This window comes from Chenopodium quinoa, unplaced genomic scaffold, assembly GCF_001683475.1.
Source record: "Chenopodium quinoa cultivar QQ74 unplaced genomic scaffold, ASM168347v1, whole genome shotgun sequence".
Classification (NCBI taxonomy): Eukaryota; Viridiplantae; Streptophyta; class Magnoliopsida; order Caryophyllales; family Amaranthaceae; genus Chenopodium; species Chenopodium quinoa.
The window spans coordinates 2,018,467-2,090,555 of NW_018744647.1; the positions used below are offsets into that span (position 1 = coordinate 2,018,467).

Here is a 72,089-nt window from a genome sequence, read left to right on the forward strand (position 1 = left end):
GTGCTCGACGGTGCAAGATACGCGTTTCTTAACTCTGTTATCTGTTTAATTAATGCTAGTTTTGCAGGTATCGGCGTTACAAGATTGATTTAGGATCGCAGAACATTTTGAATCATTCTTCGTCCCTATCGCTACTTTGACTTTCGTTTTCGAAACTTGCGTTTCTCCAAAGTCAGTCAAAGTGGGGGCTTCTGTAGACACCCATTTGTGTCTCCCCAAAACCAAACCCAGTGATGAGTACCTTTCGTGTCGAATCATAATCGAATGAAGTGAAAGTGTGGAAAGTCTAGTGTTGCGGAAAGTTTTATTTCTTTTCTTTTCTCTTCTCCCTGTTTTTTAAAACTTTATTTTTAAGAAAACAGCCAATCCAGTTTGGTTGGTCCATGATATGGGTCCAATAGTGGTGTAGTTGGATGGGGTTTGCAAAGACCTTTCCAACGATATATTATAAGCCCAATTCCGATGAATATTGAGGAATTTATGACCAATTTACTAAACTGGGCCCGGTTTGAGCTTTAAGTACGGCCCAATGATCTAGGGGAGGGCCTAATATGATTTATCATTCCTAATGTAATTAGGAATGGTTTTAGTCTTCTAGAATCTTCTAGAAGGTCTTATCATTCTTAATTCAATTAGGATTCTTTAGAGTTTTAATCAAGATCAAATAGCATTTTCGACTGAAATTATATTATTTCATCTTCCAGTACGGGAAATTTATCAGATTTTCGAAAACGCGTTGAAATCCAAATTGGCGTCCAACCCCAGACTTGGCGCCTGGAATATGGATTGGCGCCAGACGCCAGCCATTGGCGCCTGACGCTAGCCACTGGTCCTGGCGCCAATGAGCCAGGGCTTGCGCCAAGTTAGTTTTGTGGTCTTCAAACTCTGTTTTGATAAATTATCTTTTTTGGATGATTTTCTCTATAAATATCGTATCAAAAACTCCGGTTTCATTCATCAACAATCACTTTATCAATTACCAATATTCAACTCTCTTCATTCACAAAATTATTCATCAACTCTCTTCATCTTCATCTTTCATTCACCAATTCTCAATAATATTAATTCTTTAGTATTCTTTTCTTCTTTGCTTTTTCATACAAAATTCCGCATTCACAAGATCTTGAAACACCTAGCCATATTCGAAGTTGCCTTCGCCCTAGACGTGAAAGGTTTTAATTTCTGAGGGTTTGGTCCCAAATCTTTCTTTCAATTATTTAATTTAATTGTTTGTTTATTATTTTTCCTTGAAGTTACTAACGCGTGTATTTTGTAATTAGAAAGAGGTACGAGGCATCCAAGTAAGTACTTTGATGGTTTAATTGATTTTATGATGTAGATATCATGCTTAGACTGTTCTTTTGATGATTCCTAGTATCATGTCTAGGGTATCTTTAATATTAAGTATGATTAAAAGTATGATGCTTCCTATCCTCTTCCTAATATTTATGATTATTAATGATGATGATTATTTTTATGTTGCTTGATATGCATATTATTATTGTTATTGCTTGATCACCTTTTATTGCATGTTAAAGGGAATTGGTATTTGCAATCACGCTTAATAAGATAATTTAATAATCTTGTTAGGTTAATTGTGATTATAATTCAAGTGATCGCCAATAATAGTTTATTTGTGCATTAATATTCAACCAACATAGATTAAACAGGTTTAGGGTTAATCTATTGATTGTATGTTAGTCATAAAGCGCACATGAATACGAGCAGAATAAAGTAGAGGTCTATTATTAGGGCAGGTTCAATCTCTTTTAGGTTGGATTTGTACCATCATCCCCGAACTCTTATTTGGTTCATGACCTTATGGAGTTGTCGATCTCTTGGATCGTTAAGGGGTGTAACCTTCATCCTATGAACGGTTTACAAGTTCCTTAAAAACTTGTTGGCGACTCTTTTGCTCTATCTTCTTCCCTTTTGGACGCCACCGTACTTTAGTGTATGATCACAGTGGGGTTCAAGCTAGTGGGATTTTAAAGGCTTGAAATTATTCCCTACAATAACCCGATTTTAGGTATATTTTTTAGCTCAAATTAATTAATTAATTAATTAAAGTCCTTTAGTCGTTAATTAGTTTATTTAGTCTTAACACAAGTCAAACAAACGGTTAGGAGAAAACACATAGAGTATGCACAACAAATAATGCACATTTAGTCAAGTAGGCATAATATGATGCAATGAGTTTGCAACCTAACCATGGCTCTAGTTCTCTAAAGTTCGGGATATGGGTTAGTCAAAGAGGGTCTATGGTTAATTGTTCGGATGCACCGCGCGGAAGCCTAACCGTGAAGGGTTGGCACGAGTGGATGGGACACTGTGAGTTAAAAACTCGCTTCCACGGTTTTGTGAATTCAACATTCTCGGATGTACCCTTTGTTGCACAGGGTGTTCAATCAGGTAGATGGAGCATGAATTCCCAGAGGGTTATGTCCATATGTAGAACTCATATGGGTTTCAGAAAAGTGAGAAAAACTCAATCAAGAAGTAGGATCGAGAAAACACTGCTAAAAACTGGTCGAAATAAGAACACATATTTCTGGCTCGGTATTGGAAGAACTTGACGCCAGCGAACAGAGGTTGGCGCCAACTATTTGGCTTTGGCGCCTGACGACAAAAGTTGTCGCCTGGCGCCAGAGTCAAATCAGTGGCGCTAGACTCTGTTTTCTAACGCTAGTTCCTACATGCCTCAGCAGCTTTCTGTGCTCGATAAAATTTTTCAGTTTCGCGCAGCATTATTTCGATCCTAGTTGTGAAAGATATTCCTCAAATTTCCTACGTGTAAAAATCCTATGTTTTAACTCATTACGGATGGTCTTTCCAATGAGATCTTTTTTATGCATATGACAGTAATGTTAATCAAAATTATGCACATGAAATTCTTAGAACTTTTTGAGTCTCATCCACTCATTCTAAATCATTGCCGAAATAAATTTCAGGAATAAAAATAGAAATCCTCCCAAGTGGAGTCGCCAAAAACTATAGGGAATATTTCAAGCATTACCCCTAGCTTGAACCCCACTATGATCATACACTTAACTACGGTGGCGTCCAAAGGGAAAGAAGATAGAGCAAAAGAGTCGCCAACAAGTTTTAGGAACTTGTAAACCATTCACAGGGTGAAGGTTACACCCCTTAACGATCTAGGAGAATTTCAACTCCAATAGGTCTGGAACCATGACTGGTAGTTCGGGGATGAAGGTAAAAATCCAACCTAAAATAGATTAAACCTGCCCTAATAATAGGCCTCTACTTTATTCTGATCGTATTCATGTGCGCTTTCTGACTAACATGCAATCAATAGGATTAACCCTAAACCTGTTTATCTATGTTGGTTGAATATTAATGCACAAATAAATCTATTATTGGCGATCACTCGAATTATAATCAAATTAACCCTAAACAAGATTATTAATTATCTTATTAAGCGTGATTACAAGTACAAATTCCCTTTAAACATGCATAAAAGGTGTGATCAAGCAATAATAATAATATATATCAAGCAACATAATAATAATCATAATAAAAATAATCATAATAATAATTATTATAAGAATCATAATCATGTTAAAGCATAATAATGATAGCAAGATCCTAGGCATGATACTAACAAGATTAATAACAAACCCTAGCATGTCACTAAGCAATAAAAATCAAAGCTTTAACCCTAACATGATACTATTAGGAAAGACAATAAAATGCATCATAGAAATCATAATTGGCATTATATTCTTTACCCTAAACATGATCTCTATATCATAATATCAATAAAACAATTAAAGCGCTTACTTGGATGCCTCGTATCTCTTTCTAATAACAAAATACACACGTTAGTAAATTCAAGGAAAATATAAAATCAACAATTAAATTAAATAATTGAAAGAGAGATTTGGGACCAAACCCTCAGAAAATTAAAACCTTTCACGTCTAGGGCAAAGGCAACTTCGAATTTGGCTAGGTGTGTCTAGATCTTGTGAATGCTGAATTTTATATGTAAAAAGGTTGGTTTAGAAAGAGAGAGAGAATCAAGAAATTCTTGATGAGAGTTGGTGAGAAGAATTGATGGTTGTTGAGAATTGATGATTGAAAATAGAATTTTAAGAGGCTATTTATAGAGAAAATAAGTCGGATGGATAAAAAAATGAATCAGAGTTTTGACGAGAATAAAACACGATTATTGATAGTCTAGGGCTGAAGGATAGCGCCAGACGCTAATGCTTGTCGTCAGGCGCTAATAATCAGTTTCACGCGTTTTTTTTTTTATCATATCTTTTGATCCAAAAGTCAAAATAAGACATATAATATGTCGTTGGAAAGATATTGAAGTCTACATTCCAACCCAATTAGAATCAGATTAAAATATTTTGTAGATAAAAAGATATGGCTGAAATAGTGGGACGGTGTCAGTTTTGGATAGAGTTTCATATTCCATTCTTATCTTTTTCGTTATAGCTCGGATTTAATATTATAATATATCATTGGAAAGATAATTTCAATATCTATCCAACCATTTAAAATTTGGATAAATATTATGAGGCTCAAAATTAAAATCTGACTATATTCCACTTCGTACAAAACAAGGATTCTAAAAAGGAGTAGTTTTATTCAATTTCAAACTCTTTGAAACATAATTATCAATCCTAACTGCATTAGGATTTAAAAGAACCTTCTAGAATATTTTAGAAGACTATAATTAATCCTAATAGATTTAGGAATGATAATTAATAATAGGCCCTTCTCTAGATCATTGGGCCGCATATAAAAACCAAACCGGACCCAATTTAGTATTTTGGCCATAACTACACCATTATTGGACCCTTATCATGGACCAAACTAAATTGGAATGCACGTTTTTCAAAAATAGGGTAAGAAAAGAAATATTTTCAAAAACAGAAAGAAGAGATATTTTAATAAAAACATCCTCATCACTAGACTTTTCACACTTTCGCTTTGTTTGATAATCAAACGACATGAAAGGTATTCATCACTGGGTTTGGTTTTGGGGAGACACATTTGGGTGTCTACACACGTCAATCTCTCTCTCTTTCTTTTTTTCTCTTTTTTTTTTAATACAAAAATCATAAATAGTAAAGAAAATAATTGAATTTAATAATTAAATCAATTTATTATATAGATTATATCAAAACTAAGATTAGTTATAATTCATGGGATAATAATTAAGCTAAGGTTATTAAGTATTTTTAAGGTGAAATTCGAAAAAATAATTATATTTTAAAAAAATAGCGTACACGTTAACTAACAAATTATGGACTGACCAAGATCATAATTTATTTAATTATTCCAAATAATTAGAGAAATTACTAAAATAATTAAGAAAATATTTCCAAAAATTAGGGGTATTACAAAATATCTCTAGCAAGATGGGAAAGCTCTTTATATCGATGTTCATTTTCTTTCCAAAAAGCTAATATGTCAAGCTCCGCTGTTCGATCAAGTTTAGGGTCCTCGAGATAAATATCCAATATTGTTCTCTCACCTAAAGTAGAAGAGGCCTCTTTATCGTCATATGACTTAAATTAACATTACAAATTAATTAAACAAAAAATCATAAATTGGAGACAAAAAAGATAAACTAAATACAACAAGAACATAATGGCAACAAGATAAACTAGAAAAACAAATTAAAACTAGAAAAAAGAAGGTAGTAGCCTAAAAAAAAAAAGTCAGAAAACAAAAGGTACATAGTTGCATAAAAAAATAAAAAAACAAAAGATAGTTAAAAAAAAAAGCTTATTATTGTTATTGTTACCCACTTTGCTTTATTTTTTTTTAATAAGTGCTACACTAGAACTTTCTTTTTTTCTTTTTACATCTAATTGGAATTTCATACTCTATTATAATTTGAGTTTATAATTATTGTTAGTGATTTACTCATGAAAAAAAATATAGTCTAGAGTCTACTAAACTCTACTTTGTAAATACTTATTGAGATAATGAGATTGTCACATTGAATAGTTTTTAAGATTCAACTATTTTATTTGTATACTTATTGATAATTACAAAATATATGTCAAAGTTTTGCACGCATTTGCATTATTGCATAAATGTCTAATAAAAATGAAGTACCTAAATAAAAACAAAGGGAGTATAATAATAATAATAATAATAATAATAATAATAATAATAATAATAATAATAATAATAATAATTGTTAGCAGATCAAGTATGAAACTAGTTCTTAGACGATTGGGTATGGTCTCCGTCCTTTCACTTTCTCTTATTGCGTTGCTGAAGCGGGTACATAAGTTCTCAAAAACTCAACACATTGGGGCACATGCTATTGCTCACGTCTTCATTAGTAGGATTGAGTTTGATGTAGCTAGAGGAGTAAGGGCTCATAATCTCATATTGTATCTTGGCTTCCCACTAATTGTTTGTAGGTTGTATGACTTTTTCTATTTTTAATATATAATAATAATAATAATAATAATAATAATAATAATAATAATAATTAATGTTACAATAATTTTATAAAATAATGATGACAAGCATAACAATGATATTAACACAAACAACTATATCTCTTATATAAAAAAAAATCATTAATCCGTATAAAAATTACAAATCTACTATTTTAAGCTTAATTGCTTGACTCAAACTATCGAACCGAAATGACCTGACCCAAAGTCGACTCGACCCGAACTTGTCTTGTCCCAAACTTGACCGGACTCAAAAACTGACCCGACCCGAACTTGACCCGACCCTAACTAGACCCGACCCAAAGTTGACCCAATACCCGATCCGACCCGATAATTTATTGACCAGAAATCCGAAATGATCCGACCCGACTCAAACCTGACCCGAACATTTGCTGACCCGAATTTGAACCGACCTAGAATGACTTGACCCATACCCGACCCGAATGACCCATTTGCCAAGTCTAGGATCCACCTTCCTTTCCCTTCCTATCGACCTTCCTCTGATACTCGCACCGATTTGAGATGACGCGAATAATTTAGTATGACTCAAATTCAAACTAGACTAGGCGCGACTAGACCTGAGTAAGGGTGCTAATGAACTAAGACTCGATAAACTACTTGGGCTCGAGCTCGATTCAAGCTTGTACATGTTTGTTTATTTAGTAAAAGAATCGAATTAAAACAAATTTTGAAGCTCATTTAAAAATGACTCAAGCTTGAATAAATATTGAAGTGCGTTTAGAAAATGAGCCAAACTTGAACAAATAATAAAACTTATTTAAAAAATGAGTTGATCTTGAGCAAATTTTGAAGCTTGTTTAATACGTGTTTGAACAAATAATAGATATGCTCGTTTAAATAATTTCACGAACTACTCATTTATTAATGTTGATGAACTAGCTTCTTTATTTATATTCATTAAATAGCTCATTTATTCTTCAATTATTTGTATATTGTCACCGGTTAACCATACTTCAAAATAAAAACCGAAGTCACTTAAATTAAAATAACTTAAACATGAACATAGTAGAACCCGACTCGGCTTGATTCATTTACACTCGTTGACCTGGTCCTCCCTAGAATTGAATTGACACTATAGGCACGGAAATTTTATCAAGTGTCGTTACGTAAATAAGTGAGGACATGTTTCTCGTAATACAGACACCTTCACATCAAAATTGGATAATCTAAAAATGAAAAAAAAAAAACAAAAACATACGGTACTCCATAAAGAACACCACCATCAAATTTTACATACGTAGTACTAGTATTAAAGCCCATAGCCCCCAGAAAAAAAAAAAAAAAAGAAGAAATCCACACATTCAGTTAAAAAGCCCAACAAAATTGATTCAAAACCAAAACCCTAACCCTATAAACACCCCTCTTAAAAACCCTAATTCCCACACTTTACCCTATTTTCAGCCCAACCCCCATTTTCACACCCATTTTTTCTCTCCTCCCTCCGCCGTCGCTCCCTCCCACGCTCTCTCCAAAATGCCGCCGAAGCTCGACCCATCCCAAGTCGTCGATGTCTTCGTCCGAGTCACCGGAGGCGAAGTCGGAGCTGCGAGTTCACTCGCCCCCAAAATCGGACCACTCGGTCTTTCCCCGAAGAAAATCGGAGAAGACATTGCCAAGGAAACTGCTAAAGATTGGAAGGGTCTTCGTGTTACGGTCAAGCTTACTGTTCAGAATCGTCAAGCTAAGGTTACTGTTGTTCCTTCTGCTGCTGCGTTGGTTATCAAGGCGTTGAAGGAGCCCGAAAGAGACAGGAAGAAGGTGAAGAATATCAAGCATACTGGTAATATTTCTCTTGATGATGTTATTGAGATTGCTAAGATTATGAAGCCTAGATCTATGGCGAAGGAATTGAAGGGTACTGTGAAGGAAATTTTGGGGACTTGTGTTTCTGTTGGGTGTACTGTTGATGGTAAAGATCCTAAGGATTTGCAACAGGAGATTGCTGATGATGAGGTTGAGATTCCAGAGAATTAAGGGGTTTTTATTTTTTTAATTTTGGTAATTTTGATTTTTGATGGAATCCTTGATTTTGGTTTTTAATGAGGAAATTGTTATGATTAGGGTTTTGATGGATGAATTTTGCAGAAAAATTATGTTATATTTTGATATGAGTATGGATATGTTTTTCTCCGTCATTTCCTTTTTATAATTGCATATGTTATCATGGATTTTGTTAAGATCATTAATACAGTAGTTTTTTTTGGTTTTTTTTTTAATCTTTGATTAATCATCTGTTGCTCTGGAATGTTTTTTTTTGGGTATGATTGAATTTGTTCTCCAGATTAGATTGGAGTTGCTATATTGCTAGCTGTGTAATATGTTGAAGTAGTTTGTGATGTTAAACTGGTTTCGAACCGGTTCACTGTATAATTACTAATAATTTCATCAAGTAATTCAATCTGCTTTATCCTATATTTTTCTGGTAATGTTGATTGGAGTTTTTTCGAATTTGTTTTAACCTACGATATAGTTTACTCATATCAATCATACTGTTTGGGGGTTAAGTAAAGCTTGAGCAATGGTGTTCGTTGCCCATGCTCGTCTGCACGGTCTTAAATAGGTGTTAGTTGCTCTTAGACTAGCAATTCTATGATTTCTATCAGTATTCACCTTATTGGGAGTAATTGATAGCATTCATGATAGGGGATCATGGTTTCATGAATCATGCTTAAGGGTTAATAATTGAGTGAGCCGAGACTGAGCTTTGTCTAGCTCAAAGATTATATGCAGAGTTTACCATTGACCAATCTACTAAACTTCCAACTTGGCTTAAAAGGTTTTACTTGTACGTAATAGTAAATTGATTACAGCAGAGATGTAAAAAGCAATTTGAGAAGATTGCTGTAACTTGTAAGTGATATCCTGCTGCACGACTTGTATGTAAGAGGGCTGTTACTAGTGAGTTATGAGTTATGTGGCTGTTGTGATTGATATCTTGCTGTTGTGATTGATATCCTGCTGCATGTTTAACCACACTGAAGCTGCTCTAAATAGGTTTCAATTCGGGTGTCTTGGTCACGTTTGACTTGTTAAATTATTGTGTCCATGTGAGTCAACATCTGACTTTGGGTATTTTTCAAGTCGGGTTTGGATTGGTTGAGGTAGGTTTTAACACCTCTAGTTCTGAATATGAAATTTGTAAGAAATTTCCTTTAAATTTCCAGTTTCTTTTACCCCACCCCTCTCACTCTTCACAAATGTTTAATAAAGGTGGATGTTCACTAATTAATGAATGGCGGAAGTTGTGGAAATTAATAACTGCCAAAATTTGAATCCCGCACGTGCGTATTGATGATTGCCAAAATAAAGAAAGCACTATCTCTTTCTTCTTCATTCATTCACCACTTGCTTTCTCTCTCCTCGTTTTTTCTCTCAACTGCGATTTCTCTCTCCATAACCGACGATTTTGAGCTTTTTCTCTCTCCTCAATCGACGATTTTCGAGCTTTTTCTCTCTTCTCTTTCACTTGTGAAGTTATTTGCTAAATTCAGGTTCGTTTACTTATTTTTTTTGCGATTTTTGTTAGTTTAAGTTGTTTTGATTCTTCGATTTTTAGGTTTTTTGATTTGTTTTTGTTTTCGATTTTCGTAGTGTTTTATTTTGCAATGCTTAAGAAGAAGATTACAAAGAAGTTTTCAGATGTTGAAGAAGGTGTGTTTACTTAAATTTTTCATCACTTTTTTCAAAATTTTCAATTGAATTTTCGCTTATATATGTTGAATAAGTAGTGCATGTTATTTTTATAATTTTACTTGATTTTTCATGCAGATTTTGATAATTGAATTTGAATTTTGAAGTTAATATGTTTAATTTTGCTTTATTTGTTTGTTTATTGTTTATAATTTGTTAAAAATTTGTTATATATGTGTTGTGTTGTTTATGTTATACCTATTTTTCATGTTTATTTTCAGAATTTTTTTTTTATCATGGTTTATTATTCTTTTAATTTGGCATGTTAGGTTTTTAGCAGAGAATGCTTATTAAACTGATTTTAGGTTTTGGTTTTATATTTTGGTTTGAGTATGAGTATAATAGGCATATGTGCATTGTGTTTGTGCATCTGTGTTTGATTAACTTGCATATGTGCATTGTTCATTGTGTTTGAGTAATAGACATTTGTGTCATTTATGTGCTTTGACAATGTTCACTTTATGATATTAAAAAGGTCACTGTATGTTGTCACATGGGTAACCTTTTCAGTTAAAAGGGTTACTTGTTGTGTTTAAAATGGTCACTTTATGCTGTTAAAAGGGTCACTTTATGCTGTTAAAAGGGTCACTTTTTGCAGTTAAAAGGGTCACTTTGTGTTGTTAAAAGGTTCACTTTGTTTTGTTAAAAGGGTCACCTTATGTTTTTAAAAGGGTCAATTTGTGCTGTTAAAAGGGTCACTATGTGCTGTTAAAAGGGTCACTTTATGCATTTAAAAGGGTCACTTTATGCATATTATTCTAAATTTTTCCATGAGTAATTTCTAAATGAGTAATTTCTAAATTTGTAATTTTTTGTTATTTCTCTGTAATAATTAGATACATGTGGTTCAATAGGTGGATATCGTTATAAAATGCCTACAAAAGGAAAAGGAAAGCGTAAAGAGCCTGCTAAGGGTAAAGCAGTACCAAAAAGACCCAGATAGTTCCTGAGAAGAGCAAAGCAGTACCTAAAAAGGCCGTGACAATTCTTGAGAAGGGCTTAATTATTTCTAAGAATCACAAACCAGAGTCTGAGAAGGCCAAAATAGTTCCTAAGAAGGCCAAAATTGTACCTAAGAAAGCTAAAACAGTGGAAGATTCTTATTATGAAATGCTTTCTGATTCTTTTGTGTAAGCGTACATAGTTTTTTTTTTTTTTTTTTTTTTTTTTTTTTTACATTTTTTAATTATATTTTGTTTTTAGTTTATATTGTTTCAGTTACATTTTTTTTTATTATTTAGGGAACGAAGAAGTTTGGTTCAATATATGCGATGTGTTTTGCTTGCCTTTGAGTGATATTTGCGTTCCTGAACTTAATAAAAATTCTGAAGATGAAAGTGTAGATAAACGTATCATTCAGGCATGGAGATCTGATTATGGTCTTTCTGGTAAGCAACCTCTTCATTTGTCAAAATTGGAGTCTCGGATGGTTGATTTGGTTGATGGAGGGGAAGAATTTAAGAGGTGTTTTGTTCTTCAAGCTATGTCTAGCTTTTTAGCTCCTACTACTAATAGGGTTGTTTCATTAAAATTGCTGAAAGCTGTTGAAAAAGTTGATGAAATTAAAACTTTCGATTGATGTTCATATGTTTTGAAAAGTTAAAGAAGGCTGTTAAGAAGTATAAGAATGATGAAACTGCTCAAAATGTTAGTGGTTGTTTGCTGGCTTTGCAAATTATGTATTTTCATCGTTTAAATTTTCAAGGTGAAAAGGAAAGTAGTACTCTTCCTTGATTCAACATTGGACGGATGTAAAGATTAAGAAGCGGATTAAGTTAGAGATCAAAGCTGGTGGTTATGGGCAGGGACCGTTGGATACTTTTACATATCCTGTGTCACAACTTAATTTTAAGGAAACTGTTTTTAAGCCAGCTCCTACTTTGGGTTATGATAAGGGTGCTTCTACAAGTGGTACCACTGGCCGCATTGTTGCATTTGAGCTTCCAGAAGGTATTATGACCGATGAAGAAATTAAAGAAATTTCAACTGATGTAAGTGTTCTGTTTTTCATATGTTTAGTTATTATTGCTTTATGTGCACAAAAATTACCCTTTTTGTGTACAAAAGTTACCCTTTATTTGCACCAGAGTTACCCTTTATATGCATTAAAGTTATCCTAAATATTTAGTTAAAAGGGTTACTTTATGCATATAAAAGGGTAACTTTATGCATTTAAAAGGGTCACTTTATGCATTTAAAAGGGTCATTTTAAGCATATATTTTGAATTTTTACTTATTTTATTATTTTTATTTGTAACATTTATTTATTTTTCTTTGTTCATATGTTTGTAGGTTGTTCATGAAACATTTCTTTTTTTTAAAAGAAATATGGATGTTTTATTATTTGTTCAGTCAATGGTTTTCAAACCTTGAATGATCTGATTACTTCTCGCAGAAGTGTTTCATTATCTTCTGATGATTCCGTTTCAGTTTCTCAAACTGAACAACTACTCTCTGATCCAAGATTTTAGATGGTTTAATTGATGAGTGTAATAAAATGAAGTCTGTACATGATTTGTTTCGTGGTTTTTATGAACCTACAGAAGGTAATAAAGATGTTGTTCCTGAAAAAGAACCTGCACAAGGTTTCAAAGAAGATATTCCTAAGGATGATGACAATGGTTTTGAACCTTCTGGTATCAATCCTAGTCCTACTGAAAATATTCCTGTTGGGCATATTGATCAAAATGAACCCGCTGGACGTATCATCAGAGCAAATAAATCTCTATGCTCTGGACCAGTAGGTGTGCGGGTGCCTTTTGTAACTCAGTTTTTGAAGGCCAATGCTCGAATTTTCAGGAATTTGCCTCAGTTACATTTGGATGTTCTTGACTATTGTTTGATGAAGGATGTTTTAATGAATAGGAAGTTAAGTGTCATTTTTTATGATAATTATTTTTTATCTGTTTTTTTTTCATATATATATATATATATATATATATTTTTTTTTTAATGCTGATCTTATATTTTATTGTTTCAGTGAGAGCCTTGTTACTTTTGGAATGAATTTTTTAATTCCAAGAGAAGACATGGTGTCCCTTGTTGCTCCACTCAGGATTCGATGGTGCATTATTGATTGCTACTGTCTGTATTTTAATGAGAAAGCATGTTTTGAGGCTACTGATCCTAAAAAATTCTTCTTTGGTGTGAGGCAAAGTGTAAGTTATTTTTTTTTATCACATTTACTTTATATATATATATTATTGAGATCTTATACTTTAATAGTTTGCATTCTTGCATGTTTGTGACAATATTGGCGAAGGTAACATTTCTAGTGCTGTTAAGGATTTGCACGATCTATGGGAAGGTTGGGTGAGCTATGAGAATCCAGAATGTGATATAATTGATGCTGATCTGGTATATTTATGCTAAACATAATGTCTTAACTTTTAAAGAGTTCTGTTTATGATATGCTCTGTGTAAATCTCTTTTAATTTTGCTGTTTCTGATCTATTTTCCTATTGTTATTGAGAATCACTACATTTTGTTTGTTATTGATCATACAAAAGAGTTGGTATATTATCTTGATAACGTTATCTGGTTGGATTCTACTGTTCATTAAACAAAAGAATTGTGTTCACACATGGTATGTTTGTGTTTATTTTTTTGTTATGTTTATGTTGATTCATTGTTTCCAATTTAACTTTTTTTATTTTAATGTATTCTAAACTTTTATATTTTATGTTAGTGTGTTCAAATGGGTGCTTTTCTTGGCAAAAAAAATCATCCAAAGAGTTCTCAGCTACCTTCTTATGGGTTTGAAGTTGTTGGGTTGGAATGGAGAAAAGATAAAGTTGACAATTTGGACTGTGGGGTCTTTGTCATGTATCACATGCTTCATTTTGTTGGCGAATCGTTCAAATTAAATGAACTCAAAACAGTAATTATCTATATAGTTTCTGTAGTTTTTTCCTTTCTAATGCTTTTATTAATTACATATTGATAATTTTTTTCCTGTTGTGAGATTATTGGAAGGAAATTTCTACAAGGAGAGATCTGAACCACACTGGTGCTGTGTGATTTGAATGAATCTAGGAATGATGTGTTGTCAGAATTACTCAAGTTCAACGAGAAGAAGAAAGATCCTGCTTATGTCAATGGAGTTGAAGAAAGATTAAAGGCTGCAATTGCTGAGAAGAAGAAGAAACAAACAGAATAAAGAAAAATGGCAGCAGAAGCAGCAGCAAAGGCAGAAGAAGAAAAGACCAAAGGAAAAAGGGCAAAAAAGCAGGCAAAAAAGTATACTCCTTCTAAATAGTGAAATAATTGATAATTATTAGCTGATTAGGTCAGGGTTTTTTTTTTGAACAATGAAAAAACTTAATGTATGTGCATACGTTAAGTTCAATGATGTAATTAAACTTAGTGTAAAGTTTTTGGTTGTTTTTTTGGAATACTGATATATGTGCATACATAAAGTAATTAAAAGGTTTATTTTTATGTTTTTTATGGGGTCACTTTTTTGCATAAAATGGTGAACTTGTAGCATAAAAAGGGTTACTTCTGTGGGTAGAAAGAATAACTTTATACATGATAAGGGATAATATTGTGAGTACACAGGGTAACTTTTATGTATAAAAAGGGTAACTTTTATTTATAAAAAGGATAACTTTTAAGTAAGAAAAAGGTAGATTTAATTGTTAGAAAGGGTAACTTTAGCTATGAAAAGAGTCACTTTTATGTAGAAAAAGGATCACTTCTATTTATGAAAAGGGTCACTTTTATGTATAAAAAGAGTCAATTTTATGTAAATGGTAACTTTATTATGTGAAAAGGGTCACTATTTCTGTTAAAAAGGTCACTTTTTTCTGTTAAAAGGGTCACTGTTTGCTTGGAAAAGGTTCATTTTTTTTTGTTAAAAAGGTCACTTTTGTAGTTTGGATTCTCTGATCTTGATTAAAACGTTTAACTAAATAAAGAAATGCTAATAATAGTGTCAATCACATTTTCATATTGTAAAAAAATATATATATAGTTTTAGAATACAAAGTACATTAATTTTGAAAAAAAATGATCTAAAAAAGTTCCTAAAAGAGTCTCAAATTAGGTGTTTTAGATCCAAATTCTGAATGCGGAGGTGGCAGTGCTGATTTTCTTTTTCTCTTGCTTTTTTCAAGACCTCCTTTTGCTCTCTTGCTTCTTCGTTTTGTTACAGCCCTTTTTGGATCAAGTATTGTGGGTACACTTGTGCTTGTACTCGATGCCAAAGAAACATCATTATTGCTGTGATTGCTGTCTGCCACATCAGGAATATTAGAAGCAGCTTCTGCACTTTCTCTTTGAGCAGCACTAGTAAGTAAGTCTTCCACCATTTTAAGACTGTTTTTGAAGTTGTCTTCCATAAATTCTCTTGTTTCTTCATTTTCTTGACTCTTTAAGATTAGATTGTAGAATTTCCGTATCATTGTTTGTCTCCATGGAATATATTGTTGTGTAGGATCCTGATTCTTCAACCTATCCCATGCCTCTGTTTTTGCAAAATTAGTCCATCTTTTTGAAACATACTTGTCTGGTATTCTTGTTACTGAATGCAAGTGTAGAATTCTGATGCAATGATAACATAACCATCCAGATGCTTCAAAATTTTTGCAAGTACACCATACATTCTGGCTCTCATGTATATAGTTTACTTGATGTGCAGACCATGGCTTGTCTTCCAGGGCTACCTGATAAAGTAGACATTCTTCATTTCTTCCTATCATTTGAACAATTGTTGCCATAGAGTATCCAAACTCCTCTTCAAAATCTCTAAAGAGTGACAAAGTAAAAACCTGTTCACCAAAATCATTTAGCTACATTTAAACTGCTATAATTTATGTGTAATTTATGTACTTATCAGTTAAATTTTTACCTGTGCAGCATGCTTTAGCATTCCAGATAGTGGCAATGAAGTGAATGCTATTGACTTGCTACATGTAAACTCATCATATTTCTCTGTGCTTCTCCAACGATTGGTTGTCTTCTTAAATATGGTATAAAATTCTGTCAAATTAGTTTATTTGCTTGCTCTGAATCCTATTGCATGATTAGTGCTTTCACTCCTTTGTGACGATAAGATTCCTGCTGAAAAGAAATCTCTACTAAGGGCAGGACACCATTTCTCTTTCAACTCGTACACTCTTTGGTACCATGAGTGTGCTATCAATTCATATTTATGCATCATTGCCTGCCATTTTGCTTCAAATTCTTGTTCTGTCACACACATCTTTAAGCACTGGTTGAATGCATACTTGATTCTTTGTCTTTTTTAAGAGCTCCAAATCTGGTTATGGCATTTTGTTCCAAATGCCATATACAAAGTCTATGCCTTGTATTAGGAAGCACCTACAATGCAAATAAAGGGGTCACTTTATGCTGTTAAAAGGGTCACTTTATGTAGTTAAAAGGGTAACTTTATGCAGTTAAAAGGGTAATTTTATGGGAAAAAGGAAAAAATTATTGTCAGAGTTTAAATTCTGTAAAATGTCAATATAAATCTTTTACCTGCTCAATTGCATTTTCCATTTCTTGGTCTTGATTAGTGAACATTGAAGTTGGTGTTCTATTCTCCATAGCTTTCAAGAAGGTTTCTAGTAGCCACATACATGAATCTGTTTTTTCATCCCCAATAAAAGCACATGCAAACATAAAATTATGCCAGTGATTATTTATTCCAACAAATGGAGCACATATAATATTATATCTGTTGGTTCTGTATGTTGTATCAAATACAAGCACATCTCCATATATCCTATAGTCTTCTAGAATCATTGAATCTCACCAAAAGATATTGAAAATTCTTCCTTCCTTGTCAAACTTCACTCTAAAAAAGAAGTTTGGATCCTCTGATTGTTCCTGATTTAAAATGTTCATTAAATTTTGAGCATCTCCAGCCTCAATTTGTTCCATTCTTAACCTTCAGCAGAAATTCAGGTGATCTACATCACTATGACCTACATTATGTTCTCCTCCAGCCTCTGTAGCCATGTAATTGTAAGTGTCCATTGTAGTTAGACCTGAAGATTTCATTGTTTTTATTGCTTCAGCTTTTTCTTCTATCATTTTTCTTTCAGAACGATGCAAATAATGCCACTGTGACCTTGTTAGCTCATGGTCATGCTGAATAACATGAGCCACTACCTCAAACTGTCCTTCTTTATTCACTTTTGCTCTTATGCATGCCTTGCAATTTGATCTTGTAATGGCTACTTGTCTTGGCTTTCTTGTTTTACATTCACATCCTCTTCATCAACCATTTCAACTAACTTTGTTTTCTTGTCACCTGAATTTCTCTTTCCTTCAGCAGAACACACATAATTTTTCTCAGTTACTATTTTTGTGTGTGTCTTGTATCTAGTTGTATGCTTTCTTATTGAAAACCCCAATATGGCAGCATGTTTTTCATACAATTCCAAAATTTCTTCAAAAGTTCCTCTTACCACACGAAGAAATGAATCTCTAAGATCTAAACCAGAAGCATAAATTGGATTTGTATATGTGATTTAATAAAAAATATCAGATTATAACTAGAGGCAGCATATCATTCAAATTGGAGGCAACAAAAGGGTAACATTTGTTCGAAAATAGGGTCACTTTTATGCATGAAAAGGGTAACATTAAGGCATATAAAGGGTTACTTTTTGCAAACAATCTGAATTTTCTGCATACAATCTTAGGGTAACATTTGTGAATAAATAGGGTCACTTTTATGCATGAAAAGGGTAACTTTAAGGCATACAAAGGGTTACTTTTTGCATACAATCTTAATTTTCTGCATACAATCTTAGGGTAACAATTGTGCATAAATAGGGTCACTTTTATGCATGAAAAGGGTAACTTTAAGGAATACAAAGGGTTACTTTTTGCATATAATATGAAAAGTTTATAGAAATTACATTCAGTTGCATTTGATTTGGTTGTTTGTTCTGAATTTGAATCAATTGATTTGTAAGGAACCACTTGATTTTCTGCATTCTCAATTGCTTATTCTGCATTCTCAATTGCTTCTTATGCATTGTTAATTGCTTCTTCTGCATCGTCTCCATTGTTTGGATTGTTGAATATTGGTACGAATTCATCTCCAAAACTCTTATTTTCTTCTTCTTCTATAATGGATCGATTTAAATCGATTTCAAATTTAGTTTCAATTTGCCTCTGTTTTTGTAGCAATTCGTGGATGAGATTGCTACAATTTGTGGTATCGAAAGTCGAATTCTCCATTGATGATCGAATTCTCCAATTTGTGCATTTTCTCACTTTCTCTCTCCTCAACTGATGATCGAATACTGCAATTTGTAAGTTTTCTCACTTTCTTTGTCCTTAATTGATGATCGGATTTTTGATTTTGTGCGTTTTTCACCTTTTTTCTTCTCAATTGATGATCGATTTATGCAATTTTTGCGTTTTCTCACTTTCTCTCTCCTCAATTGATGATCGAGAGCTGCGTTTTCTCACTTTCTCTCTCCTCCATTGTTGTTCTGCGTTTTTTTTGATTTTGAGGTATTAAATACTGTACACCGGGTGCATGCAAAAGGGATTGCTCACTCTTTTACTGGCGTGGTTCCTGGTAACATATTATTTGGGATTTCCATGTATGATCACGCACAATTTTTTCTTAAAACATTTGTCTTGATTTGTATTGAACACCTTAATTAATCAAGTAATCAAATTATTCAAAGAATGATTATTTTTACTTGTGATGATCATCAGTATTAGGGGTGTTCAAATCCGGGTACCCGGGTTTCGGGTAGTTGTGAATTCGTCCCATGTACCGACCCGAATATCTCGGTACTCGGGTTCCGGGTACCCGAATTATTCGGGTCGGGACATAGGGTACTCGGATTTATTTCTTTTTTTTTTCTTTTTTTTTAAAAAATAACATTATACTTGTATTAATTTTAGTTATGTATACTTGCTGTAATTTAATTTTTTTGTTAGGTAAACACAAATTATAACTATTTATTTCCCATTTCACAAGCATAACATCATTAAAAATACTTCCTCCGTTCTTTTATTACTGCACCATAAGGGTTTGACACAAATTTTTTGATAGTGGAAAAAAGGATGAGAGAGAAAGGTAGAAATACCAAGTTGCGATGCCCATGTGATTGTATGCACAAAATAAAAGTAAGGGTTGAAAAGCAAGGTATATTAGGTATTTATAGTGTGAACACATAAATTTCTTTTCCTAAAATGGATATCGTGCAATAAATGTGAAACTTCCTTAAAAGGTAAGTGGTGCAATAATAAAAAAACGGAGGAAGTAACAAAAAAAAAAAACAATGCAAAATCCAAAATTAAATTTACAATTTCTGGGAAAAATGTAGAAAAAAAAAATCCATGGAATTAACAGCTTAAAGATTGAATCTTTGATGCGAAAAATAAACAAATAAAAGGGGTTGTGAATTTAATGAAATTGGAAACTAAAGAGGAAAGGAAGAATTAGAAATAGAAGCCGACGAACATGGCTGTATAAACCCCCTCCTCTTTTCTTCTTCACCGTCGTACATGGCTGCATAAACCCCATCCTCTCGCCGGAAAACCACCGTCTTGAACCCCTCAATTAACAATTTTTGGCAACAATATTATCACTCCCTTCAAATGGTAGAACACGATTCCCGTCGATGAAGGAACTCAATTAAAGGAAGGTAGATGCAAGAAAAAAGGTAGGAAGAAGGAAGGTAGATGCAAGAAAAAAGGTAGGAAGAGATCGAGAGAGAGGAGACAGGGAATGAGAGAGATGCAAGAAGAGAGAGAGAGAGAGAGAGAGAGAGAGAGAGGCAAGGGATTTAGGGAAAGGCGTGAGAGAGAAAGAACCCAAACTAGGGTTTCTGATTATATTGCTTTAAATGGGTTGGGCTTAGTTTAAGGGAGGGTTTTTTTTTTCTTTTTTTTTTTCAAAAAGATATCGGGTAATCCGCCGGGTACCCCCTAATTAGAAATGCGGACCATGTCCCGACCCGGATAATAAGCAATTTTTTCGGGTCGGGTACTCGTCCCGAAATTATTTTTTCCCCAAATTTCCCATCAGGTATTTACCGGGTCATCGGGAAATCGGGTCGGGACAATCGCGTCGGGTTTTTTTGAACACCCCTAATCTGTATTATCAAATAAATCTTACTGACATGCACATTGTACAACGGTACAAGGATACATTTACATAACAATCTGAGATTATACTTTCATGATGTGTAATCTCTATTAGTCCGTAGAAAATAGTCTGAGATCAAAAGGCCAAAAGATTCCATCTTTGATCCTCGGGAAAACATTTCTATTAAGGCAACTACACTTGGTTAGTAGAACAGTCTTGGCTGGACTTATGTACGGGTTGGAAAGTCTTTATTTTATGTGCAAACTCAGGTGTCACCCAGTAAGCAAACTGGGAAGGCCACCCTTGTAAACACTTTTGCCACAGTGTTACGGTGCGAGATTTTGGGCACCGGAACGTGTGGTGCGCTCTAGCCTTTTAGAGGTAAGAATAACACTTCTGCCAAAGTGTTACGGTGCAAGATTTTGGGCACCGAAACGTGTGGCACGCTCTAGTCTTTTGGCGGAAAGAATGCTACCCTCGTACGGAAGTTGGGATTGTGAGCATGAGGCAACACAAGTGGGTAATTAAATCTTAGGAGCACTCATGTTTATTTGGGCGACGGAGTGTAGGTGGTCGGGGCTTGTGACGGCTGATACTTCAAGGCGGACACAAGCGAGTTCGAACAAAGAGTTCTTAGTGTATCAAGTTAGTGTGGAGAGGAGCAATTATGCAAGTAAGACACAATATTTATAAAAGTATTAACAACAAACAAGCATAAAAATAAGACAACAATTGGTAGAAGACTTAAGATTTTATTGAATCATTCACCATCTAAAGAGCTTAAAGTAGTACATGCATAGAATCCCTAATGAACACTGAATTGACAGTAACATAATAATAGGACCTAAGGTCTAGAAAACGTGAAGTAAACTCTAGAAAAGCATCTAAACATCCCCCCAACTTAAGCTGTCGACGACATCGTCAATTTACAAGAATTACAATCAAAATTTGAAAATTCTAATCTTTCTGGAGTCTCTAGTGCGCCATTGATGCGACTTGCTTGTTGAATCTGTAGGAGTTTATAGGTACAAAAATCATAATTTCACGAATCATATTCATAAGCACCTAAACCAAGATCGCATGCATAACACACAAGACATATAATCATACCTTTGAAGCGTGATCTCCATGAATTTATTTGATCGGCAAATTTGGGAGAGAATAGAGCCCTAAGTGTTGCTCCTCTACTTAGTTCGCGGGATTTGAACTAGCCGTACACCAACACTAGATTGGTCGAGTGAAGGGGAAAACCATGATCACCACCTTTAACGCACAACCGACCAACGCATGAACCACCACTGGCATCGAGGAGAAGGAGAGAGCAGAGAGAGAGAGAGAGAGAGAGAGAGAGAGAGAGAGAGAGAGAGAGAGAGAGAGAGAGAGAGAGAGAGAGAGAGAGATAGAGAGAAAGAGTTTGAGATGGGTTGGTTTCATGTTCACTAATTAGGGGTTTGATTCAACTGATCATGAATTGTTATGTTCTACCCTAGGCACCTAGTTTATATATAATCATATTATAATTGGACTAGGTTACGAAGCCCAAAACCCTCCAAACCCACTCCTATGGTTGGCAACCTAGAGTGATGTACAGTCCTCATTATCTAATGCTCGTCTAGGCCATTTGTGTGACCTTATAAGATCTATCAAATTGGGCTTTGACCTATTTTACTAGCCCAAAGATCGTTTGTACCTCTAGCTATGATATAACGACGACCCAAATGAACAAACTTAATTATCTCCATAATTTGATTTATTTTAATATCTAGTAATTGAACTTGACAAAGACATAAATCCTTCAAAATCCTCGTTGACTCTGAATCTGGATCTTCGTTGTTGCAGAGGAGCTTATCTCCGGGGTGGCTCTTCTCTAACAACTTATTGTGAGCTTCATCTTTGAGTTTCATCCTAGGAGCCGAATCTTGTGGATGGTCCCTCTTGGGTATCCATTCTCTTTGTGATCCCCTACACGCGACCTCTGTGGTTAGCTTGACCACTGTACTCTCTTTCTCTTGGGAGTTTCCTCTTTTGTGTCTCTAGGCTCTTCACTGCTCGCTTCGAGTAGTGTTTCCGATTCTTGTGTTCGGCGGGGGCGTATCTTCGATGTTGCCAACTCATTGGGCTTCATCTTCCACTTCTCACGGTCTCTAGTGTGAGCTTATTTCTTCGATGTTGCCTCCTTCTCTGGCTCCATCACTCGCGTTGTCGATAAATATCAGACTTTTGGTTCTTCCTCAGGTGCTACCAATTCTCATAGGTTTCATTAGGTAGATGAAACCCATCTTGCATATGGGTTCCTTATAGGTGCTTGTCTTTTTGTTTTTCCTTTTCTCCTTTAGGGCCTCTTGTACGGACATGGATGACAATCTCATCTAGATCTTGTCAAGCTAATCTTTATGCTTTCACTCCCACCATTTGTGTGAGCCTGGATAAAGTATGTAATTCAATAACCTTATGTTTGCTAAGGAAGTGCCAGCCTTGAAGTTTTTGATTGTGCGAGGGGGCCGATGTAGATTTCTGAGCATCACCTCCTCTACTTCTTCTTTGGTCTTTATCAACGGTGTTGGACGATACTTGAGAGCTGATCTCTGAACCCTTTGGAGAGCTTAGAGCCGAGCTATTGTAGCGTGTCGACGTCCCCCTTGAATTATTTTCGAATATGCAGAACTTCTCGACTGAGTAGTCCATTAATCTCCCAGCAACACACATGGCAGCAGCGAGGGTGTCAATCTTCTGCCTTAAAATTGCTCAATGCGCCCCTTCCTTTAACCTAATGACAAAGTTGAACACATGATCTTTCTTATTCATGTCTGTGATGTCCAACATTATCGCCGAGTATTCCTTCACATAGCCACGAAGAGAGCCCTTCTAGCGGCACTCTTGCAACTTCATCCGAGTAACAAAGTCTGTATTGTCGAGGTAGAATTGTTCTTTGAGTTCCTCTTTGAACTCCGCTTATGTATCAATCTTTTTCCTTCCTATTTCGATGTCTGCATGCTTGGTGCACACCAAAGTTTAGCACCTTCGGATATGTACATGATGGAAGTATTGCTCCATGTCGAAGATGAAGTTTTCAACTTCTTTTGCATCTCTAGCGCCACTGTAGTTGCGAGGTTTGGGCGCCTTGATCTTTATCGCACCAACCCCTTTGCGTCTGTGCCCACAGTGCGCATTAAGGTAGCACATTTCTCAAGTGCTTCATCAGCTTGTTCTTAAGCAAAGTTCAATTGCTCATGGAGAGCATCTCTATCTTCCATCAATTTCACAATTTGCTCGGCTTGCTCATGTACAATGACTTGGAGCTGGGACCATTCGTCCGCATTTGTCTCGAGCCAACCAAGCCTTTCTTCTATGAATTCCATCTTTGTTTATGTAATACCTCGTATTTTTATATGTATTTTAATTAAAATAAGTATTTTGAGGAGTATTTAATTAAATTGAATTGTTTTATTTAAAGTATTTTAATTATTCATTTTAATGAGTTCAGAAAAATTTTATAAAAAGGAAAGTTTAATTAAATAATTATTTTATTTAAGTTGTGGTTTAATTTAAGAAAGTTTTATTTTAGTAAATTTTTATTAGGGAAGGGATTAGGAAAGATTAAAAAAAGGAAATTTTAGGGAGAAGGCTTTCTAGAGGAGGGGTGTAAATATTCTACACTTGAGGAAAATCAAACTTTGCCTAGAGTGGAGAAAACCCAAGGTAACTTCTCTCCCTTTTCTCTTTATTTTTATTTTTCTTTCTCTTTTTCCCCTTCCCCTTCTCGGCACCCCCTCGCTCACCGCCGACCACCAGCAGCAGCAGGTGGCCGCTGGCCGCCAGTAGCGTTAGCCGCCGGCAGCAGGCAACCACCGGCACTGGCAGCAGCCACCACGCCTGCTGCTGGAATTTAATACTCTTCTTAAAAAAAAATTTTAAAACTTTGTTTTAAAAATTAGTTTAATCATGATCTAATTATTAATTACGAGTTTTGTGATTTGATTTATGATGTTTAATTATGAGTATTATGTTAATTAACTTTTAGATTTTATCTTTAATTGAAAAGCCCTAATTTTTGAAACCTTAGGTTCTTGAATTATGAATTTTTGAGGGATTATGATGTATAATGGTTTAAACCTTTGATCAAAGTGTTTTAAGGCTTAATTACAACAAGTTTTCATAAAAATGTAATGCTGGAATTTTCGGTAATGCATTAAAAATCAAGTTTCTTTAAGGAATTTCAATAGCCCGTTAATTGGGATTAAAGTATGATGTTTTAAATATAATTTCAGCTTATTTTAATTAAATTGTGAGGGGTTTTATAATAGTATATATTGATGGAAATTTGTGTAGAGAGGATTTTAATACTCTTCTATGATTTTAAATTGTAGGAGATTTCGAAGTGAGTGATTTTTAATTAGTCGTGGCGATTTTAAGATTGTATACAAGGTACGTTTGCGTACTTGGCATAATTTATTGATGTAATAGCATGCTAAATGTGTTTAATTGATTACAAGTAGTATCATGCTAGATTTGCAATGGAAATTATGATTTGGTTGTTGTTGGTGATTGAATTATGAAGCATGATTTATTTGTGATGGATTAATGGATGGAAAATTATAGTTTGAAATATTGTTTATGAACCACACATTTATTTATGGCATGATAGAGAGCATGTTTAATTATACTAAATGTTTAATTTGGTTTGGAGTATTAAAAGAGAATTTTATGATGGTTCATATAATATTATTGATGCATTAAGCATGGGAAAGGAGCTATGTAAGTGTCTATGTACACGATGAATAAATTATAAGTTGGTGCCTTAGTGCACTTAAGGTGTTTTTAACACTGAGGGATAAGATTTGTGGCGCTTAATGCGTTTAAGGTGTCATTGGCACCGAGGTAGAAATAAAAAGGGTTCAACGTTAAACTTTATGTGGTCACTAAGCTAATTATTCAAGAATTAAATTGGTATATTTGATTGTTTGAATAATTATTGTTGATTGAATGGTGATGGTTTGAGAGTCATCACCAAGTTTAATAATCTGTAAATAACATAAAGTGAAAGAGATTACGCACCGACTAAGGGTGGAGACTAGGTTGTTGGACTAATCTTCCCTAGGCCAAACAAAATTTGTAATCACTCAACACACCCTTATAACTAGCATAGGAGTAAGTTGTGGGTCGAACCACTAGGTATGGGAGGTGAATGCTAATGCTAAAGCTAAGCTATTTCGAAGAAGTGAAGTAAGGTGTGTGTACTCTAAACAACTAAGGAAACGAGATTAAAACCAAATATATCAAACACTAGGGCTTAGGATCCACATATACATGCAATGGATACAACTAATTGGGATTAGAATTGACTAAGTCGAGTGTTGCGAGGGAAAATCAATTAATCAATCAAGAGAGTATGGTAGGCTAATCTCCTAGAGATCAAACTAGCACCAACTACGAGAGACTCTAGCTAGGAAATTTACAGACCAACTCAGTCGACAAATACAAGCCACAAACCAATGGTCCGTATCTATGTGAACTTACAATGAAATCTAGTGCAACGATCAAAGTTAGCTACTCTTCAATCAATTACACACATGCACATAATCAATCAACCAATTTAATCACTACATCAACTCCATCAATTTTAGGGATGACAATGGGGCGGGTTGGATGCGGATTATGGTACCTCCATACCCATACCCGCCTAAAAATCTTATACCCATCCCCGCCCCACCACCCGTGGCGGGTACAATATCCACATCCATCCTCGCCCCACATGGTACAAGATAGGATCCATCTCTGCCCCGTTACCCACTTGGATATCCATACCCACCTCATACCCGTCCCAAAATCGTCCCAAAACCATTGCCATGATGTTATATTGTTTCACATTAATAACAATTATATCAAATTAGGTTAAATTTTTTTGGGAATTTTACTATTTAAGCTTATTGGGCTATGAAGTTTCATAAATTCTAAACTCTTCTAAAGGAAATATGGTGCAGCTATAAGGTGAGTAATACGGGACGGGGCGGTTCTACTCCAAAATCCATACCCGCCCCATCACCTAATGGCGGGTACACATTTTATACCCATCCCTGCCCCATCACCCGCCAAATCTCCCTCCATCCCCGCCCCACTTGGGCGGGGATGGGGCGGGTCTCCCATTTAATCCGACCCACTGCCATCCCTAATCATTTTCCCCTAATTAGTATCAATCCATTACTCATATATGCTTCACCATTCTTCCAGCAAGAAAACTACTCACAATCCATGGAAATCAAGATCAAAACTAAGCTAAACAACAAATTCATCATCATCATATCAATCAAACTAATTCAATCACAAATTCAATCAAACTTGAACAATCAACAAAACAATTGAAATCAAAAGCTAAAGACTGCATTAAAGTAAAAGAAATCCTTACAAACTTGCTTCAAATCAATGGAGAAAATGCTTAGAATCATCAATCTTCAATCATCAATCATCAATCAAGAACTTCTCTCTCTACAACCTAGAGTTTCTCTCTCTACAAAATGATCTCAAGTTTCTATTCTAATTCTTTTCTAAAAAAACTTCCTCTAGAAATAGAAGAAAAGTCTATATATAGTTAAACTAACAAAGAGAAATCAGTAAGATTGTCCAAATAAACCCGTACAGGCCCGACTATCTTCAAGGGGGAGCGGGGCCGCGCAAAACTGGGTACAACACAGATACCCTGAGAGGCGCGACCGCGTCATGGTCGTGCGCGCTCGCGCTTGGAAGCAGAGCTGCCTCCTTCACCTTTGACTTGCTCTTCTTGGTGCGCTCCACTTGATGATGTTGATGAACACAGAAGAAGGCATTCTTCAAATAGCCTCCACAGTGGGTTCAACACCAAGAGTGGTGTACCCACTGCTTGCATGCACGAGCTAGAAGACTTGGACTATACACTCCTTCAAACTTGAACTTCAAATGGTAGGCATGAGGCATCTCAAATGATGTAAAACTTAGGAAGGAGACTCGGGAATCCTCAGATTATGATCATAATCTGAAAAATGAACGAAAATAAGAAAATAAAAGAGAAAATAACAAAATAAACCAAGAAATGCATAAAAATAGAATTTCAACTAAGAAAATGCAAACTAAGGAAATAAAGAGTAAAACTAAGGAAAAACTAAAGAAAAGAGCTATAAAATAGCATGAATTCCATCCTAAAGAGAACCAAATGAGTGCCATAAATGACGCTCATCAAATTCCCCCAAGCTAAACTTTTACTCGTCCTCGAGCAAAACAAAGAAAGAAAGAATAAGGATGAAAGACTTATTTAAAAAGAAAAAGAAAGACATAAGATGGGAATATACACTAAGACTCACTAACGTAGGAATCACGGTAGCTACAACAAGCCCTTTAAACCCCAAAGTCTCCTATGAGGACGAGTGAGGTCTCGTAAAGGTTTCCAAAGAGCTTAACCTATAACTCTCCACCAACATATATAAGGCAAACCACAAAAAGTAAAACAAAAAGAAAGAAAAGCAAAATCGAAACCATTACTAATTGGACTTTACAAAATGACTACACTTCAAATGAATAAACAACTTTCTTAAGAAAATAGGGGTATGCACGTTCTAAGATATCCGAGGTTGATTGAAACATAGAATATGCTAAGCGTAGAGAAATAATTATCACAATCCACCTTCATCCATTTCGATCTTACCGCGTTCTCCCTATAGTCTCAAATCTCCCTCCAATGAGAATCTTAATAGCTCCTCGAAGGAGCCGGAAAAGAACATATTTTTGGGCTACTCGACGTCTTGACTTTTCACCTCCTCTCTTTAGGCTTTAACTCATAATTCCCTCCCTTGAAATGTGACTCAACCTCTAGGTCAAAAGGTCTTTCCCAATGGTTGTAACGTAAGGACACAAAGGGTGAGGGTAGGCTTAAAATTTTAAAATTTGGCGGTATTACTAATTAGTGAAGCAAAGGGTGATCAAACCTTCTCCTCATAACCAAGCAATCGCCAAACAAAAACAAACTAACACCCCCAAGCTTATTCAAAGCTATAACCACAATCATATATACAAAAAGCGTAAATGCTTCTCCCCCAAGCTTAAAGGAAGCATTGTCCTCAATGCTTGAAAAGGGGAAAAGAATCACATCAAAATATTTTTGAATTTTCTCATTTTAACTTTTTTGTTTTTGTTTTTGTTGTTTTCATTATTCTCAAAGCAATTGTCCTCGCCTCTTTTAACAATGGACAACTCTTACAACTTTGCATTTATTATGTCCTTGCCTTATTTAACTTTGGACGACTTTTTCCAACATTCATATGCCATTATTCACAATATATACACAAGACAAGCTTGTTTACAAAAGGAACCAATATCCATACTTATATACCACAATATCCAATGAAAGTGATCATTTGCTTCAAAAAAAAAAAAAAATGGAACAAAAAGAAACGAAAGGCTCAAAATTCTAAAGATGTGGCTTGAAAAGAAGGAAAATACTAAAATGGTTAACAATTAGGCAAATGTAAACCCAAAAACTTAAAATAAAGAATATTATCAAAAAATTACCACCCCGAAAAGATGCCATTGTCCTCCCTAGATGGCTCTGTATTGTGTTTGAGAATTATGAGTCAAGATTCAAGATTAGGTCCGCAATGATCAAGGATCCATGCCGCTCATGCAAATAAATGTTGAAGGCTTGAAAAATGATGGACCTCACATGGATGTAGAAAAAACCCACTATAGGTGTCAAATTCACTATAAGTGTAGGGAATATTTCAAGCATTACCCCAAACTTGAACCCCACTGTGATCATACACTTAAGCATGGTGGCGTCCACAGGGAAGGAAGTTAGAGCAAAAGAGACGCCAACTAGTTTTAGGAACTTGTAAACCGCTCACAGGGGTGAAGGTTACACCCCTTAACGATCCATGAGATCGTCAACTCCAATAGGTCGGGAACCATGACTGGTGTTCGAGGTGAGGGTACGAATCCAATCTAAAAGAGATTAAACCCGCCCTATAAAATAGGCCTCTAATTTTTTCTACTCGTATTCATGTGCGCTTTCTAACTAACATGCAAACAATAGGTTTTCCTTAAACCTGTTTAATCTATGTTGGTTGAATATTAATGCACAAACACAACTATTATTGGCGATCACTTAAATTATAATCATATTAACCCTAAACAAGATTATTAATTATCTTATTAAGCGTGAAATTCCCTTTAAACATGCATAAAAGGTGTGGTCAAGCAATAACAATAGCAAGCAATAACAATAGCAATTATCAAGCAACATAATAATCATCATGATAATAATAATAATCGTCATGATGATAATAATAATCATCATCATAATAATAATAAACAATCACGTTAAAGCATAATGATCAATAGCAAGATCCTAGGAATGATACTAACAAGATTGATAACAAACCCTAGCATGTTACTAAACATTAAAGATCAATTAGCCCTAATATGATACTAACATGCTATTAAGAAAGAAAATAGGAAGCATCATCATAAACATACTTGATATTTTGAATTTTTAGTTATTACCCTAAACATGATACTAGGAAGCAATTAAACATCCTAACATGATACTAGGAATCAAAATAATAATCTAAGCATGATTTCTATATCAAAATATCAATTAAACAATTAAAGTACTTACTTAATTGCTTCGTACCTCTTTCTAATAACAAAATACACACGTTAGTAACTTCAAGGAAAATAATAAAATTAAAGAATTAAATTAAATAATTGAAAAAGAGATTTGGGATCAAACCCTCAGAAATATCAAACATTTCACTTCTAGGGCGAAGGCAACTTCGAATTTGGCTAGGTGTGTCTAGATCTTGTAAATGCGGAATTTTGTTTGTAAAAAGTTGGTTTAGAAAGAGAGAGAGAGAATCAAGAAATTCTTGTTGAGAGTTGGTGATTAAAAACGGAGGTCTAAGGGCACTATTTATTATGAAAATAGTTCGGATATGATAAAAACGAATCAGAGTTTGAATAGGAATAAAACATGGCGTTGTCGCTGCAACAGCCAGGGTCTATCGCCGTGCGACAGCCTAACGTTCGGCGCTGCAGGAGATTTTTCCACACGTTTTCTATAAAGTTAAATCGTAAAAGTCCGTATGAGGGGTAAAATCGTAATTTTACTTGAAACTCTTCTTTTATTCCAAATAAAACTCATAAAACTTAATCATCAATCCCAATCCCATTAGGATTCAAAAGAACCTTCTAGAAGATTCTAGAAGACTATAATCAATCCTAATTGCATTAGGAATAATAATTCATAATAGGCCCTCTTCTAGATCATTGGGCCGCATATATAAATCAAACTTGGCCCAGTTTAGTAATTTGACCATAACTTTCTCATTATTCATCGGAATTGGGTTTATAATATATCGTTGGAAAGCTCTTTTTTGAGCCCTATCCAACTTATTGGACCCTTGTCATGGACCAAACTAAAATGGATTGGCTATTTTCATAAAATAGAGTAAGTTTTTGAAAACAGAAAGAGAGATTTTAAATAAAAAAACTAACCGCAACACTAGACTTTCCACACCCTCACTTCATTCGATTATGATTCAACGCGAAAGGTATTCATCACCGGGTTTGTTTTTGGGGAGACACATTTGGGTGTCTATAGAAGCCCCCTCTTTGATTGAGTTTGGAGAAATGCAAATTTCAAAAACAAAAGTCAAAGTATCGATAGGGACGGAGAATGATTCAGAACTTTCTACGATCCTAAATCATTCTTGTAACGCCGATAACTGCAAACTATTGTTTGTTAAAACAGATAAGAGAGTTAAGAAACGCGTATCTTGTACGTTGAGCACACGTCTTGTAGGTAACCGATTTGTTGCTGCATTAATCGTTGTGACAACCTTCCACAAGCTAAGGAACGCTATCCCTGCTGTTTTTACGATCTTCCTCAAGCTAGGGGATACTGCCTAAAGACTGCTACGCTTATAACCGCCTCCAATTTTCGTTGTGATAGTCTTCTGCAAGCCAGAGAACACTATCAAAAATTTCTTCGCTTGAAACGATCTTCTACCACCTTATGACCACCTTCCGCAAGCCAGGGAATATGATCGAAGATAACTTCGCTTGAAATCACCTCCAGTTGTTTGTGACAACCCTCCGCAAGCTAGGGAACGCTGCCGAAGACATCTTCGCTTGAAGTTATCCTCATTTGTTGCGATAATACTCCGAAGAATATCACCGAAGACCAACTCTTGTCAATCCTTTAAACTTCGCTTGAACTTTGATTCCGCTATGCCAGTACGTCGGCGCTTTTTGTTGCTTGTGAAGCATGATGTCGGTGCCTCCGATGAGCCAATGCTAAGGTACTTTAAGCGAAGTAAGACGATCAATTATCAGGTTGATCACTTTCTATGATTGAAATCGAGCCGATTACTAAATCATGTCAAGTTGCTTAAAGGGGCTAACTGGCGTACTAAGGAACCCAAACTGCGGCATGAGGTCCACATAACCATTTTATTAAGCCACACACTCTATCGCCACACCATTGCCTACTGGAAGACTCTGTCGTAGCGCTTTTTGCTTTTCGTCGCGCTTTTTTTCTTGTCACTAGACGACAGACTTGTCGCCAGGCGACAATTTTGTCGTCTGGCGCTGCACTCTGGATTTTCAAATAAATCATATTTCCTTATGCTGCTGCTGTTCATTGCCTGGTTTCGCTCTGAACCTTTAACTTGGTTGTTTCCTTTCAACCAATTCTGCTTAAATTAAAGTTCTTAATCTCTAATTTGTAAGTTTTGCTTACCCCCTCTTATCCCTAGAAGAATCTCATGCATTTATATTCGCGGTTTTTTCGAAAAAATCAGGGAATATTCTTACTCGTTTGCTCTTTGGATTGTACCTGTATTTATATTTTGGACTATAGAACTTTTCTCATCTTTTTAATTATCTCAGGATTGTCCTAAGGCTCAATTAAGACTTAATGTGTCTTTAACACATACGACTTGTCATGACTCGACTCAAAGTGCTTGACACATGTGTTAGACTAAACTCAAGATGATATGACATGACATGACTCATGTACATAAATCGTGTGTGCATTATAGTGTGATTGCATGACTCAAAAAAGAAAAAAATTTCCATCATTTATTATGGAGGGTACCGACTTTCTCCCTAAAAAAAGAAAGACACAAAAAGGAAGAAGTTTTTGAAGGTGCATGTTGAATGAGCTTAGCCAAGTATATTTGTTTGATGCTGTCTCTCAAGGTGCAAAGGTTAATTCATCCTAGGCTATCCTAGTTTACTTAATAATGAAAGTATGTAGGTAACTTAGGCACGGAGGCTAAGCACTTCATACTTCGTGATGCGATAACGATTACAAGTGATGAGTTATTTTGATATGACAAAGCATGCTTCAACGTCGTGTTAAGGTTTCATGATAGAGGGTTCCTAAGGGGAAGACTATTTGGTCATGTATCTGTGCAGTGTGTGAAAGTGAAACTAAGGTTAGGCTGCAAGGGCTAAGGGTGGAAAAGTATTTTGAGAAGAGTCAGAAGATGGTGACTCTTGGGCTAGGTAAGCTTAACAATGTAAGGATCAAGCCCCCAAGTCTAGCTCTAAATGAATAGGTATGGGCATTGGAGATCCCCTTGATATGATAAATTATGAACGTAAATATGAATGCATTTTATTACGGCCGCCTCTTGATGTGAGGTTGCCTACGTATCCGTTAGGAATCAGGCCGAACGTAGCTGTAGCCGAACCTCGCACAAGTCTGTGTATACTTCAAAAATGTCTTTTTAAGGGTTGTAACGTGGTTAGGCTAAAGGTTGAAGAAGAAGGGGATAAAAGGCTCAAGACCCTAGATAAGCCCCAAGGTGTGCAACTTTGCTTTTGAATCTTTATATTTTTATGCTTGAGGCTTTCTACTCTTTTTTAGCTTTCTTTATTTTTTTTTCTTTTGCATTTTTTTTATTTTTATAAGTGTGGGCAATGCCGAGAATGCGGTCTATCACTCACTTGGCATTCATGTTTCTCAGGCACGGTACCGAGCACTGAATAAGAAATGCAATCCAAGACGTGTTCTTATCAAAGATATTTTCATATCAAAGACATTGGAACACTTGCCCTTTGTTACACATTTATTATTATTGCTATTTTATTATTATTTTTTTTTATCTTTTGAAATCACTCAAGCTTTTTTAAAATTGCATAAGTTGCACACTGTCCCATCCCAAGGTTAGGTAGATGTGGGTTGAAGAAAGAAAAGTCATTCGTTATATGAAGCTCAAAGTGGTTTATAAAGAAAGGATTGTATATTTGAAAGGGTAAAGATGATATGATGGGCTACAAGGGGTGCCTCAAATCATTGGTATAAATTGTTCTTAGTAAGGCTTCTTTTTTTTTTTTTTTTTTTTTTTTTTTTTTTTTTTTTTTTTTTGCAATGCAATGAAATGATCATATGCATGGAAAGAAATGCTCATTTTATTAAAAGGGGAAAAGGAAAAAAATCTACAAAGTAAATCTAAATTAAATAAAAGGTGTCTTCTAGACTAATTGGGGAAAAGGAAAAGAAGAAATAGAAAAGAGATCACGAAATCTTGTCATTGAAGCTTGCCTCTTGTCCTTTTCCTTATCGTCACTTGGTGTTCTTGCCAACTGGAGGTATTGGAAGCCCGTTATTGTCGATCAAATATTGGATTGCTTCCTTTAGCTTCCAACAGCTCTCAGTAGTATGACCCCTACCTTGATGGTACTTGCAGTGTACATTTGGGTTCCAACTCGGCAATCTCTTCTCAGGTGGGGGATCTTGAATGGGTCCAATAGGAGTAATGAGTCCCTTAGTATGGAGTCGATCGAATGCAACATCATAGCTCATCCCAATGGGGGTGAAGTCTTTCCTTAATTACTTCTTAGATCCTCGATTATCCATGGCTAAGATTTCATTAAGGTCGAAAGTACCAACACTGTTACTAGAGTAGGTGTTTTCGGAAGAAGATGGATAGTCATTCTTCTTTCCTTTCTATCCACTGTTGTTATCGTTACTAATCTTGGCCTTCTTGTTTTTTGGAGGAACATGGAGGAGACTTGAATCAATGAGGTCTTGAACGCGATATTTGAGGATAAAACGTCTTCCGGTAGTGTGATCATGGCCTCTGTGGTGTTGATAATGAGAACGTTGTTCAATAACCATTATCCAATCTCTTAGCCCTTCTATTGGACCCATAAGTGTGACAATGGTATTTCGTAATTCTTGAACGTCCTCTTCCAGACTTGATGAGCTTTCACTATAAGAAAAATTCTTTTTCGCCGGCCATTATTACAACCCTTTTTGTGAAAAGTGATGCTTTATCAAAAGTGTTGTCTTGGTTAAGTGCTCTTCTCTCCTTGATCAAATGCTGAGGAAAAGGAAGTTAGGAGTAAATTTTTTCTTTTTGATTAGGAAATTTTGCAAAAATCCACCTTTTAAATCTCGTTTTTTGCAAAAAAACCACCTTATAAAAAATATGTTGCTAAAAACCACCATTTTTCAAAAAAATGCTGCAAGTTAACACCTGATGGCGGAAAGTGACGATTTGACCCTTGCTCCAGCGTTGACTCAGTCACGTGCCAACCACGTGAAATGTAATTAATCCCTAATCCTCCCTTTTTCTTTTTTTTTCTCCTTTCTATTTCGATTTCCCTCTTTCTCCTTCCCTGCTCCTCTTTCTTTCTCCTCTTCCTTGCATCTCTGTTGCTCTTCTCCATTGTTCATCATTTCTACTGCTTCTTCACAATTCAACTGGTAAGGTTTTTTTCCTTCCCTTTCTTCTCTTTCTATGTGTTCTTTATTCCTCTATGATGATTGAATTTGAATTGTTTTTACGATTTCCAGAATTAAGGGTTTGCTAATTTCCTTCTAAATTTGGTACTTCTAGGTCTACTGTCTCAACCTTCACTAAACAAAAAGTGTGGGTTGGGCGTCCCAAATGCTAGATTGAATAACAAGATCCAAAGGGGCTGGTTTGGGACCTTTTGGTAAATAAGATTAGTGTTGTATAACAAGTCAAAGAGAAAATTGATGTTATATTGAAAGGGTATTATACGATTTTCTAGGCATTTGATTTACTACATGTGGGTTACTGCATTTTGCCGCCACAAATTCAATTGGGGTTTTATTTTCATGATTGTAGCTTTTATAGAGATTAAACTTTTTGATCTTAATCAATGGAGATGAGTGAAAATAGACGATGATTTTTTTTTATTATTTTTTAATTTTTTTTTACGGGATTACCCAATAAAGCAGCAACTATTTCAACCACGTACAACCATTGTCGAGTAGAATTAAGGAAGAAAGAGAAAGAAAGAGGAGCAGGGGAAGAGAAAGAGGGAAATCGAAAGAGGGGAAAAAAAAGAAAAGGGGGGAATTAGGGATTAATTACGTGTCATGCGCTTGGCAGTGACTGGGTCAACGACGAAGCAAGGGTCAAATATTCACTTTCCGACATTAGGTGTTAGCTTGCAACATTTTTTTGAAAAATGGTGGCTTTTTGCAACATATTATTTATAAGGTGGTTATTTGTAAAAACAAAGATTTAAAAGGTGGTATGCAAAATTTCCTTTTTATTATTTATTTTGACTTAAGCTCTATTCAACATCTAAGAGAATGTGGAAGCGAATGGAAATAGATTGGACCACCCCACTCGAATGACGGAAAATGACTCATGCATGAACCTAAGACATGGTCATGGTGACATATGCAAAGTGTGTGCTAAGACTAGTGAGTGTGGGTGACATGTTAAGACTTGTGTATGACCATGAGACTAAGTGCTTAGACTTAATTAAGGACTAAATGAGGTTACTCAAGCAAAAAACTGAACTGTCTCCAAAGTAAAAGAGCTGTCGCCGCACACTGCAACGCCAGACGATAAGTTTGTCGCACGGCGTTTCACAACATCGTTCCGCGCTGCAGCCCAAATTTTACTCCATTACCAGAACATTAATCTTGGACTGCTTTCAGTATTTTTACTCTTCGGGACAGGCCTAAAGTCGTATTAAGTCAGTTTTGATTAATTTAATAAACTTTAATTACTCAAATTAATTAATTAATTAATTAATTAGGCAAAGTCCTTTTAGTCATTAATTAATTTATTTAAGCTTAAACACAAGTCAAACAAACGGTTAGGAAAAACATATAGAGTATGCACAACAAATAATGCACAAATAGTCAAGTAGGCACAATATGATGCAATGAGTTTGCAACCTTACCATGGCTCTAGTTCTCTAAAGTTCATGATATGGGTTAGTCAAAGATGGTCCATGGTTATGAGTCCAAATGCACCGCGCGGAAGCCTTACCTTTGGAAGGGTTGACGCGTGTGGATGGGACCCCGCGAGTTAAACTCGCTTCCATGGTTTGGTGAATTCAACATTTTTGGATGTACCCTTTGTTGCTCAGAGCGTTCAATCAGGTAGATGGAGCATGAATTCCCAGAGGGTTATGTCCATATGTAGAACACATATGGTTTTCTGAAATGAGAAAAACTCAATCAGGAAGTAGAATCGAGCCAACAGTGCTAGAACTAGTCGAAACAAGAAGGCAGATTTATGGCTCGATAATGGAAGAACGCGGCGCCAGACAACAGAGTCTGTCGCCAGGATATAAGTCCTGTCACCAGACGACATAATTTTCACACGACAACAGAGCCAAATCATCGGCGACAGGCTCTGTTTTCTAGGCGCCAGTTCCTACATGCCTTAGCAGTTGTCCGTGTTCTTAGAATTTTCCAGGTTTTACAGTATTATTTCGATTCTAGTTGTGAAAGATATTTCTCAAATTTCCTACATGTAAAAATCCTATGTTTTTGACTCATTACGAATGGTCTTTCCAATGAGATCCTTTTTTATGCATATGACAATAATGTTAATCAAAATTACGCACAAGAAATACTTAGAACTTTTCGAGTCTCATCCACTCATTCTAAATCATTGCCAAAATAAATTTTAGGAATTAAAATAGAAATCCTCCCCAGCGGAGTCGCCAAAAACTATAGGGAATATTTAAAGCATTACCCCAAAATTGAACCCCACTATGATCATACACTTAAGCATGGTGGCGTCCAAAGGGAAGGAAGCTAGAGCAAAAGAGTCACCAACAATTTTTAGGAACTTGTAAACCGTTCACAAGGTGAAGGTTACACCCCTTAACGATCCATGAGATCGTCAACTCCAATAGGTCTGGAACCATGACTGGTGTTCGGGGATGAGCGTACGAATCCAATCTAAAAGATATTAAACCTGCCTTATAAAATAGGCCGCTACTTTATTCTACTCGTATTCATGTGCGCTTTCTGAATAACATGCAAACAAGAGGTTTACCCTAAACCTATTTAATCTATGTTGGTTGAGTATTAATGCACAAACACAACTATTATTGGCGATCACTTGAATTATAATCATATTAACCCTAAACAAGATTATTAATTATCTTATTAAGCGTGATTACAAGTACAAATTCTCTTTAAACATTCATAAAAGGTGTGATCAAGCAATAAAAATAGCAATTATCAAGCAACATAATAATCATCATGATAATAATAATTGTAAAAAATTATAATCGAAACAATCACGTTAAAGCACAATGATCAATAAAAAGATCCTAGGCATGATACTAACAAGATTTATAGCAAACCTTAGCATGTTACTAAACATTAAATATCAATTAGCCTGAACATGATACTAACATGCTATTAAGAAAAAAAATAGGAAGCATCATAATAAACATACTTGATATTAGGATTTTTAGTTATTACCCTAAACATGATACTAGGAAGCAATAAAACATCCTAACATGATAATAGGAATCAAAATAATAATCTAAGCATGATTTCTATATCAAAATATCAACTAAACAATTAAAGTACTTACTTGGATGCCTTGTACCTCTTTCTAATAACAAAATACACACGTTAGTAACTTCATGGAAAATAATAAAATCAAAGAATTTAATTAAATAATAAAACCAAACCCTCAGAAATATCAAACCTTTAACGTCTAGGGCGAAGGCAACTTCGAATTTGGTTAGGTGTGTCTAGATCTTGTGAATGCGGAATTTTGTTTGTAAAAATTTGGTTTAGAAAGAGAGAGAGAGAGAGAATCAAGAAATTCTTGATGAGAGTTGGTTATAAAAAACGGAGGTCTAAGGACACTATTTATAATGAAATATAGTCCGGATATGATAAAAACGAGTCAGAGTTTGAAGAGAAATAAAACAAGCCGTTGTCGCCACAACAGCCCATGTCGCCGCGCGATAGCCTAACGTTCGGCGCTGCAGGAGATTTTTCCACACGTTTTCTATAAAGTTAAATCGTAAAAGTCCATACGAGGGGTAAAATCGTAATTTCACTTAAAACACTTCTTTTATTCCAAATAAAACTCATAAAACTTAATCATCAATCCTAATCCCATTAGGATTCAAAAGAAACTAGAAGACTAATAAATCCTAATTGCATTAGGAATAATAATTTACAATAGGCCCTCATCTAGATCATTGGGCCGCATATAAAAATCAAACTGGCCCAGTTTAGTAAATTAACCATAACTTCCTCATTATTCATCGGATTTGGTCTTATAATATATCGTTGGAAAGCTCTTTTCGAGCCCTATCCAACTACACTATTATTGGACCCTTGTCATGGACCAAAATAAACTGGATTGACTATTTTTATAAAATAGAGTAAGTTTTCGAAAACATAAAGAGAGATTTTAAAATAAAAACTAACAGCAACACTAGACTTTCCACACCCTCACTCCATTCGATTATTATTCGACGCGAAAGGTATTCATCACCGAGTTTTGTTTTGGGGACACAAAATTGGGTGTCTATAGGAAGCAACTACTAACATGCCACAAACAAGTAGAATCTGGCTTCATGATCCCCCTAGTTCTTAGACATGCTACCTTAGCATACACCGATCCTAGAGTCAACCAAGCATACTCTCAAACCGTGCATACCATTACCACTTAGGAAGATGTCCATTCAAAAGCAAAGATCGGATGTATATAGTCCTATTCAAAAGAGAGACAAAAAGTGTAAAAAAAGCCTCAAAACATACCACAAACCAAAATCAAGAAGAAAGAAAAATAAAAGAAAAGAAAAGAGAAAAGGAAAAACATAGGTAAAGGAATAGTAAGAAAAGAAAGAAAGGATAAAAAAAGCAAGTATAACACGTAATTCCCAATCAACAAACAAGTGATCAATTGGCAACATCGCCAATGATCCCAAACACTCTAGATGTTACAAGCATCCATCCTCGAACCATTCAACTTCTCCTAAAACGTATCCTAAACTATGCATCCAAGAAAAGAAAAGACATAAAGAAAAATAAGAAGGATCTCACCGGCTTCCGAGCAATGGTAAAAAAAAAAATAGGCGATAGAATCAACCACCTTCGTTGAGCTCCAAAGACAATAGCATCATAAAAGCCATGGGAGAAGAAAAGTAGAAAAAGGAACTATATACAAAGAAAACGGTTAGTAACTTCAAAACAAAATAAAATAAAAAGAAACTACAAAGAAAAACTAAACTAAACTATCAAAAAGCAAAGATAAGAAAATAAGAACCAAATAACCAACTAAACACCTAACTAACTACAAAGCACTAAAATACAAAATTTGGATTCAAGGGTTTGGATTCATGGGATTTGGATATTAGGGGTTTTGATTTGCGGGAGCAACACATGCATCATCATCAAGGAAAAATATCACAACAACAAGATGAAGAATGAGAGAAATAGGCATGAAAAGCAAACACCATCAATGATAGATCAAGATAGAGACCATCATACAAAGAGGCAAAAGAAAACACGGCAAGCTTAACAACAAAGTGGCCACCTAGACAAACCCGTAAGAAAAGTAAAGTTCCCCCAAGCTAATCATAAATACATCTCAACATCCCATCAATACAAAGCAAACACGTATAAGATAAGGGATGGAGGCAAGCGACACAATAATGAGGGAACTAGCTACCACTACCACTCGGTCCGGCGCCATCTTTGTCATCCCTATCATAGGAAAACCCGAATGGAGGACCATAAGGATCCTATCCCTTGGTGTAACCGGGTGGCCAACCATAGTGCCCCTTGAAATTATCTTGCTGCCAAGGGGCAAGGGGAGTAAATTGCTCGGGAAAAGCGAGCGGTAGTGGGTGCTCGGGGTGCACATAGGGGTAGTTAGGATCACCCCTATAGTCGCTCCCATCGGGAACACGGTGGAGGTGTCATTTGAAGTGCGCCTACGTTAAGCATGTTGTGAATATGCTTGGCACTCATAGGAAGTGGGATTTGACATAATACGATTAGGGACAAAGCAAAGTAGGGAGCCGCTAACAAGTTTTTAAGGAACTTGTAAACCGTTCACGGACTATTTAAGGCAACCACGATTAAGGGACAACGATAGGCAACAATGATTGATCCGTGAAGGTTACACTCCATTCATAATCCATGAGATTACTAACTCCATATAGTTCGGAACCACGAAAGGAGGATCAGGGATGATGGCACGAAGTGAGTCATGGAGTCACATTTGCCCGTATTGGCCTCTACTCGATTCTTATAGTGAAAAGTGAATCCTGCAATCTCAAAGGCATGCAAACAAAAATTCAATTTGCTCCAAAATATTATTAAGCTAAATTGGTTGAATATTAATGCAACATATAATTCTAAAATATCGTGATCACTTGATTAAACAGTAAGATTAAAAAGGAACCTAAACCGGTCGTCCAAATTATCTTATTAGGCGTGATTTTCAATTACATATTCCCTTTAAACATGCAATATGGTGATCATAAATAAATAATAGAATAAACATTAATATTGGAAGCAATTTAATAATAAATCCAACAATATAAAATCGTTAAAAAAATTATAGAAATAAAAGGAACATAATTCTTACTTTGATTATGTTTGCTTGCAACCATAAAATAATAAACGAGTTAGTAACTTCAGGAAAATAATAATAAAACAATAATTAAATTAAATTAATTGAAATAGAGTTGATTTGGGGCCAAATCCTCAAACAGTTTTACCTTTCACGCCTTGGCTTAAGGACAGAACCACGAGTAAAGTATGGACTCCTTGGAGTGCTTGAAGAAGGAATTTTGAAAGAAGAAGGGTAAGGCTAGTGTTTAGGCTATAGCATAGAGGAGAGAAAAATAGAGAATTAATTGATGCCCCTTACATCAGAAATGAGGGGTATTTATAGAAAACAATGTGTTGAGGGAACACACGGAGCTCTAAAACGATAAAAACCCTAAAATATTGCACTGCGACACGACAAAGGGCACCGTGACATGGTACCTGGCACCGTCAGACGGGACAAGTCCCCGTGACACGGTGGACAATTGTGTGACGCGAGAAATATTTAGGGTACGCGGAATAAAACGCATGAAGGGTTTACGCGGAAAGGACACGAAATTCCTCGTGTCACAGCAGGGGCACCGTGTCACGGGGAATCCCACCGTCAGACGGGGGAGTTTCCTGTGACACGGTGGACAAATGCTCCCCGTGACACGGTGGAAAAATGCCGTGATGCGGGAGTCTGTAGTCCGTTTTTCCGTCTAAATTCATTTTTAACCCTAATTTCGTTCAGCATTTTTAAGTGCCGATTGATAATTTTGGGCCAATTCTAATTTACCATTAGTAATAAACAAATAAATAAATAACAGGTTTGGGCCAAAATAAATAATAAAATAATAAAATAAAATAGGTTTGGGCTGAAAAAATAAAAGGTTTGGGCTGAAATTAAAAAAAGAACTATTCTTTGACTAAACATCAAGATTGATCCATGGACTATTCAAATATTGAATTTAATTAAATACGATTTTTTAAGCACTCTCGGGATTAAATACTGAACCCGAACAATAATGGCGGTGAAAGGTTGTTCATCATCGGGTTTGGTTTTGGGGAGACATTTTTAGGTGTCTACATAATCCCCCACTTTGACTGAGTTTGTAGAAACATCAATTTCGAAAACGATAGTCAAAGTAGTCGATAGGGACGGAGAATGATTTAAGACGTTCTGAGATCCTTAATCACTCTGTATATGCCGATACCTACAGAAAAATGATAGTTCCATAGATAAAAGGATGAAGGGATAGAATACGTATCTGACACCAGTGTATCGGTGACAAATGAGTTTGGCAGCTTCCTATGCTTGAAGGAATCCACCGGATGACGTTCGTTGAAATGCTTTCCATGCCTGAGGAAAGCCGACTGATGAATTTGGTAGCTTTCTAAGCCAGAAGAAACCTACCGGATGATACTTTCCATGCTTGAGGAAAGTCGACTATGATTTTGGTGTCATTCTATGCTTGAAGAAATCCACCGATAATGCCTTCCATGCTTAAGGAAAGCTGATATACACGTTTTATACATATATCTTCCCAACTTTTCATTACGTTTTTGCATGGTTTTGGGCTCTTTCGAGCCATTTCCCGCTAACAATCTCCTCTCTAGTGTGTTCGGTGTATTTTTATAAGTTTTACAGGAATTTGGAGTTTTCCGGACAATTCGGACATGTTTAGAGCAATTTGGAGATGTTAGTGGACGAGGACGTATAAGCAAGCTAAACAACGAACCAAGACTAAGGAGAAAGGAGGAAGAAAAGCAGCAATTATAGATGTGCCCGACTGGGTTAGGCATGCCCGGTCAGATCGGGCGCAATAGAGGAAGTCAGGCTAATGGCAGTCAAAGCAATCATCTGAATTTGGCAATCTGTGCCACGCGCCCGATCGGGCAACCCATGCCCGGTCAGACCGGGCGCATGGTAGAAGAAGCTTGACATTGCTAAGAAGCTCAAGAGAAGGCAGCAGGATGATTTTGGTCTCGCGCCTGATCGGGCTCAACCTGCCCGGTTGGACCGGGCGAAGAAGAACTCCAGCGGAAGCAATTTTAGCAACTTTAATCCTAAGTGCCCGATCGGGCAGGCACAACCCGGTTGGACCGGGCACAATTATGCGACACTCCGTATCATTATTTTCTTATTTTTAGGTCATTAAGGGTATAAATACCCCTTGTAATCTTCATTAGAAAGAAGTTTTAGTTTTCCATTATTCCTCTTTCTCTCTCTAGAATTCTAATTTATCATTTTGAAGAAGTTTTAATTCCTTGCACAAGATTTGAGCATTGTTCTTCAACAATTTAATTCCTTTCAATTGAAGAATCCTTGGTATTCACTTCTACTTCATTCTCTTTCAATTATAATTGCTTTTCAATTATGTTTTCCATATTTATGATTGTTATTGTTTCTTTCAATATGTGTGAGTAGATTTTCTATTCCAAGATCTAGGGTAGCCCAATTATGATTGATGCATGAATTAAAACTTTAAATTCTCTAATGAATTTTACAATTGCTATGCTAATTTTATTGTGATTATACCAATACTAGGTTAGACGTAATCTTAGTATTGTGATTATTCCATTGTTTCTATCACAACGAGAGTTGGATTTAAACGGATTTGAGTAGATCAATTTAGGGTTTGATTTTCAACATGAGAATAGTTGGGTTGATGATTGGGAAGTGAGAGTAATGTGTTTAATGTCTCTAATATCCATGATACCATGAGAATAGGCTTGATTGTATGTTAGGGAAGCCATTGATACTCGAGAGAGGTCCTTGGTATTGATTAGGGTTTACTTTTCCCCGTTCAATCGGAATTGTATGTTAGGGGTAGAAATATAATTGCATCATTCGTAATTGTGGTGATACTTGATCTTGGATGTTTTAATTATTTGATTTTTTCATATTCTTTAGTTTATTTTCGAATTTTCCATACAATAGTTCTTTAGTTAATCGATCATTGTTGAATTCTGCTTAGTAATTACTTGAGTCTAAATAGTTATTGGTGAACCATAGTCTCTTGGGATTCGACCCTTACTTGCCAGTCTACATAGTAGTGGTTAGTTAGGTTATTTTTGCTAGGTACGCGACACGCCTATCAAATTTTGGCGCCGTTGCCGGGGACTAATGGTTTCATTAGATTATTTGTGATTCGTTTTTGCTAGGCTTATTTCGTTGCTTCAGCTATTTTCTCTTGTGTTTTTGATACTCTTTCTCTAGTTTTATTGTTGCATGCCCACACGAAGCTCAGGTTCGGAAGATCTAGTACCTTTTGATTCTGAAATCGAAGCAACCGCAAGAAGACGGGTAGGTAGAAGAAGAAGGAGAAATCAAACCAGTAGAAACATGGTAGACCAACCAACGAAATCCCTTCTGGAGTACGGTATTCCTGATACGACTACCGGAATCCTTTCTAGCATCGTAAGCCCACCTGTGACGGCTCAGCACTTCAAGCTCAAGCCGCAATTCATCCAGTTCATCTCCAATGATTCATTTGCAGGGCTATCACATGATTTCCCAGTAAGTCATATTGATAGCTTTTTGGAGAAATGTGATTCCATGAAGATGAATGGTGGTACAGACGATGCTCTTAGACTTCGCCTTTTTCCTTTTTCATTACAGGATAGGGCGAAGGAATGGCTGAGAGATGAAGGTTCTGGCTCATTTGACACATGGGACAAATTGGTGAAGGCTTTCCTAATCAAGTTCTTGGGACAGGAAAAGACTGCAAGGTTGAGAAACGAGTTATCCACTTTCAGGCAGTCAGATGATGACTCCCTATATGACACATGGAGGAGATTCAAGCGTTTGCAGAGACAATGCCCTCACCATGGTATTCCTGAATGGATGTTGATCCAAACTTTCTATAATAGCCTAACTCATGAGTTCCGAATCTACATTGATGCTGCATCTGGGGGCTCTCTCTTGACAAAGAACCCCACTGAAGCAAAGGAGCTTATAGAGAAGATGGAAGCCAACGATAATTATCATCCAGGAGGCCGAAACACTGTGAAAAAGGGAGGTAAACTTGATGTTGATGCCTTAACTATGCTAACCAGTTCTGTGCAGGCACTAACAAGCAGGTTTGATAAGTTCCAAGCTGGAACCTCTACTAGCCCACATGAGTTGTGTCAATTGTGTAATGTGCAGGGTCATATTGCACCAGATTGCCCGCAGATTTCGCAGAATACAGAGGAGATGTCAATCGAGCAGGCCAATGCTTTCTACTCCTCTAACCCCAAAAGGCCCTATGACCCCTATTCCAACACCTATAATGAAGGATGGAAACACCATCCTAAATTTTTATACAAGAATACCCAAGCACAACAAAATCCACCTCAACCCAACAACTACAACCAACCACCACCCGGCTTCCAACAAAGACCACCCAGCACCCAACAACCAATGCAACCACAACCTCAGAAATCTAGCCTTGAGGTGACGTTAGAGAGCTTTATAACCGTAACAAATAGTGCCATCCAACACCAAAATAGCTCTATCCAACAGTTGCAGGCCCAGAGTAAACTCATGGAAAACCAGATAAGCCAACTTGCCAATCAAGTTAGCCAATCTTTAAAGATTCCAGGAACTTATCCGGGCCAGATAGAACAACCTCAAAAAGGCCAAATGAATGTTGTTACCCTGAGGAGTGGAAAGCAATTGGAAGATCCTCCTACCAAGGAGCCATCAAAGGAGGTCGTTGAAGAAGCAGGTGCAAGTGAGAAGGAAGTTGACAACTCTAAGGTCGAGGATGAATCAAAGGAAGCACCACCAAAGCCACTTGCTCGGTATGTGCCCAAGGTTCCTTTTCCTCAAAGGTTAGCCCAAGCTAAACTTGAGAAAAAGTTCAGTAAGTTTCTTGATATTCTTAAAAAGCTTCATATTAATATTCCATTTTTAGATTCCATATCTGAGATGCCTTCTTATGCAAAATTCTTAAAAGATATGCTATCTAACAAGAAAAAGTTAGAAGAGAATACTACAGTTGCTTTGAATGTAGTGTGTAGTGCTATTTTGCAGAACACTCTCCCTAAGAAATTAGGAGATCCAGGTAGCTATTTGATTCCAGTGAAGCTTGGAGATATCGAAATTAACAGGGCATTGTGTGATCTAGGTGCAAGTGTAAGCCTCATGCCACTGTCCATATGCAAGAAGCTGCAAATGGGTGAGCTCAAACCCACACGCATATCCCTGCAACTTGCAGACAGGTCAGTGAAGTTTCCTTTGGGTGTACTTGAGGATGTACCTCTTTGCGTAGGTAAGTTTTTCATACCCTGTGATTTTGTTGTGATGGAGATGGATGAAGATGTGAATGTTCCAATTATACTTGGTAGACCTTTCTTAGCTACTGCAGGTGCAATTATTGATATGAAGAAAGGTAAGATTACTTTTGAAGTAGGTGATGAGAAATTGGAATACTCACTTTTGAATGTCATGGGTGCTCCTTCTATGGGAGACACTGTTTGTCAGGTTGATGTGCTCAATGAGCTGCAGAATGAGCAACTTCCCTTGAATCAGAATGATGATGCTCTTGAACAAGTGCTATTAGGGAAGGAAGATGATGATGGAAATTGGGAGTCAAGAGAGTATGTCAGGCTGTTTGAAGAAGCAAAGGCCGATCTGAACATGAATCCAATCAGAGAGACATTGAGTGTAATGAGTATTGGGGAGAGTTCTAAGCCTCCCGAGGTAGAGTTGAAACCCCTCCCCTCTAACTTAAAGTATGCATATCTTGGTCCAAACAATTCATATCCTGTTATTGTTAATGCTGAACTCAAGGACACAAAATTGGAGCAATTGCTCAATGTTATGAAAACATATAAAAGTGTTTTTGGGTACACCATTGATGATATCAAGGGTATTAATCCTTCTTTTTGTATGCATAAGATCATTCTTGAAAACGATCATGCCTCTTCTGTAGAACCTCAGAGAAGACTTAATCCAAATATGATGGAGGTAGTGAAAAAAGAGGTTCTGAAATTGCTTGTTGCAGGAATAATCTACCCTATCTCTGATAGTAAGTGGGTTAGCCCTGTACAAGTAGTACCAAAGAAGGGAGGTATGAGCGTTGTCAAAAATGACAAGGGTGAGCCAGTCGCCACTAGGACTGTTACAAGGTGGCGAATGTGTATAGATTATAGAAAATTGAATAAAGCCACCCTGAAAGATCATTTTCCCCTACCCTTTATTGATCAAATGCTTGAAAGGTTGGCAAAGCATTCCTTTTTCTGTTACTTGGATGGATATTTTGGTTTCTTTCAAATTCCCATCCGTCCCTGAGACCAGGAAAAGACTACTTTCACATGTCCATATGGCACCTTTGCATATCGCAGGATGCCATTTGGACTATGTAATGCCCCTGCCACTTTTCAGAGATGTATGATGGCAATTTTCTCAGGACTCATAGAAAACTCTATGGAAGTCTTTATGGATGACTTCTCCGTCTATGGAAAAACCTTCGATGTATGCCTTGCAAATTTGAAGAAGGTGCTCCAAAGATGTAAAGAGGTCAATTTAATCTTAAACTAGGAAATATGCCATTTTATGGTACAACAAGGTATTGTTTTAGGCCATGTTGTATCCAATAAGGGTATTGAAGTAGACAGAGCTAAAATAGAGGTCATAGAGCGCTTACCACCACCAAACTCTGTAAAAGGAGTTCGAAGTTTCCTTGGACATGCAGGTTTTTATCGTCGTTTTATCAAGGATTTTTTGAAAATTGCTCGACCTCTAACTGAGCTCTTGGCCAAGGATGTACCTTTTGTTTTTTCTGATGCTTGTCTTAAAGCTTTTAACAGGTTAAAGGAAGCCTTGATATATGCTCCTGTCATGCAACCCCCAGATTGGAGTTTGCCGTTCGAAATCATGTGCGATGCTAGTGATTATGCGGTAGGAGCCGTGTTGGGGCAAAGGAAGGAGAAGAAGCTTCATGCAATATACTATGCTAGCAAAACTTTGAGTTCTGCTCAAATGAATTATGCCACGACAGAAAAAGAAATGCTAGCAGTAATATATGCAATTGACAAGTTTCACTCTTATTTGGTAGGTTCTAAGATCATCATTCATACAGATCATGCAGCATTGAGATACTTAATGACCAAAACCCATGCCAAGCCTAGGTTGATTCGATGAATTCTTCAACTACATGATTATGACATCGAAATCAAGGATACCAAGGGAACGGAGAATGTTGTTGCAGAGCATATTTCCCGTCTTATCCTTGACCCTGAGAATGGAGATGAAGTTCCTTTTGATGATTCTTTTCCTGCAGAGCACTTATTAGTTTTATTACAGACTGAATCACCTTGGTTTGCTGACTTGGCTAATTTCCTCTCTACAGGTACAATGCCTCATGGCTACTCCTCTCAACAGAGGAAGAAATTCCTTTCTGAGGCAAGGAGATATTTCTGGGATGATCTGTTCCTGTACAAACAATGCGCAGATTCTATGATTCGAAGATGCATTCCAGAAATTGAGGTAAATTATATAATTTCTCATTGCCATGACTTACCTTGTGGTGGACATGCAGGCCCCTCGAAGACAATTGCAAAGATCTTGCAATGCGGATTTTATTGGCCTACTATGTTCAAGGATACATATGCCTATGTCACGGCTTGCGATAGATGTCAACGGACGGGCACAATTTCTAAGAAGAACGAGATGCCACTTAACAACATACTCGAGGTCGAGTTGTTTGATGTGTGGGGGATAGATTTCATGGGTCCGTTTCCCTCTTCTTATGGCAACAATTATATCTTGCTAGCCGTTGATTATGTCTCAAAGTGGGTGGAAGCAATTTCTACTCCAACCGACGATGCTCGTGTGGTAAGTAAGTTTTTCAAGAAAGTTATTTTCCCTCGTTTTGGTTTACCACGTGTGTTGATTAGTGACAGGGGAACACATTTTCTGGAACATCCATTTGAGGCAATGTTGAAGAAATATGGAGTGCAACATAAGCTTGGAATTGGCTACCACCCACAGACTAGTGGCCAAGTTGAAGTGTCAAATCGAGAGATCAAGTCCATCATCGAAATAACTGTTGCACGAACAAGAAAGACTGGTCTGTCAAGCTAGATGATGCACTTTGGGCGTACCGAACAGCCTTCAAAACGCCAATCGGAACAACCCCATATAGGCTTGTCTATGTAAAAGCGTGCCATCTTCTCGTCGAGCTAGAACACCGAGCATTCTGGGCCATAAAAAGCTTGAATTTTGATGCCAAAGCAGCGGGAGAGAATAGATTGTTACAACTTAATGAATTAGATGAGCTTCTTCTCGAAGCCTATGAGAATTCGAGGTTGTATAAAGAGAAAACAAAAAGGTGGCATGACAAAAACCTTGTGAGAAGAGAGTTCAAAGAAGGGGATCAAGTCCTTCTTTTCAACTCTAGGTTGAGACTATTCCCAGGTAAGCTTCGGTCTAGGTGGTCGGGGCCATTCAAAATCAGAAAAGTTTTCCCCTACGGCACTATCGAGTTGGAGAACACAAGATGGGAAGCCTTCAAGGTCAATGGACAGAGAGTGAAGCATTACCGAGTCGGTGATCCCATCGGTGAGGGGGTGGACATCACACTCTCATCCCCATCACAAAACTCTTGAGAATTATTATGGTCAAGCTAAAGACCTTAAAAACAAGCGCTTTTCGGGAGGCAACCCGTTTTTCTTTTATTTCCCCCCGTTTTTCCAATTAATTTCTCTTATTTTTTTATGAAGTTTTGTGTGTGTCTTTTATCTTCAGAGAATATCAGCATATAGGAAAAGTGGGACGCCGAGAAGGTTCAGCAAAAGTGGAAGAATAAGGTTTTCACTCTCCGCCCGATCAGACCGGGCAGTGTCGGCCCGATCGGGCGCGAGAGACGAGATTGGAAGAAAGAAGAGCGAAGCAGGGATTACTCTCCGCCCGACCAGACCGGGCAAGATAAGCCCGATCGGGCGCGAGAGCATCTGTTGGTTCGGCTACATTGGCAGCGTACTCTACCCCCCACGCCCGATCAGGCCGGGCAGTGAGTGCCCGATCGGGCACAGGAGGTTAAGGCCTCACCAAATTTTCTAAAAAAAAAAAAGGGGTTTTGCCCGATCAGATCGGGCTATGCCAGCCCGATCGGGCGCGAGTACTTCAGGAATAAGCAGCAGCAGAACATGAGAAACCTTTTACGCCCGATCAGACCAGGCAGCACCCGCCCGATCGGGCGCGAAGATTAACCTGCGAAATCCAGCCATCAAAAACCCGATTTTCCCCTTTCCTTTCTCATTCCTTCTTTCATCTTCAACCCTCTTCCACTCTTTCTCTCTCTAAAAACCCCCAAATTCCCAACACCTTAACTCCTCACTTCTACAAAAACCACCATAAATCCCCACTCAAAACACAAAATTCCTTCATCCTTCATCTTCCTCATCCATTCCTAACATCCACAACAACCTTTTCCACTCGAAATTCCACCTTCTCAGAAACTCTAGAGAGAGAAAGCTCCAAGTTCATCGTCCATGGCATCCTTCTTTACAAGGAAACGGAGTAGGGCGGCTCAAGCACAACCGCAAATAGATTTGGAGAGCATTGCGGAATATCCTAACATCCACTTTGTCGCCGAGTTCCCAAACTAGAAAACGAGGTTGCTTGAACTTCGACACCGTAAGGTAATTCCTACTCGGTTTATAGACCGAGCCTTGCTATCTAGGTTAGGTATTGACAATGAATGTCGTACATTATTTGCTAAACTTGGCATGACGCAGTTATTTAATATGATTCACTACACATTTGAAGACATTACTTTAGAATTTCTTAGCTCATTTGATGTAGTGAAAGGTAGGGATGGCCTAGTGACGCATGTAGTGTACAGATTGTTGAACAGGTCACATCGTCTCACTCTAGACGGTTTCGGTAGAAAATTCGGACTCCCTTCTACAGGTTTAACTATACAACCCGACAATTTCACATCAGGGGAATTATGGTTGGCTATGACAGGGGAAAACATTGACTAAATGCAACATGCCCGAGCCAACAAAATACACCAACCAGTTCTTAGGTTTTGGACTAGGTCTTCAGGATGGACCATTTTCGGTAGGATAGAGCCGAACAACGTTAGAGCAGATGAGGTGGCTATTCTAGGTAGCTACCTTAGGCTAGGGGACGAGGGACAGAGATTTAAGATGAACATTGCCCACTTCTTTGCCCTTCACCTTAGGAAACAGGGGGCAACTTTCACGGTCCTCTAACCCAATGGCGATCGGACTAACATTCCGATTGTTTTAGGAGGCCTAGTCACCCATCTTGCGGTTAAGGAGGGCTTTATAGAATCCCAAAACCGCCCAGTACTAGGACCTATCACCCTAGACCAGCAATACCTCACCACCACCGGCTGGTTGTCGATGGAATACGGTAGCTATAGGTGGCTTTTAGATAGGAGTACTAGGCGGTCCATATCCTTGCCTGCCCCTGAGCTTACCAGGATACAGCCTTTCCAGCCCTCCTACCTACTCCACGCCCCTGGCGATGGCCCTCCTCCCGCTGCACCCACTAGGACATACCATAGGAAAAAGCGTGCCAGCCAGCCTTCTACCTCCACTGATGCACCACCTCCCCCTACCGGTCATGAGGCTATCATAGCCGGAATACAAGACCTTAGGCTAGGCCAGGAGCAGATTAGGCTAAAGCAGCAGTCCTTAGCCGGCCGAGTCCAGACTTTAGAGATTTACATACGTCAATCTATGCTTCCTGTATATGATTTTTTCTGCAGGCAGGGTCATATCCCGAGGGATGCTACCCATCCCTCGTGGTATACCTATCCTAGTATTACTGACATTGCAGGTAGCAGTGGAGCAGCCGGAGGAGGAGATGACGATGGTGGAGATGATGGAGATGACGATGGTGGAAATGATGGTGATGACGATGGAGATGACGATGATGGTGATGGGACTGAGATCGAGTTCGAGTGAGGACTCCGACATCTCCTACTTCCCACTTGCTACAATGAGGACATTGCCAAGTGCAGCTTGGGGGAAGTTATTTGTACATAGTAGCCCTGGTATGTTCTCTGAGCTTTTCTTATTGCTTTTATTTGCTTTATTTGCTTTAATAGGTTAGTTTAATTGCTCAAAATAATTCAAAAAAAAAAAAATTAAATTAAAAAAAATATATACGAAGAGAATCATGATAATTAATAGCCATTGAACTGCTTCCCTGTGCCCCTATCCTAAATAATAAAAAGGTTTTGATTTAATGTTGATTGACGACTTGCATTGTAGTCCGAAAGATCATGATTTGACCTTGAATTTGTTGATCCCTAGTAGGAGTCAAGGTTATTTAACTATGTATGATTCAGGAGCTTGACTGTGTTAACCGTGAGGCTTGAGCCTTATATATTCATTCTTGTGTGTTTAGTTCCTGGTGTAGCATTGATCTTAGTTTTGACTTTAGACTCTTAGTAGTGTGTCGTAATGCATTGCACGTGCACATTGAAATGACGAAGGCCATGTTCATTATGTAGCCTCCAGACAAAATTAGAACATCAGTTCCCTTCTTGCTTACCCATGTTGTAGCTTGACTATATTTTTCATAAACTCCACAAAAATTACCCCTTAGCCCCAATTTGATTACTTTTCCCAAGTCTAGCTTGGGGGAGCTATTTTATGCGGTATTTTTGCGTGATTCTGTTTCAAGTTGCAATTGATGCGAAAATATTGAAAAGAAAAGGAAGAAGAAGAGAAAAATTGAGAAAAGGAGGTTTGATTGAATTACTTGAAAAAAAAAAGTAACATTTCTTGAAAAAGAAAGAGAGAAATAAAGAAAAGAAAGAAAAATATTTGGAAAAAGTTTCAAATGAAAAATTTGTTGGATTGAAATAAAAAAAATAAAAAAAATAAAGAAATGAAGCAAACAAGTAAAACAAGGTTGAAGAGTTGAGAATGTAGGTGGATGAGATGATGGTTGTGTTTTCATTGTAATTGGGTTTGTGTTTCATTGATCGAAGTTGATGAATCGAGGTGTGACTCATCGCATTTGATAGTTCCCCCCGGTTAGACTATTATAGATCTCTTTCCCCAAATTATTGTCCGACCCATTCTTATTCCCGACCTACGTTACAAGCTTCACAAAGTCCTTCCGATCTTCTTGCATAGCATTGCGTTCATGTGAATTGAGTCTTTTGTCAAAAAGCTGGAGTATATGTTGAATTTCAAGTCGACATTGACTAGGTTGAGCGTTATTATAACCCTCTAAACACGCGAGTGTTGTGAGATGGGGGGATTGCATTGTTGGTGGGGATGGTGAGAGATCGAGCTCATTTTTAGCTCGCCACATAAAAAGTGTGTTGAGTGACCACCGATGTGAGATACTCTAGTCTTCGATTCTTGAATTATAAATGGTTGGTCTCATTTGACGATTAATTAGGTGGATCGACGGTTTGAGTAATTTGATTGGTTGATTAGGATGCATGCTCGTTTGATTTCGATTTTGAATCCTTGTTTGATTTTGCATTATGGGGTGAAGCATGTTGTTTGGTTGTTGATGGTTGTTGATTATTGTTGATTGTCTTGCTTGAGGACAAGCAAGAGTTTAGCTTGGGGGAATTTGATATACACGTTTTATACATATATCTTCCCAACTTTTCATTATGTTTTTGCATGGTTTTGGGCTCTTTCGAGCCATTTCCCGCTAACAATCTCCTCTCTAGCGTGTTCGGTGTATTTTTATAAGTTTTACAGGAATTTGGAGTTTTCCGGACAATTCGGACATGTTTAGAGCAATTTGGAGATGTTAGTGGACGAGGACGTATAAGCAAGCTAAACAACAAACCAAGACTAAGGAGAAAGGAGGAAGAAAAGCAGCAATTATAGCTGTGCCCGACCGGGTTAGGCATGCCCGGTCAGATCGGGCGCAATAGAGGAAGTCAGGCTAATGGCAGTCAAAGCAATCATCTGAATTTGGCAATCTGTGCCACGCGCCCGATCGGGCAACCCATGCCCGGTCAGACCGGGCGCATGGTAGAAGAAGCTTGACATTTCTACGAAGCTCAAGAGAAGGCAGCAGGATGATTTTGATCTCGCGCCTGATCGGGCTCAACCTGCCCGGTTGGACCGGGCGAAGAAGAACTCCAGCGGAAGCAATTTTAGCAACTTTAATCCTAAGTGCCCGATCGGGCAGGCACAACCCGGTTGGACCGGGCACAGTTATGCGACACTCCGTATTATTATTTTCTTATTTTTAGGTCATTAAAGGTATAAATACCCCTTGTAATCTTCATTAGAAAGAAGTTTTAGTTTTCCATTATTCCTCTTTCTCTCTCTAGAATTCTAATTTATCATTTTGAAGAAGTTTTAATTCCTTGCACAAGATTTGAGCATTGTTCTTCAACAATTTAATTCCTTTCAATTGAAGAATCCTTGGTATTCACTTCTACTTCATTATCTTTCAATTATAATTGCTTTTCAATTATGTTTTCCATATTTATGATTGTTATTGTTTCTTTCAATATGTGTGAGTAGATTTTCTATTCCAAGATCTAGGGTAGCCCAATTATGATTGATTCATGAATTAAAATTTAAATTCTCTAATGACTTTTAAAATTTCTATGCTAATTTGATTGTGATTATGCCAATACTAGGTTAGACGTAATCTTAGTATTGTGATTATTCCATTGTTTCTATCACAACGAGAGTAGGATTTAAACGAATTTGAGTAGATCAATTTAGGGTTTGATTTTCAACATGAGAATAGTTGGGTTGATGATTGGGAAGTGAGAGTAATGTGTTTAATGTCTCTAATATCCATGATACCATGAGAATAGGCTTGATTGTATGTTAGGGAAGCCATTGATACTCGAGAGAGGTCCTTGGTATTGATTAGGGTTTACTTTTCCCCGTTCAATCGGAATTGTATGTTAGGGGTAGAAATATAATTGCATCATTCGTAATTGTGGTGATACTTGATCTTGGATGTTTTAATTATTTGATTTCTTCATATTCTTTAGTTTATTTTCGAATTTTCCATACAATAGTTCTTTAGTTAATCGATCATTGTTTAATTCTGCTTAGTAATTACTTGAGTCTAAATAGTTATTGGTGAACCATAGTCTCTTGGGATTCGACCCTTACTTGCCAGTCTACATAGTAGTGGTTAGTTAGGTTATTTTTGCTAGGTACGCGACACGCCTATCAAAAGCCGACTTGGCGGTTTTCTATACTTGAAGAAAAATCCACCGATAACACTTTCCATGCTTGAGGAAAGCCGAATTGGCGGTTTTCTATACTTGAAGAAAAATCCACTGATAACACTTTCCATGCTTGAGGAAAGCCTACTTAGCGGTTTATACTTGAAGAAAAATCCACTGATAACACTTTTCATGCCTAAGGAAAACCGACAACTGATATAATTGCTAAAATTTGCTAGTGCATGATGGTTCGATTATCTCCGAATGTGGGCCGCAGATGATTTACCTTCAAGTCGACTATCCGACTATATTAGGCGCTTAAAGTGTTGAAAATACAACCCTAATGCTTGTTAGGGGTAAACCAGTAATTTTGAAAAAAATTTCGCGCAATTCCGGTGAGAAAATAACTGACCAAAAATTGCGGAAAATAATTTAAACTTAGTCAAAGATACCCGCAATATTTTCTCGGGGTCTTCAGGATCGTGCAGGACACACAACTGTGCACCGTGTCATGTGGCAACATGCCGCGACACGGCGACCAGTACCGTATGACGGAGGAGAATCCCGCATCGCGGGGGTTTTGTCTTCGCTGAACTAGTCAAAGCACCTCGAAAAAATCGTCGTGCCATGGCATAAACGCCGTTACGCGGTAACGGGATATGTGGTATGGGAAAACAGGGCCGTGTAACGGGATTCTTTTTTCTTTAAATTCAAACCATTTCATGTAGGATTTCGTATTTTTCTTTTGTTACCTCTTATAAGCCATTTTCGTTTCTCATTCTGCTCTTTCTTCTCCATTTTTTTATTTTTAATTTCACGGATTACCGTGCCACGGTGCTTCTTCACCGGCGCACGTACAACACCACCGTGTCACGACCTTTGTACTCGTGTCACGACTTTTTGCTTTGCTGTTTTTGCTTCAATGTTGTAGCTACTACTCGTCGCTGCTGCCTGAAAGTCACCGCTGCTGGCCAGATCTCCGCCATGTCCCAGATTCACTGTGACACGGCTGCAACTGACCGTGTCGCGGCGGTTGTGCTGCTGTCTTATCGGCTTTTCGAGCTGTTGGAGCTCAAATCTTCATCAATTTTGCTCTAATTTTTGCTACTTTCCTCATTTTCGATTCTCCACAAGGATCCATGTAAGTTTCCTTTGATTTTTGTCTCAAATCATGTTGTAAATTCCATATTTGGTTGAAACCCTAAAAAAATCAAATTGGGGGTTTTTAATTTTGAGCTTCCATGTCAAAATTCTTGCTATGAATTGACTTGTATATGGATGTATGTGTGTTTGTGAGCAATTTGAGACTAAGTTTGTGTATTTTGGTGAGAAATTGAGCAAATCACCATTTTTGGTACTACTAGTGTGAAATGGTGTTCTTTGTTCATGTGGTTCTTTTGCACTTGAAATGATGATATATTGGTTGTAGATTTTGTAAAATATGCCATGATGTGCCAATTTATCGTTCTTGTGCAATTTTGACACATATTTAGTTTTGTGTATGTACTACATTGCCATGGAGAACATAATATCATGCAATTAGGAGAACATAGTATTAGTTCGTCATGGAGAAACTAAATACTAGAAATAATTCCATTATTTTGCTAATCTTTAGCCTTAAAATAAAAATTTTGCGTATAATAGAAAATGCCACTTAAGGTAACTGTTAAGCCGCTTTTGAATAAATAACTAAATAACTTAGGAAATGATGCTAAGCATTTAGATTTTTATTTTTGTAATAGCATGCCCAGACAACGGGATCACGATCTTTCCACTCGTGGCCGGCGTTAGGCTTTTCGGGAGGACACTCCCACAGTTCATGAGGGCATGGACGACGATGCCCTAGAGACCGAGCCTCGCCCTTCTTCGAGTAGGGGCAGGTGGGTTCCACCTCCGTGGTCGTCAGATGAGTTGGTTTTCTGTCGTGAGTACCACGTTTCTCACCGTCAACTTGCCGGCATAGTCGATGGCACGCTTCGCCATCATGGTTTCGGAGCTGGAGATTTGATTCCTCGACTTTATGGGATTATCACGAGGGATCCTGCTACGAACGCCTTGTGGGAATCTGCTGGTTTAGTAGATTTTTATTCGGCGGTCGTAGTGTTTTGCAGCCCCCAGGGTTGTGGCCCGACAGTTGTTCGCGCGTTGTTGGAGTATTTTTGGTATACTACCAATACTTTTCACTTTGCTTGGGGGGGAGATGACATTAAACCCTTTGGATTTTAGCATGATTAGTGGTCTACGCTTCACCGACCGGGTCGTAAAGCAGATGTCTGAATTTTTTTGGGGGGCGGCTGAGGTAGCCGATTTGTTAGGTCCGATCGTTCAACACATCAAGACTCAGCCGGTGCCTCGAGGTGGTCTTAGGAGCGAGCGATCAGTGTTGGCTTCTATTCTGGCTCGTGGCTTTAACATGGATGAGACATAACCTGAGTAGCGAGTGCGGATCTTCATTTTGGTTCTCATTTCCCATGACTCTTTCTCCTTATAGGAGTTCGCGTGCGCTCGTTTGCTACCTTCCTTCTTTGGACAGGATCAGTGAGATAGGATCCTTTAGTTGGGCCAGCCTTAGATATGCCGATCTTCTCTTGTCTCTACGTCATGGCTGTAGGCCGCTGAATGACCACGCCCCTGTCACTGTCTACGGTTTATGGAGAGTCGTAGAGGTGACGATCTTTCCTCTTCTTGTTTTGTTTTAATCTGTTCGACTCATGTGCTCAGAGATTACTTTTCGGTTCAGCTATGTATCTACGAGTACTTTCCGAGATTTTCCCCTCGGCGGCGTCGTGGAGCGGTCCATCACTTCCCCGTCAAAGCCAGTTGGCGTGACTAAGGCGAGTCACGAGTGTGTCTATCCCTGCGCTACGCGGGCTGCTACGCCGAGCCACCTCTTCTGCTGGTGTAAGAATTTTGTAGCCTGTTATTCTCTACCTTGACGTTATTTTCGGCGTCTTATTACAACCTTTTATGGTTTTCAGGTTGCTATTGATATCCAGTATCGGCCTTGGGCTGGGATGACTAATCTTCCTGAGGCCTTGCAGCTTTCGGCGTACCGCACTATTTTTGTTGGTACTGGACGCTTTGTCTGGTATCTTAGGGAGCGTGTCGTTCGTCAGCAGAGTGGTGATCGTTTTGTGGTGCCCTTGTCTCCACCGGAGTCGATGCTGGACTCACGCTTTCTTAGGGATTTGATAAACAGGGGAGTGCGCTACGCTTTTCCTTGGCAGGAGCTTGTGCGTATGGAGGGTGATTATTCGCAGGACTTGCTTCCCTCTTTGGCTCCTCCACCCCGTCTTCCCGAGGTATGATTTCTTTTGAGAATTTTGTCGCTAGTCTCTGTTTAAATCGTCGAATAACCTGATTATTCGATCGTATTTTTAGAGGACTGTTTGTCGTGTATGGAAGATTGAGGTCCCGCCTGAATCCGTCCGCTACCCGGGGCTGATCGGTGTTAATGAGGATCATATTGCTGATGCGCAAGAGTGTTTCAGACAGGTGCAGGAGTTACTTGATGTGTTTGAGCCGGTAAGCTTCTTGACACATTATTCATCCTTTTAATACCGCTTGTTACTGATTTTTTCTTTGTTTTGTTCTCAGTTTAACTCCCGGAGATGATGAGATTCATGAAGCTGGTTGACGCTTTGAAGTATTGCATCATCAAGCTTCGGCGTGGTACGAGTTGTCGGGGCAGTTCTGGCGATGTTCTTGAGGTATGTTCACTTCTTCTTTTTTACTATTTGTTCTATTTTGCATTATTGACATCTTTTGATTTTGTGTCTTTCAGGAGCGATAGATGTCCCGCTCGCGCTCGAGACATAGAGGCTCGGACGAGGGGGAGCCTAGTCGTGGCAGACGATCTCCTGAGGTTCGTCGGCATTCTCAGTCTTAGCGGGAGCCTCATCTTTCTTAGCCGTTTCAGGAGGCTCAGTGGCGGCGGCCTCTGTCTTCCCAACCGTTCCAGCACTTTCAAGGTCAGTGGCAGCGACATTCATTTTCACAGTCTTTATAGCCTGAGTTCAGGCCAGTCATCACTCCTATGGATCAGGGTCTATAATTAGTTCCATTGTCTGGGGCACTTCCTCCACCGGTGCCTGGCTTGTTTATAGTTCTAGTGTATGGGACGATGCCTCCACCGACGCTTCCTACCTCTTGGAGTCAATCTACGCCGTTTGCCAGTTGGACGGGTCCTGCTTTGAGTTTGACTGCTACTGGAGTTAGAGAGACTAGTAGGGATACTACTCCTTGTACCCGGATGATGGCGGGACTCTTTAGATCACCGCTCCCGTATTCACAGGCTGGAGATGACACTGATCCTCACTCTTCTAGTTTTACAGATTTTTTGCCGAGGGTCTTTATTTGTACTTTAGTTGGTGACACTTGACGCTGCTTATGCATCACGACTCATTTTGTACATTATTCAAAGTTTATGTATTTATTAGTGTGTATTAGTGTGTGCTTTAGACTCATTGTGTGTGATTGTGTATTTATTAACACTACTACAAAAGGAGTGTTTTTTCGACACTATTGCCTCGACGCCAGAGCAAGAGCGTCAACAGCTAATTGTGATATCCGTGTTTCCTCGACGCTTTTTACAGCCAAAAGAAATTTTAGGCTAAAAAATGCGTCGAGAGTACAAACATGTGGCCCGCACGTGAATTTAATTAGCTGCACTGCATTCACAAAAACCGCCCAACATCACAAAACCCCCTACCTCCTCATTTTCGAAACATCACGAAAACAACTCTATTCTATTTTCCTTTATTCGATCTGAATTCTTTACAGAGATTCATGGAGTCCTAGCGTAGAATTTGAATTTTGATCTCATTCTTTCTTCTTACGTTTCATAATTCTATCACAATAATTTATATATCATGCCGAAACTATTGTCTTTGTATCAGATCGGAGAGTTTGTAGAAAGTTGATTTGCGATAGACATTTTTCTTCCTCTCCTCACAAGTTACATTTCTACATCAATCTTTGTTCATTTTCAACTCTTAGTAGGTATAAATTGCTTTTATTTTTTATTTTTTGTGTAGTTTTAATCGATAGTTTAAAGTTGCAATTACCCAATTTCACTCGTTTCAAAACCCTAGGTTATATAGATCTTGTTCAATTTCAGTTTCTTCAAATAAATCTCTTAGTTCTGATTGATGTTGAATTCATTGTTGTTATTTTAATTTTAAACTAAGTATCGTTGAGGTATCTTGAAAATGTTAATGATACTAGGTTTAACATGATTATGGGTAAGTCTTACATTATACTTCATTTTAGAGCTTTATTCATGTTCTAGTTGTGAAATATGCATATGTTTTCAATCTAGTTTTTAAAAGAAAAACAATAAATTTATGCAATAATAAATAAATAATATAATCAAGGATCATTGACTTCCAGTCCAATTAGTTGTGGTGAATCAGATATCCAATGGATGTTACTTTGTTAGCGGGGCTGCCATTTTAAGCTTCAGTATATATAGTTGGAGAACTAACGATAAAGTTCTGTTTTCTTATAAATATACAAGGCATTAATGCATCTTTTTCTCCACCTGGTTGTGTTGTAGGATTCTGAAATTTTTTACAAGTGCCTTAGAGCTTTCAAAGCCCTTGCTTCATTTCATCATAAATAAACTATTATTAGAAATGTGGCTCTAGCTCACATGCTGCTAGTGGTGTCAAGTATAAGAGGGAGAATGTTTAGGAAGGTATTTTTGAGTTGCTTCCTTCCTTTCCTGCTGCAATTACTTCTATTTCAGGATTACATGTATAATGTGTTGATAATTTTTCACAAGGATGAGAATCAAAATCAGGGTATAGAATTTTTATTATTTTAATCATGAGAGGGGAGGATTACTTGAAACAAATGGAGGATTATGTTCACTAGACTTTTACTTTGGCTAGTTAATATTTCAATGTAGCTACTCTATGTTATAGTCTCTATAAAATGCTATGAGAGGTGATTACAAATTATATGAGGTGTCTTTGCATGTAAAATGGGGGTGATGTTATCCATTTTATGAAATAATCATATATACTTATGTTGCTCAGACTTGGATATGAGTGTCTATCCCTTTCAGGTGTGAAACTGCAACTTTCCCTGTCTTATCCCCTAACTTCTCTCTCTAAACATGGTGCATTAGTTCATTTTAGTTTTCATGCGCTGTCTAATATCCTACTACGTATTCTTCTGTAGATGTTGAGTTTCTTGCAGATTGTGAATCAGAAGCGTAAGTGTATAGAGATATAGTTTCGTCACATCTAGAGATATTTGAGGCATACGTTTCTTATTCTTGTTTTAACATTTCATTATAGTGGTAAAATTTTCTACTTTTTACTTACTGTAGTATAGTTTTGATTAATTTTAAGGAATACTATGTCACTTCCATTAATTGACTTGAATGATGATACAGTTTGTTAACAAGCAACTCTAGTTTGATTGTGCTAGTATTTAAGTATTCTAATATGTTTTAATAGAGTTCAGTAGTGCATCAAAAAAGTGATGTGATGTGCTCAAATAATCACTTTTTGTTGTATCCGAGTGTTCCATAATATAACTCAAAACTGATGTGATGTTCCCAACACAATCACTCTCCGGTAGATTTTGCATTGTAATAATTTGTAGTAATATTGTACTGTAACTATTCAAAAGTTCTTGCCCTAGGATCTAGAGAGTGAAATGAGCAGATTAAGGTGCAGCTAAATTGGAGATTTGATTGAAGATTGTAGGATTTATTGGTCACAATTTGAGCTTTGCTTTATGCCCTCTTGCAAGCATATTAAGAGCAGCTAAATCGGAGATTAATTGAAGATTTTCTTAGAGGAAATGAGCAGATTTGTTCCTTTACTACTAATCAGGAATTAAGTATAAATTTGAATTTTATTTTTTGTAATAGAAAACTCATTAGTATGAGATATTGTACATAAACTATAATATATTTAATTATATGAAATAATAAAAAAAGTTTGGCCTAATGTTTTGGTATATGTTTATATTTTTGTAATACTAAGCTAGTACTACTTTTTCAGTGTGAAATACATAGTATGTTTTTTGAATTGGTATATATATATATTAGATATTTTTGTAAAGAATATGGATAAGAAAAAGCGTCCCAACATAGAAAATATAGACAGAAAACAGCGTCGCAAAAATATAAAATATTAAATATCTGAAACTCCAGACACATAATAGCGTCACCAATTTTAAGATTTAAGATACTAAAAAGCGTCAAAAAAGTTGAGTAAGAGCGCCAACTACAACTTATTTTGACGCTTTGTATAAAAATTTGGACAAAATAAAGCGTCGAGATTCGCAACGCTTTTTGATGACACATAATTTTCTCGATTCACGTTTTCTCGACGCTTTTTTGAAGCGTCGACAATAAAATTTTCGACGCTTTTTTGCGTCGAAAAAAGCTTTAAAAGCGTCTTATAAACATGGATTTTCTAGTATAATGACGCAATAAAAAAGACGTAAGTGGAGGGTACCGACCTTCCCTAAAAGAAAAGAAAAAAAAACAGGGACAAGTTTTAGAACTCCTCCAAAATAATAAGCATAGAAATGAGACAAATTTTACAACTTCCCCAAAAGAAAAAGGAAAATAAAGATAGAAAAATAATTATAATAGAAATAAAAATAAAGTAATAATAAATAATAAAATAAAATAATAAATAATAAAGATAAATAGAAATAAGAATAAAGTAATAATAAAATAAAATAATAAATAATAAAGATAAATATAAATAAGAATAAAATAATAATAAAATAAAATAATAAAGATAAATAAAATATAAAAAAAGAATTTTATTAGGAATGAAACTCTCGAAAAACAGAATTAAAAGATAAACGGTGAAGATAAAAGAATAAAAATCCGGATAAACATAGGAAAGGATAAAAAATGAAAACGCGTGGGCACCGCGACACGGCACTGTACACCGTGTCACGGCAAAAGCTATCGTGTCGCAGCATAAATTCCCGTGTCACAGTGCGCATATTCTGCCACAGTGTGGTTTGCGCGTATAGAAAGATAGATTTTGAGTATTTCCAAGCGTTATCGCTATAAAATAGGACCAGTATATTCGTGATATGCATAATTACGAAACACAAAATAATTAGAATTTCATATTTCAATAATAATGTCTCAGAATTTTGATAATACATTGCGCGACTGGTCGTATTCTCTGACCAATGCTGACAAAAGAGAGTTGGAATTGTTTCATGTCAGAGGCTTACTAGCCTTGAGACATGTAGTGATTGAACATGATTTTCTTAAGGCAGCTTTAGACTATTGGAGTCCAGAAACACATTGTTTTAAATTTGATTACGATGAAATATGTCCCCTGCCGAAGGAATTCGGTGCCATCTTTGGGTTTCCTGCCAGAAATCTCATTGCCATGCCCACCCTACGTAAGTATTATTACCAAGACTTTGAACGCCATCTGAATCTGACAGATCTAGATTTAAATAAAATTGTGTGTGGTAATGAGGTAGACTTAGAAAAACTTGCAAATTTGTATTTCAATTGCCCTATCTATAAGTCTTATCATGTATACCGTAGAAGGGCTTATATTTTTTGCTTGTTTAGCAAGCTTTTATTTGCAAACGGTACGGTAGGATATGCTTGTCTAGCGTCTGTGCTTAAACATGTTGAATATGGGAGATCTTCTATGCCTACGTGCCTTGGAGAAACTTTGCGCGGTCTTGACAAAGAAAAAGCTGACCGGAAAGTCGTTAGGAAGGGCTCTCTAGTACCGTTGCAAGTAAAAACGCACTCTAAGTAGCCCCCGTGACACAAAACAGGCACCGTGTCACGGTGTATGTTTGCCGTGACACGGTGAAACCTTCCGTGTCACGGTGGGTTTCTGCAAATTTTTTTTTTGAATTCTTCGACTTTGTGTGTTTTTTTTTTTTTTTTTTTTTTTTTTTTTTTTTTTTTGTAGATTTGGTTGATGGAGAGTTTAGAACTTTTTGAAGCCCCCGACGATATTGAAAAATATGGTTCCAACAACCTAGTTCGCAGCAAGAAGCATGTCATATGATGATTGGAAGAATTTATTTGCAAAGAGAGAATTTTCCATTCGGTGGGTTGTGCCTTGGTGGAGGCTTACTAGGATGGTTGGCACGAATGATACTCTGTATTGTCGCGTTCCTAGTATTTCAAGGCTGACTTTTTATTGTACTTCTCAATTGATGCGACAATATGGACTTGAACAAGTAGTTCCACGCTATAACGATAGTCCTCGTGAAGTATCGTTGCATGAAAGTAACGTTCACAAGTATGAGGCTTATTGGATTGGAAGACCTTTGTGGACCATTTCTGCAAGTAACCAAGCCTCCTCCTCCCTTATCTAGCGCATAAAAAGCATGGTTGAATCCTAGAAGTAGAAGGGATCGAATTGGATCACGCAACTTTGATGTGAAGGGCCATCTTGGAAGTAAGAAAACGCCTCCTAAAGATCGTCTAGGTCCGAGAACACAAGGAATTGAGTTTAAGACTCCTATAATGCCTAGAAAGAAGAATTATGTGAAAGGAAAGGGTAAGGAGAAGATGGTTTATAGAGAGAAGCAGCCAAAGAATTCTAAGAAAGGTGAAAGGGATGAAAGTTCGACTAGGGGTCTGACGGTTCGGGCTACAAAAGACACATTAATGGTGAAGGCCGACCTAGTTGAAAAAGAGAAGGAGGTTCCTAAAGTGAAGAAGGATTAGATCAATATTGCTTTGCCTATATGATTTATAAAATTTATTTTTAAAATAAGGCGCATGATGCCAATAATTGTAGTCACATTTATTTCAATAGTAGCATATTTATTTTCGCCTTAAATAAAAATTACAATGACTTTTTTTTTATATATATATCCGAGTCAAGAAGTCGGACGCAATGGAAGAATAAAAAAAATGTCGAACAAATAACAGAGTTTGCAAAGTCTGCGTCACTAAAAAAAAATCGCAAAGTCTGAGATTCTACCGTGCCACGGTGGAAACTGCCGTGACACGGTGGAATTCCCCATGGCGCGGCAATTTTTTTTTAATTTTTTTTGCTGGACTTCCACCGTGCCACGGTGGAGTTCCCCGTGGCGCAGCAATTTTTTTTTGGGTGCAATTCCACTGTGCCACGGTGGTAGCTGCCGTGTCACGATGGAACTCCCCGTGCCACGGTGGACTCTAGATGCTAAACTGGCAAATTTTCTTTATTTTAGCTCCATTTTGTCGCGACGCAATGCTGAACTGGCGCGTGTACTTGATCGACAGAGGAAGGATTTTATTTTTTTAATGTGGTCGGGTCCCCTTGAGGGGTTGCCTACGTATCCTTAAAAAGGAATCAGGCCAAACGTAGCTCTAGTGGGTCATGAACCCATGCAACTAATTTTAGAATTTCTTGAGTTGATCCTAGTTGGTTAAATTGTGGAAACCATTACCGTCCATTTCTACCAATTGTGCCGCACCGCCAGAAAAGATGGATTTAACAATGTACGAACCTGACCAATTTGGTCTGAATTTTCCTCTTGGATCCAACACATTTTTGCGAAGTGCCTTAAGCACCAAGTCACCTTCCTTGATGTTCCTAGTCTTGACTTTTTATTGAAATGTCGCGCCATACGCTGTTGGTAGGTTTGGACATGATGCAAAGCTGCCAAGCGTTTTTCATCAAGTAAGACTAGTTCATCATATCTTGCTCTAATCCAGTCGACTTCATCTAGTTAGTTTTCCAACGCGATTCGGAGAGAATGGATTTCGAGCTCTATTGGTTGTACAGCTTCAACTCCATAGACCAAAGAGAAAGGGGGAGCCCCCGTTGATGTACGAACGGAGGTTTGATAACCCCAAATGGCGAAATGTAGCTTACTTGGCCAATCTTTGTAATTTTCCGTCATCTTTTCGATGATAGTTTTCACATTTTGTTGTTCGATTCGACCGCACCATTTGTTTGTGGCCTGTAGGGTGATGATCTGTGATGCTTGATATGATATTTTTGTAATAGTTCCGCACACTCAGCTTGGAAATGCGTTCCATTATCACTGATCATCTCATGAGGTACCCCATAGCGGCATCTGATATTTTTCTCAATGAATTGAGCTACATGTTTTGATGTTAACTTAGCATATGAGGCAGCTTCGACCCATTTGATGAAATAGTCGATTGTAACTAGGATGAATTCATGCCCCCCTTATCCTGGTGGCGTTTTCTTTTCAATGATGTTGATTCCCCAAGTAGAGAAAGGCTATGGATAAGTATATTTATAGAGAAGCAAAGGTGGAACGTGCTGTAAGTTTGCATAGATTTGACATTTCATACATTTCTTGACGTATTCGTGACAATCTCTCTCCATAGTAGTCCAATAATAACCTTGTCGTTGAATCTTCTTGACTAACATCTTAGCATTCATATGCGTTCCACATATGCCGGCATGAAGGTTTTCCATGGATTTGTGTGCTTCTTTCTTGGCTATGCATAAGATATTTCTCCCTAGTGCAGTCCTCTAGTGGAGTTCTCCCCTGATGAGCACATACTGTGAGGCCAGGAGCCTCAAAGCACGGCGTGCCCTTTTATCAGTATTAGTATGGTATTCTCCCTTTGTCACATAATTAAGGATATATGTATACCATGGTTCTTCATCTTCTTCTTGTGTTTCTTGTTCATCATCAAGTGCGTGAACATAAGCCGGCTCATATCTTATTTCTATAGTCAATGGCATTCTGATTGCGTCTGTTGGAATTCGCACCATTGATGCTAATTTAGCCAGTGCGTCGGCAAACTGTTTTTCTTCTCTAGGCAAGTACGTATATTCAGCTTCATCTAGTTACTCCGTGAGAGTTTCCAGATGAGCTTGATATGTAGCGAGACTAATACTTCTCACCTTCCATCTCTTGGAGATCTGGTTAATGATTAGTTATGAATCACCGTAGATTCTAAGCTTCTTAATTCCCAAGGCCACAGCTATTTCTAATCCCAAAATGCATGCTTCGTACTTTGCGGCATTGTTGGTGACATCAAAGTCGAGCTTCATGGAAATTGGGATATGCTCTTCATTGGGTGATACGTGCAAGACCCCTACACCACAACCTTTTTGGTTTGAAGCTCCGTTAAAGTAGAGCGTCTAACTATTATCTTCGGTCATAAGTAAATCTTCGCCAGGGAAATCATACTCATCTTCTTCTTTCTTAACATCTTCTAGCGGAAAATCTGCTAAGAAGTCAGAAACCGTAGAACCTTTCATGTCTTTTTGCGGTACAAATTTCAAGTCAAACTGAGCAAGGTTGACTATCCACCGTGATAATCTGCCATTGAGTGTTGCCTTTTCGAACAAGTACTTAAGTGGATCCATCTTGGACACGACATGCATTGTATGAGTGAGCATGTAATGTCTTAATTTCTGTGCGGCCTACACAAGTGCGAGACACAACTTTTCAAGTGGTGTGTATCGTGTTTCATATCCTTGAAGCTTCTTGCTCAAATAATAAATTGCACTCTCCTTGCTTTTAATCTCTTGTGCTAGCATTGCCCCCATCGTTTCTCTTGTGACCGTAAGGTAGAGTCAAAGAGGAAAGTCAGGCATTGCTGGCGCTAGCACGGGTTGGTTTGCCAGGTACACTTTGATTTTGTCGAAAGCTTTTTGGAAATCATCATCCCATGTGACTGGGACATTTTTCTTAAGCTTCTTGAATATAGGTTCACATATCGCCGTGAGTTTTGATATGAACCTACTTATATATTGCAGCCTTCCAATGAAGCCTCAAATTTCTTTCTCATTCTTGGGTGGTGGAATGGCCATGATCGCTTTGAATTTTGTGGGATATATTTCAATCCCTCGAGAACTGATCACATATCCAAGTTGTTTGTCTGACGTGACCCTAAATGCACACTTTGCTGGATTTAATCTCATGTTGTACTTGCGGAGTCTTTCAAAGAACTTGCGAAGTGCAACGATGTGGCCTGGGCGATCTTTTGATTTGACGATCATATCATTAACATAGACCTCCACCTCTTTGTGCATCATATCATGTAACAATGCTGTAGCTGCTCTTTGGTAGGTGGCCCCCGTGTTTTTCAAACCGAATGGCATTACCGTATAGCAATATGTACCCCATTGTGTGATGAATGTGGTTTACTCCATGTCTTCCTCAGCCATTAATACTTGATTATATCCCGCGTAGCCGTCCATGAAACGATAGGAGTGCATGGTTTGCTGTGTTATCGACTAGAATGTCAATGTGAGGTAGAGGGAACCCATCTTTCGGGCTTGCCTTATTGAGGTCCCTGTAATCAACACACATTCTGACCCTTCCATCCTTCTTCAGAACTGGAACCACATTTTCTATCCACTCTGGATACTTGGATACTTTAATGAAACCTGAAGCCAATTGCTTTTTGATTTCTTCTTTGATTTTGAGAGCCACATCCGGTTTCATACAGCGCAGTTTTTGTTTGACATGTTTCATACCTGGAATGAGTGGTATCATATGCTGAGCTATATCCCTGTCAATTCCTGGCATATCTTGGTATGACCAAGAAAATAAATCAACAAATTCACTAAGCAAGTTAATTAGCTCTTTGCGTTCGTCCTGACTTAGTGTTAATCCAATTTTTACTTCTTTGATAGTCGTATCATTGGAAATATTAACTGTTTTTGTATCTTCAATAATTGCTGTTTTATTTTCGTGTTCTTCCATTACTTTTATTATTTCTTTGTCATTTTTATCATTAGCAAAGCAATATTGATCAGGGTTAGGGGAATGACACGCATCGTAATAAAAGGTACTTATTTCATTAAATTCTTTGGTCATTACATCAACGAGGGCAAGGTCAGCTACGACCTCGCCGGAATTATTTGGGATAAAAAGAGACTCAGGATTGGACTCTATAGTAGAAAGGGGTCCGCCTTAGATCCTAAAGACTCGTCTACAGACTTAGACTCAGACTCGGACCCAGACGACTCATATACATAAAACATAGGACCTTCGATAGCGGTTACTTCCAACTTCTCTCCACTTGGCGTATTGATCTTCACCGTCTTGCGCCATCCTTTTGAAACATTATCAGCCTGGACAATTAACTCAGAGGAGACAAAATCCTTGCTCGATATGACAGCTTGAATGAGCTCGGAATCATCATTGCAGACAGGCTTGGATTCATTCTTTTCTAGTACAAAAAGAACATTAATGTTCAAATCATCAGAGCTTGGACTAGCTGGTTTCTTAGTTGTGAAGAGTTCATCGCCTTCATTAACGAATTCACAATCAAGGAACATCTCGAACCCTGGCTCACGTTTCCCATCGTGGACGAAAGGCTCGGGGAATTCATAGCATGGGAAGTCTTTCCCTTCTTTGAGATACTGGCCATTGAGAGTGAATGGATATGGGTCCATGGCCATTTCTGTCTTCATGATTCGAGCATTATTGCGAGCCTTCATTTTCAGGATAGCTTGTCTCACATCTTCCTTTGTTAGGTTGAATCCCAAGCCAAAGGTATCTTTCTTAAGTGCACCAGGATGGCCCCAAAGTTTCGCCATTTTCTTTTTGAGTCCGAGGGTCATTCAAGGGAAATTCCCTTGCTTCTTCATAATAGCATTAACATTGGTATTTGAATAAGGATCAAAGTCAAGGTGACACTTCGATCATGAGAACATCATCCAGCGAAAAACCCCAGAGATCTTCATCTTCTTCGTCATGTTCGACATGGACGATGGGCGTATCGATAACTTGAATGCGCATGGAGGAGGCATCAATGGTGATTGGAACCCCTCCAACTATGGCTTTCACTTTTTGGTGAAACGACGATGGGATCGCCTTTACCTCATGAAGCCAAGGACGACCTAACAATAGATTAAAAGAAGCCTTGATGTCCACCACTTGAAACTTGGTGCGACGTTCAATGGCTCCAGTAGTTATGTTTAGCATGATAGTACCCACGGTTTGACAGCAAGTATTATCGTAAGCACGAATCCCTTGAGTGGAGGGAGACAATTCTTCATTTTTTATACCCAACTTCTTTACAGTGCGGAGTGGGCGTACATTGATTGCTGAGCCATTATCAACTAGGCTCATAGGAAAATTCATCTACATACACACCACAGTGAGATGTAAGGCCTTATTATGTTGGTCCCTTTCCGGGGGCAGATCCTTGTCAGAGAAGGAAATCAAATTGCTAGTACTTGGCAATTTAGTAGTGAGAAAGTTGACCAGTCCTTGAGAAGTGGCCAAAAGCTTCCATACATTCATTTCACCTTGGTCTTTTGTAATTTTTTGACCACATCGTTGTTCATAGGGTCGATGGTATCAACTATTGCTTGTGATTGCGGTGGAGGTGGAGGTGGACTAGGCTGTTGCAACCGTCCACTTCTGGTGAGAACCTTGACCTCAAGGTCTCCCCAAAAATCTTCCCTTGTGCCAAGAGAAGAACATGCTATATCTTTGAGATAAATATCTTCATCGTCACTATCCCAAATTCCATTTACTTCTTCAAAGTTCGAGACAAATACAACTTCTGGCAGAGGTTCATTCACAGGTTGAATGAGTATTGACAGATCTAAGGAGACTTTATCTCCCATGATAGCCAAAGCATCATAAAGAGGACCTGTTTAAATGTTAGGCTTCTTGCCCCCCGGAGGGACAGGAAGTTGATTAGCATCAATCAGGTCTTGGATCGCATCCTTCAACCTCCAACACTTCTCAGTAGTATGACCCTTCCCTTGATGAAACTTGCAATGAGCATTGGGGTCATAGCTAGCAGTTTTGTTCTCTGGTCGAGGTTCTGGAAAAGGTCCAATTGGCATAATAAGTCCTTGACTATGAAAGCGATCAAAAGCAGCATCATAAGTCATTTCCAAAGGCGTGTAAACCCTTTTTTTCCTTCGGAATCTTTGAGGGGGAGCATTAAGAGCCAGCATATCATTGATATTGATATTGTTGGTAGAATTATTGGGCTTGGAAGACGAAGAAGAAGGAGTGTCCTTCTTCTTGTTTTTCCAAGTGTTGTTGTTATTATTGTTGCTACCAGAAGTCTTTATTAGTTCATCTTCGATATTGATTCCAATATCGTATACAGCTTCGAAGGTGCTCAAAGGCAGAAACTTCAAGTGTTGTTTGTACTTATGAGTCAAATTGGCAATAAATAGGCGAACCATCTCTTTCTCCTTGGGAGGATCCACTAAAAGCTCTGCTGTTTCTCTCCACCTGCTTAGGTAAGTAGTGAAGCCTTCATTCTCCTTTTGTTTGAGAATGGAGAGTTCACGTTCAGAAGTCTTGGCCTGGATGTTACACTTGTAACGATTCATGAAGCTTTCAGTAACGTCCTCCCAGGTTGCAACATGTTTGGATTCCCGAGAGTAGAACCATTGTTGACAGGAATGCTCCAAGGAAAGAGGGAACGCAGTAGGGAAGAGTGTTACATCTACTACCTTAAGAGTCATGGTTGCAGAAAAGGCCTTCAAGTGGAAAAGCGGATTATCAGTAGGCTTGAACTTGGGAATGTCAGCACTTGAAAACTTCTCAGGAAGTTTGTCCCTTATGGACAAAGAGGTGATAGGTTGCTCCACATAAGTGAACTCTTCAGAGATCTTACTCATCTGTTCCTTGATCTTGTCCATTGCAGCAGCAGTGACGTTGTTTTGATTGTCTTTCTCTACCATGTTGACTTTAGTGGTGAGTGTTTGCATCATGTTGGACAACATCTCAATGGTCTTGTTGATGTTCACGATATCTTCCTTAGTAGCCATTGGTTGAAAGTAGACTGGAGATGGATCTTGTGGAGATGATTGTGGCGGTTTTCTTGTACGCCTCTTTGGTATAAGAGGTTGTTGAGGTATTGACTCGAACCGTAACAATCTACCCCTGCTTCTTGACCAAGTGTTGTGACACTGAAACAAACACACTTTTAATGACCAAACTTAACC

General features: G+C 37.5%; 2 protein-coding genes across 2 annotated transcripts; one reads left to right on the forward strand and one right to left on the reverse strand.

The window, feature by feature from the left end:
* Nucleotides 1-7,777: 7,777 nt before the first annotated feature.
* LOC110701687 (60S ribosomal protein L12-1) lies at nucleotides 7,778-8,682 on the forward strand. Its single transcript, XM_021879317.1, has one exon. It carries the CDS (start codon nucleotides 7,947-7,949, stop codon nucleotides 8,445-8,447), a length of 501 nt encoding a protein of 166 aa, XP_021735009.1. The 5' UTR covers nucleotides 7,778-7,946; the 3' UTR covers nucleotides 8,448-8,682.
* A 6,508-nt stretch (nucleotides 8,683-15,190) lies between these two features.
* On the reverse strand, nucleotides 15,191-16,913 carry LOC110701667 (protein FAR-RED IMPAIRED RESPONSE 1-like). Its single transcript, XM_021879281.1, has 4 exons — nucleotides 16,647-16,913; nucleotides 16,394-16,487; nucleotides 16,015-16,145; nucleotides 15,191-15,934 (listed from the first exon to the last, which is right to left on the reverse strand). The coding sequence occupies exons 1-4, from the start codon at nucleotides 16,911-16,913 to the stop codon at nucleotides 15,191-15,193; spliced, it is 1,236 nt and encodes a 411-aa protein (XP_021734973.1).
* Between the last annotated feature and the right edge of the window lie 55,176 nt (nucleotides 16,914-72,089).

Bases quoted from the DNA above. Each gene is read 5' to 3' on its own strand.
- LOC110701687 (XM_021879317.1), top strand. From the start codon at position 7,947: ATGCCGCCGAAGCTCGACCCATCCCAAGTCGTCGATGTCTTCGTCCGA.
- LOC110701667 (XM_021879281.1), bottom strand. From the start codon at position 16,913: ATGATTCTAGAAGACTATAGGATATATGGAGATGTGCTTGTATTTGAT. The intron at 16,146-16,393 runs GTATGCATTCAA...CTAATTTGACAG, and splicing joins TAAAAAAGACAAAGAATCAA to AATTTTATACCATATTTAAG. The intron at 15,935-16,014 runs GTAAAAATTTAA...TTTGGTGAACAG, and splicing joins TGCTAAAGCATGCTGCACAG to GTTTTTACTTTGTCACTCTT.